Source organism: Quercus suber, unplaced genomic scaffold, assembly GCF_002906115.3.
Source record: "Quercus suber isolate HL8 unplaced genomic scaffold, Cork oak 2.0 scaffold_77, whole genome shotgun sequence".
NCBI classification, from domain to species: domain Eukaryota; kingdom Viridiplantae; phylum Streptophyta; class Magnoliopsida; order Fagales; family Fagaceae; genus Quercus; species Quercus suber.
Genome location: NW_027069542.1, coordinates 1,034,864 through 1,096,183, shown reverse-complemented (window position 1 = coordinate 1,096,183; position 61,320 = coordinate 1,034,864). Strand labels below are relative to the sequence as shown.

Genomic DNA, 61,320 nt, shown 5'->3' with positions numbered 1-61,320 from the left:
ATTTTCGATCGATCGAGTCTATTCTTCGATCGATCGAGCCAGGCCGAGAGTCCCAAGTACTTCTGCAGCCACTCAATTCCAACTTTACAATATTAAACCAACTTTGAGCAAGTCTAAATAAGACTAAATACAATGTTTTGATCATGGTTTGCCAACATTACAAATTAGAGTTCTAAATACATAAAATCCTAAGACCTTAGAACCTAACAAGTTTGCTAGTTGCATTCTGTAAAATGTAACCCTTTCTTAACATTCCACTCATGACTTGACAACTCATGGTAGATCAGGATCATTCAAACACTATGCCAAACGACAATGAAATAAGAAAAATGGGAAACCAATTGGGAAAATGTTGTGTGTGTGCGGGAGAGAGAGAGAGAATCTGGTGTACACAGTGGCAGAGTCAGGATTTTAGTTTGAAGGGGGCAAAATTAAAAGACAATATTAAAAATGAAATTAATTTAAAAAATATTAATCAATAATAATAACAAAATAAATAAACAATTGTAAGAAAATATGAATATATTTCATTTTATTAAAATAAATAAACAAAAATAACCAATTAATAGTCCTAGCTACTACACATTTTACAAATTGATGTGGTAAAAATGTGATTAGTATTACTTAAAAAATATAATGAATATATGTTTAAAATTATTTTTTGTGGCTAGTGACATGTCAATTTGTAAGACATAAGTAGTAAAATTTGTAATATTGTTAGCATCACTCAATAATAAAATACTTTGAAAGGTTAAAACCATGAAAATAATGATATTAAATAAAAAAGAATAAAAATAGTGAAATAGGTGTAAAACGTGGGACAGTCAAAGCTATTTGCAAGAATAGTGAAATCAGTGAAAAGGTTATACCTTCTTTCTTTTTTTTTTTTTTTTGGTGTTAGAGTCACTTTCAAGTGAGTCCTTTTTTTCAATTTTTTCTATGTCAGTGAGTAACTACTTTTTAGAGTAGTACTAAATATGCAAGCAAATTTTAGGAGTCCGGGGGCAGGTGCTCATTATTCACACTCACTCACTACACAAAAGCGGCAATTCTCATAGGTGCCACTGTCTCTATGATCGGAAACCTCTCTATTCTTCCAGCGAAAGCTGAACCTCCCACCACTATCACCCAACAAAACCCAGTTCTTGAAGAAGACCAAGAACAAGAACAAGAACAAGTTGCATCTAATAGTCGGCCTTTTTCCTTTTTGTCTTTTTTCGTCATGCAAAGAGTAATCTTCTTCTTCTTCTTCTTCTTCTTCTTATTTTATTTTTTTATTTTATGAATTAGATACTAAAACTGAAGTCCAAGAATTGTAGCCAACTGAGTGTGACAACTAGTAAGCCAAAAAGGCGGAATAAAAACAGAGAGAAAGACTCTGATTAAAACTGCTAAAATATTTCAAGCTCACAAAACTAATACATTAGAGCATAGCTTAGACTAAATCAAGCTAGAACCTTTGAGAAAGTTCTATTCTAATAGTTATTTTATTTTATTTGAAAAAAGAATAAATCTTTATAAAACTAGATTTTTCATTTTGCTTTAAGATAAAATAATAATGAATTTTCTTATAAAGTTTAGCAAGAGATAAAATGAGGTATTCGCAATTTGTTCACTAGTTAAGTTCTTTCTTTGATACATATAACTTGAGAATCCTATTTAAAACCCCAAAATTCAGTATTGATACATTTTTCCTTAATAATAAAATTATTTTAGGAATTCTCTTCCAATGGCTTGGTATTCACTCCAAGGAACCCTAACTACTGCCAACATGCAACCCTTATTATTGATTCTTAAACTTTATTTTCTTTTTTTCCACTTGGCGTGAACTTCAAACAGCCTTAGGTGCCAAAGTTTTTCTGTTTTTTCCTACTCTGATCCTCTGTAAATTCCTTCGTGAATTTTTTACCGCATCACTTTTCTTACAAACATCCAAACCAAAAAGAACGAGCAAAATGCTTTAATCATTTCAATTACTTCTCACTAATTGTTAATTTTAATTTTCCACTCCCTTCAATACCTTCATAAACTCACATACTATTAAGAGTTGGAAAATGAGAATATTTAGGGTAACCTGAACCTAGTGAATCATTGTTCTTTAATTACAATCAGAAGCAACCTTAAATCTGAAATAAAGAAAACTAATAACCCCACACACTGCTCAAGAAGATGGGACAAGACAATCTCCTTTGAAAATCACATTGCCCTTGAATTGCAAATTCTATAGCCTTGTGGTATACAACACTTAAGTGCTAACTATTGAAATTGAAAGAACTTTTCTGAAATGCTAGATTGTTCATCTCTTTCAAGTGCACATAGAAGACAATTTCTGAAAGGTGTGATACATAACAACTTTCAACTCACGTACATCTATTTATCTCTTACTGCCACTTTTTTTACCCCTCTTGTTTTTCTTGGACTTGTTACCTTTCCCCTTATTTTCTGTTTCCCGTCTGTTTTTGCTGTTGGAGACCGACGCAACATCAGCACTGCTATTTTCCTTAGCTTTGCTATCACTGTCCTTTACATCACACTGCTGCTCATTTGATATATTGCCAGAAGTCTCAACCACAAGGTTTGTGCCCTGTTGGAAGAATAGCTTACTTAAGATAGGTTCCAGATTTGGCCTTCTTGACAGCAATCTCTTGCAAAGTTCTCGAATTGTTGACATATTGTTTCCAAGTTCCGGTTCACTGAGAAGGTCATGCAAAAGAGAGAAGGAAGAAAAAAAGGTCAGGAAATAAAAGGGAAGGTTTTGATATTTCCATGACCACTAGGTACACGCGTTATAAAACAAAGTAAAAATGGGTCAATCTAATCCATCAATAATGTACAATTTTGAATAAGGACCCCTTTTGGACAAAGCAAAAGAAGGTTAGTCACATCAAAGTCAATGTATATACTGACCTCACATCCAGTGCAGCAGAAAGTTGCGCCAGTTCATCAACCATGCTGTCTACTTCCTCCAATAGGTTTTCATCAACATTGTCGATAGTATTCTGAAGGCATTCACTCTTAACAGTACTTACAAGGTGAATACTTTTCTCCAAATTCACCTGCTATTTACATAGGAACAGAATAAAAATTTAGTATGATGCTCATTTGTGAGTATTCTTTTCACTGAAGTCAAATATTATATGAAAATTTTGCATTACCTTACATAGGAAAAGAACAAAAATACAGTATGATGCTCATTTGCATAAGCCTTTTGCTGAAGTCATATATTATATGAAAATTTTGCATTACCTTCATTATTTGGACATTTGACAAAAAGCTCCTTGGATCTTTACCACACTCCAACAACTTCAAATCTTCAAATATTTCCTGAAAGTAATTCACTCGCAGCTTGCTTCCATTTATGTTGTTCAAGTCCCCCTGATCTGCCACCACAGCCAAGTTTGAAGGTGCAGTCTTACAACTGTCTTGATCATAAGTGCCTGAAGAAAGCACTTCATTGCCAGAGTTAGTTGCTTCCACTTCAACCGTCTCAGTTTGACCTTGTGATGCTTTCACTGTCTCTGGAAACAAGACTTTTAACATGTCCTCCCTGCACTGTTTTACCCTCATGTCCACAAAAATGGCATCTGGACATAGAAACCTTGAACAATTTCCTCCCAAACTCACAATTACAAGAGGATTGTGAATCTTTTTAAATGCTTCAGCTAGCACATTCACATTTATATGTTTCCGTTTTCTCCGAATGACATCATAAAATTCCCACGGAAGTTGCTCAGTAATATAGCTCCTACAGAGAAGAGAAAATACAAATTCCAAAAATTCCCCAGAATTCAGATGAACTAAACATATTATAGAAACCAATCTCAATACCAGCAGTGGATAGTAGTCCTTCACGTTTACATTAGACTTTCTGATCCAATCCATTGTATCTTTCTTATTAAAAAGAAGCTGCTGAGCAACATTGACAATAAACTTAAAGATAACATGGCATGATCCAATACCAGCAGTGGAATTCAGGTTGGTATCTGCATCTTGATAGATAAACCATTCAGCAAAAGAAGACTTCGAAGTGATAAAGTATCCCTTGAAGTAAGATGCCAAGATTAGGAGGCGCTCAATAAGATACAAGAAACAACCAGGTGAAATATAGTCGACTTCTCTCCAATTTGCATTGTAAGTATCCATCAAAGCTTCTTGTAGCTTCAGCACAACGCACAATTCCCTTGGAGATTCACAGTTATTGTCAGTTAAAGTACCTTGAGGAAATTCTGGTCCCATATTCCCACTGAGAACCTGAATGAATGTCTTCCATGGTTGATTTCCACAAGTCCCATCAAACCTTTTCAAAATCTCCTTATATAAATCATTGTTTATTTTACCCAATCCAAGAGTTATCACTACAACTCTTCCAATTTGCCCGTATGTCAACTTACCCTTCAAGCTGATGTTTTCAATTATGACCTGTTCTAGTAAATTCCTTGAAACCTCCGATTCTCTTAGAGAAAACATGTTCTCTGCCAATGATTTCCGCCAATCTAGGGGAAATATATAGCCAAAAAAAGACTTGGTAGAAAGTTCAACAAATCTCTGCAATGTCTTATTGTTGTAGTAACTATGGTTCCGATATTCAGATTCTGAAAGAAACTTTGCAACCTCATAGATATAAGTAAGAGATCTGCTTTGGCAGAACATGGAGAGGGAATTCTTCAATGAGAAATTGTAAAGAGCTTGAAGATTGTCCAAAACTTTCATACCAGCACGAAGTAGTTCTGAACACCAGTAATTACGAGCAGCTGAAACAAAATGGTGAACATTAATATAAATCACATTTCCATTCCGCTGAAGGAGTCTACTGTCCAATTCCCTTACCCAATCCGCATCAGGGTTGAGCAATACATAGATTGCATTAAGATTATAAAACTGCTTCCGCACTCCCAAGTAATTCAAACAGAAATCACCATAACTTCTATATTCATTATCATCTTGGATGTCAAGACATTTGAGATACTTGAGAATGTTCACAATCTTATCTTTCCAAAAATTCCAAAAGTAAACTAGTGTTTCTACTGAAATCTGATCTCTGGAGATCATCTGTTCCGAATGCTTTGTCAGATCAAAAACAACATAATCCTGCCACACATACTTTGAAGAGTTTGACTGAAGATGAGCATCTAGAATTTTTCGAGCAGCAATTGTTTCACCTCCAACACTATTATGTCTCTGAGAAGCATTCAAATACTTTTTAGTTATGGACAAGTTACTCTGTTCACTTGATAAAATGTCTGCCTCTCTACAAACAACCAAATAGTAGTCATTTGACTCATTCTTAGCAAATGACTTGGCTTTTGCCAAAATCTCCTGCTTCTGTGCAAACTGCTTTAATGGCCAGCCTTTGCTTCCAGGTGACCAAAGTGAGTTGTAAAGCACATAGAAGAGACATAGCATGGACGCCTTTTTGAAATTCCCTGCCTTCCCTAGGAGATCAGCTTCAAGTAGAATCTCCCCTCTCAGCTCCGCAATGTTTGCAGCCTCCAAGAAGTTTCCTGATTCTTCTTCCAACAAAAGAAGCTCATCAAGGCAATTCAAAGACTTCAAAAACTTGCGCATCAAATCGATGGATTGAAAAGCTTTAACAAATTTCATCATGGCTCTGTTATCTTTAAGCACATGGTGATGAAGAGCACAACCCTCTAGAAACTCCTGTTCAATCTTGTCTATTTCCCTTGCTCTTGTAGCCACACCAAAATCCATCTTTGCATGATTTTTCCAATACTTAATGTACTCAAAACCATTGTCAAATAATTTACCTTTGGTGCAAACTTTCAAACATTCTGAGAAAAAGTTGCCTCTAGCATACACATTAGCTGCCAGTTCATAGCATCCTGCTAGAGAAAAGCATTCCCCAGCCCTTTGTAGTCCAGGCTCCCCACATTTTTCTAAATAAAGCCTTCCTGCAACAATAAGAAGTTCAAATTAAAGGTTGATATAGAGAAGAACAAATTTTGTACCATTTAAATTTTCAGGGATGAAATTGCAACTATTTACATTTGAAGGACAAAAATGAAAATTGGATGAAATTTGAAGTACAAATAGGTGTATTTCAGCCACCAATTTTTTATATACCAAACCATTGAGAAAACAAAAAAATTGAGAAGTTTTAGGTTCAAAGGTCTAATCAGGAGGTCAACTAAGTTGGACAGTGGCGTCCATTTTCTATAAAAACTAGAAAGAATAACAAAAGAAGAAAAAAACTTACTGAAATTGGGCTACTTAGGTGGATAAACAGATGACCCTATCTGTTACGTGCTTATTCCTGACAAAATTGTCTAAAAGTGTATTGAAAAGAGCAAAAGAAAAAACCCTAGGAAGACACACTAAGATATCCTAAGCAATTAAACCTTTGAAGGATACTGCAATTATACCTATATTATTTAACAAAGCTAAAAAAATTTCAAAGTCTATGTGAATTTTGACAAATTGTGCAAAAGTATTTATATATATACTGTTCCTAAATATTTTTCAAAGAAAGATTAGGATGAATTTAATGCAGGACAGAAGTAGTTGGATATGATACCAATTTGATGCAGGATCTTTAGGAATCCGACACTAGGTTAGATTTCTTGACGAGATCTTGAATGACTCTTTATTACTTTAATGTTAAAAAACATAGCTATTGTTGGATTAAGATGGAGAGTGAATTTTGAAGGACTTTTATGGTTGTTTGATACCAAATCAGGGAACAGGAGTAAAAGAAAAGACAAACCCTAGGCAATTGTAATTAGATTTCCATTAATCACACCTAAAAAGAAGAAGGCAATCACACCCTCAAATTTTTTAAAAAGCTACTTAAATTTTATTAAACTTAAGCCTTTACATAACCAATAAACTAAGAATCAAAGCCATCTGTCAGAGCCCAAGTCAGCAAACAAATAAACTATCAAATTATTTCCCTGGCATTAGAAAAATGAATTAAAACGCAACCAGAAGTTTCTTAAAGCAAATAAACCTAAAAGCAAGGCAACAACTATAAGACTAAGACTTCATTACAAAATTTGAACTTTTCAATTTTCAGACATTGAAATTTTTAGATGATGTCATGTCCCTTAACAATGTAGTTGTGACACAAGAACAATAACAAAATGTACATCACCGATGATAGGTTATATTTGACCAAAGTCTGAGAATCCAATGCATACCTGCTCTTTCAAACTCCCCCAAATCAGAAAAACATTGGGCAGCAGAGTCAGCTTTGCCTATATCTTCATATATTTCAGCAGCTTGCCTTAGTTTAACATTTGCCTCTTCAGGATTTGAACTGCGCATATGGTCAGCATCTGCTCTAAGGCCAGCAGCCTTGGACCTTCTTTCCCAATAGATATCACCAGCTCTTTCAAAGCACATGGTTGCAGATAGGAAGTTATGCTCATCATACAACTGCAAGAAAACAGATAGCAGAGTTGGAGATATACAGTAATGGTTTTTCCTAAGAAAAGAGAGAGAGAGAGAAGGTAGCAATAAATTTTCAGAGTGTTACAATCAATAATGCTGTAGTCACCTTAATGCCTCGGGACTTCCAATCCTCTGGACTGCTAGCAACTTGCATTGCCTGAGCAAGTGAATCATCCAGTTGTCTGACTTGGACAACACACATTTTCTTCCAATAGTCAAACATAGGTTTACAGACGTCCTCTGTATTCTCACAAATCCACAATCTCTGCCTGGTGCGAGTGATAGCCACATAAAGTTGCTTCAGTTCGGAGCACAAGACATTGTGTTTAGCCTCATTGAAACTTGGGAAAGAGCTGGGTAAAGTTGGGTCAAGCAAATCTTGCTCTTTCATATATTTATATATCACTCTCCATAGATTTTTCTTAGGTGATGAGCCAAAAAAGTTATACAACAATACATCCTGTAGAAGGAAATTACGAGAGTCACAAATGGGTTGAGAAATAGAGGCAATAAATTACTGATACAGTTAATAAACCACAATTTGAACAAAAGAAGTGACAATCTTCTAACATATAAATAAATTATGGTGCAATAAAATGAATGACTTAAAATTATTATATCCACCTGAAATTCAAGGCCCTTGCACTCCACAATAGTTAGAATAAGAGCTTGCTTTCCAACATGATTGGTAATTCCCTCCCGAACACGATCATCTCGTACCAATATTACCTGCTCTGCACCGAAGCCAACAATACTCCCTCCAGCATTTCCACTATTGCCAAAAATAGTGACGATAGCATTTTCGTTGTTCCTGGATTCAAGCAGAATAGGAGCTTTGCCATCTATACGACTAGTCTCAGGCTGCAAAGCATCAATAAATTGAGGAAAGAAATGATAAAGAAGTTCAATAACACTCTGTGATAGCTTAAGAATTCCATCGTGAGTACGGAAGTTTTGGCTCAAATGGAAGATTTCTGAGATTAATCCTTTCTCTTTTCTTCCATTTTTCCCACTGGATTTCGATTCCAGCACAAACTTCTTGTAGAATAGAGACCTTATATCTTGGAATCTAAAATCAATTCCTTTTGCAATTGTCTGAGCAGTATCACCAGAGAAAACAAAACCTTCTTCAACATTTCTACAAATATATTTAAATAATGCAATTTGGCTCAATGTAAGATCCTACACCTCATCAACATATACAAAATCCATTTCATCACCCTTGTATCTTTCAACTCTTAATCGACGATGAAGATCAATTACAAGGTCAGAAAAATCAAACTCAGCATTTTCATTCTTCATTTTTTCATAATTTTGAAAGATGTCATATATCATTCCTCTCTTTTCTCTACTTAGATTGGAAACCCGAAAATCTGATAGTAGAACATAGTCCTCACGACTGAGTTTACCATCACCTACCTCCACAGATTGTGGGCCACCTTTTATATGGGAAATAATCTCTGTGAAAACTCTGGAAGAGTCAAGCTTCTTAGTTAGCTGGGTATTGAAACGAGGCCAGTATGATGTACTAAACCTCTCATAATTAACTTCTTTCATCCTTATAAAGCTCTGTAAGGCAACTAAACTACCACTTATTGGACCATTAGAAAGTTTCCTTGCCTCATGGAATCTTTCAAAGTATGAATTACCCACAGTTCCATCAAGCATTATCATAAATTTGTGAAATGTTATGACAAGAGGATATGACTTGGGGGGAACATCAACAAAAGAATCTGGGATGTCATTGAATTGAGAGGCATCTTCAAAATCATCCATATCATTTGAAGACCTTTCTTTTGAAGAATTACCAGTATAGGCAAAGCTGTATATGGGGGAAAAAAATGTTAAAATAGGCTTTTCAGTTAAAATTAACCAACATTATTCCCAAGAAAAAGAAGAAGTGTATATAACATTTATGAAGTGTATTTAGAATATTTTGCAAAGAGGAATTGATATTCATGGTTCTACTAACCTCAGTCAATTCATTACATATATAGTGAGAGAATTGGTTACAATATAACTCTTCTAATCGTGACAACCTAGTGGGACACTCATCACCTAAATATTCTAGACACTTCTAGAAGAGTACCACGTACCACCCATAGAGCACAAGAGTACAACGCAATAATAAATTATCTATCTAACATTGTGGAATACAAAATATTTTTCAATTTGAAAGATCAATAAGCACAGTTTCAAATACTTTTCTAATATTTCTTTTGCTTTATATGATTTGAAATTAAAGTGAGTAACTTAAAAAAAATTTCTCAAAGAAAGAGAATTAAAACATGTCCCCTTAAAAAAGCTGGATTTTCAAAGGCATACAAACAATTTGGAAAAGAGAGGGTAACAAAGTAGATTTGCAACAACCATTTTATCAGATAATCTACGCACCTTTTCAAGTGAGAAACATGTTGTTTTATAGCATAACACAATTTCGGACTCACTGTCACAAAAATTTGGCGCAATATAGTTTTCTTTATCTCAGCAGCAGTATCCTCAACTTCCTTTTCTTCACTATGCACAAGTGTATTGTTCTTGACATCCCCCCATAACTCTGTTGCCATATGGTGCAATTTTTCTTTCTGAAATAACTTCATAGTCAAAACAGTAGTTTTCCCAGTACCTGATCGCCCCAGTACAAATGTACTTCTAGGAAAAAGGATTATCTCTAGCTCTTGGTCAGTTACTTCAAATGGTAGATCCAATTCACCACCATCATTGTTAGAAAGCAAGTGGCTCACTACACCTGCCGATAAGGAGTAGAATTTCATCAGCAACAGACTCTCACTCACCCTAGCATTCTCAATATAACTTTTGCCATCAGAAGCACAACCACTTAGATCACTCCCATTTTCATTGTTGTCAAGATTCTTAATCCGGACAATATCAAAAGAGATTGACCAACTCTTTGGAATTTCCAAATACCTAGACACAAAGCAAGAAAAAAAAATCAATATATAAAAAAGAATTTCTTGTAAATTTAAAAAATCAAAATAAGGCACCATCAATTTCCAAAATTGGCAACATTATTATGGATCTACAAGAATGAAAAGGACATACGCACCCCTCAAGACATTTCTCTTGGCAGCAATTAATGAAGTGAACTGTATATTTTCCAAACATGCTATCAAGACGTTTGACTAATTTTGGAATATCCTCTATAGGTAATATATCCCATATCTTCAAAACTTGAGTGTACCTCAATTCCTTTGCTATGTCACCCCATTCCTTTACTATGTCATTTGCACAAACAATATAAAGTCCTTCAACCTTAAATTGCTTTAAGATCTGTGAAGAACTTTCACAAATTACACTAAACTTTTTGGGTCTCCAGCCATTGGAAATTTTAAGTAGAAGGTTTATAACTGACTTCTTTGTCCGGACAAACTTCAGTTTTTGAAAGGATTTCAAAAAGTTATCACTGAAAAGAATCTGTGGAGATTGCAAAAAGGAAATATAATATAATATAATAAGTACATAAGCAAATTAAGAAAGAGTATTAACATCACCACTATTGGAAATTACAAATATGAAAATATATAATGAAAAATATAGATAAGAGGGGCCAAATACCTTCCACCTAGCACTTTTAAAAAGTATGCTATCATGATTAAGCAAATCATCAAACTGTTCAAATTCTTTCTTCACATCTAAAATTGCTTTTGCCAAATCCTTGTCCTCATCAGCATAAAAGAAACATTGACGAATCTTAGCATCAAGGACCAAGGTTTCCCAAACAGATCCACTATTCACTAGTGTTCTTTCATTTCCCAATATCCATAGACAGTGTCTGAAAGGCATTACAAGGCCAATTGTTATTTACAATACTTTAAACTAGAATCAAAGGCAAACTTCTTCAAAAAACTTACATAAAATATTACCTAGCCCTTGTAAGAGCAACATTAGTTCGTTGCAGATTCGATGTGAACCCAACTGATGCATGAGTATTAGATCTTACTGTTGATATTATAATTAGGTCCTCCTCCCCACCCTGGAACCCATCTACTGACTTGACCTTCACTGTAAATCCATCAAGGTCATCATACTTCCGTCCAAGTCTTTTTTGAATTGCAACTACTTGAGCAGCATAAGGAGATATTACACCAATGTTGAGATTCTGTTTTGAGTTAGTGCCAACCCATGCTGTAATCAAAGCAAAAGCCAAAACAGGGGGGAAAAAAAGTTTAGGTGCCTGTTTCTCAAAGGATAAAGACATAAGATGATTATCCTAAATAATAAAAAAATGTGTTCTTTGCAGTCTTTTAAAAGATTTAATACGCTGACTTTCGCACTCCTTTTGACTCCAATAAATGATCCAGTCCAGACATCTTCAGAATAAACTTACTCTCTGGTAAAAATGTTCATGATCTAAATTGATCAAAATGAATATTGCTAGATGAGCAACAATGACTTAGTGCGGAGAATATCCAAGCTCCGTATCCCCATTAAATCTGTTTTGAATAGCAGGTGACCTCAACCTGGCTGACACCCTCTGTGTGTTGTGCAACCAGCTAGCTGAAACACTAGAGCATCTCCTACTTGACTGCCCTTTCACAATCATTTGTGAGTTGCTCAAACTGGCCAATCAACCTAAGCATGCTTGTAATTCTATCTACTAGTGAGCTGATCAAAAAGGTAATCTCTCCCTACAAATACTTGAACTTAAGAGAAGAAGATGGTCCACATTGTTTGAAAAATTTTGGTGGGTTAGAAACCAACCTTTGGTTGAAGGCTGCACTCTGGAACCACTTAAAAAAGTATCAGAAGTATTTAGAAATTTCAGAGACCATCAATCTGCTTAGGAGACTGCACTCTTTTGAATCTACTGTTAGGACCTCAATTAGGTTGGCACAAAGTTAACTTTGATGTTGCCACCCCACCCAACTTCTCTATTGCTGCAGCAGTTTGTAGAAATGATAAGGTCATAAGGGTGATATAATCTCTGCCTATTCCAAAGTGCTACTAGATTTAGACTCTCTGCTAGGTGAAGCTGCTGCTGCTAGTTTGGCAATTTCCTTGGCAGCAGACATGTAAACCTTTTAGCACACAATATTGCGCATTGGGCCAGCTTTTGTATGTGGGATGGGACCCTCACCATCTACTCTCTTCCCTCTTGGGTCTCTATTCCTGAGGATAGAGATGTGCCAGAGCCTTCCCCCTCTTCTTCTTTTAATTAAATTATCCTTATTTATAGAAAATATTTATTAAGAAAAAAAAAGATGAGCAACAATGACACAACTTATAAGATTTCTCAGTAGAGTTTTTTACATTTGCAATTGCTCATTTTATACAGTATAACAAAGTCAATTTGACAAAACTTATAAACTTCCTCCTGTTTGTATTTTCTAGGGAATTAGAGATCAATCAAATCAGTTTATACAGAATCAAATCAATGAATTGAATGTTTTAAAAAGTCATAAGATTATAGAGTAGAAAGAATTAAGTTTAATTGAAGAATAATATAGCATCAAGGTCAATAATTTTTCTTTAGAAAATACAACACCAATTGTAGAATTAGCCCATTAGCAACATAAAGCTGATTGAACTTATTTTAAAAAAAATAAAGACAATCTTGAGATGGGCATAAGAATATAAGACTTCAACAGGAGTTACCTTTGTATAAATTCAGCAGTATTTTTGTCACAATAGCAACCTCAACCATGTTTCTCCAACTACGCTCAAAATCATCCCTCTCTTCCCTACCATCTATTACATTTATGAAAGAATAGGGACCAAACATCGGACCGGGAAGATATTGTTTTTCATAGCTTTTTCTTTTGACATTTGGAGCATCTAAAATCTGGTTGCCATAAAAATGTGAATTTGGGAAAAAACTTATAAATGGATGCATTCGGTACTGAATATCAAGAAGATGCTTCGAGTAACCCAATGAGCTCAACCTCTCAAACAAACTTCTTCCCAAACCAGCTTCCTCAGAAATCTACAAAAGGAAATTAAAAGATTCTGAAAGAATATTAAAAAAAAAACTAATTCACATGTAAACAAAAATATCAATATGAAAGAAAAACCAAATAGCATTTACATACATTGCTTGCAATCATTGCTGGTAATTGGCGCTCATCACCTTCGAGGACAGCATGCCTCAAACCTGGAAGTTGCAGGGGAATGGTTGACTCACACTCCTTTAATTGTGCAGCTTCAACAATAACCAGAATGTTCAGTGGGTCCATTGCCACTGCATGGAGCTTATAAGAACTTGAAGCAGTGCAAAAAATTAAGGAAGCTACTTTGAAACAAAACTCCTTTATTGACCATTTGTTCATAGTGCTTGGAAGATCAAGTTCATTAAATGAACACTGAAGTTTTTTTAGAAGTGAAAGGAATTCTTTTCTTCTTGCATACAGCAGGAATGGTACATCCATAAATGGCTCAGAAATATTTTCACCTACTTCTGAATTTGAAAAAAGCTCCACCAGTGCTTCGGATTCCACATTATCTTGAAATAACAAGGTTTCAAAGGACTCAAGTAGGCCAATAAGAGGAAAAATGTTTTGGAGATTATGCTCAAGAATGTATTTCTTGGGTAAATGTGTACAAAAGACTAGAAGACAATTTTTGAGTGGTGATGAAGTAGCAGCAAATCTTTTTCTCAGAAAATCAAGAAATGAATTGCACTTCCCCTCGCCACCATCAGTTTCATCCCTACTTTCTATCTCTTTAATTTCTTTTTCATTGTTTTGTTCTCTCTCTTTGATAAATTCATTTTCCAAGAAGATGTGAAATTGAGAAACACAATCTTCAAGAAGATCAATCATTGAAGCAAAACAATGCCTCCAACCAGTCAGAGGCCCCAAGCACTTAGTAAGCTTTTGGACCCGATAATCCAAATATATCATTTTCATCTCAGAACCAACTTTGAGCCGCTCCTTATTCCCAAATAAGAGTATGTCTCCGAATGAGCAAAACAAAGCATCAATTCTTATATTTGTTTCAAAAGATTCTTTCACCAGCTTTAGGACGCGCGAAGCCACTTCTGTAATTGCAACATTTGTTGGGCCACAAGTAAGAGTTCTATATCCCATTCTTAGAAGGGTAAAGAGTAGGGAACTAGTGGTTTTTGTTTTGCCAGTACCAGGCGGACCCCATATAAGTTCCACAGACAACTTGTGGTTGCAATGCATCTTACGAAGACAAGACAGGATAGCATCAATTTGGGATTCATTCAGTTTTGGAGTAATTCTCGTTGCAAATATCTCACCCCCGCTGCCATCACTCTGTACAGAACAGAGATCACAGTCTTCCTCATTCTGTTGTGCAACATGAGAAATGGGAAACAATTAAAGAAAGTCTACACAACAAATGTCAGTAAAACAAGCATAAATAAAGAAAAATTAAAGCAAGTTTCTCTTGCTGCAATTGACTTACAAATAAATTAAGGAGATACATGTGCATGACATTTCCTAGCCAAAATTTGGTAAAGGAGGGAGAGAAACAGAAGGCTAATAAAGTCAAACCATATTATTGTCACAACAGTTTAAACGCCCAGCTGCTGTATATGGGGAATACTATTACCAGCTTGTAAAAGACAAAAAGTAGGAACTCCCATTGGCATTATAACTAATAAGCACAGTTGCTTAAGGATCAACGAAAAGAACATCTTTTGTCACAAAATTTGTATCTTCTTCTTAATCCTTCTAAAGTAAAATATTTTGACAAAAATAATTACTTTTTCATAAGCATAGCATTTTTTCAAATAATTATTAAAATAATATAATCAGTACACAATAACCCATGCTAAGTATTCTATTGTTGCAACAAGATGAATGCAAACTCAGTGGTATTAAATCTTCAACATTCATACCCAATTTACTTACCAAAGAACTAGTGCACAAGACTTTCTTAATAATCTTCAGATTTCCATACATGTGCAGAGCATTCCATATTCTCTTGTTAGTGATTGTATTTATCATGAAAACAACAAACAATGATTTCTGGATCCCACCATCAACGTTAATGTCTTTCAAAACCTTGACTTTAAAGCTAGTAGATGTAGTATTATCATCACTATCATCCTCTGGAATTTTAGTGACTGCCGCAAAAGTCCATGACCTTCCTATTCTTTGTAAATCAGAAACATGCTCAGGTTTAGCATCTGCTAAAACAAAAATATCTCCAGGCAATGTTTTGTAAGGCTCCTTGCTACGATCACCGAATCGGTTTCTCCAGTTATCAACCTTAAGGTCATACAAATTATTTCCGTATGGCTTAGATTCATCAAATGCAATTACTTCAGCAAAAGGTGCTCTTGATATAATGTCCATACTTGAATACAATTGTGCACGAGTTTCTTCCAATAAAGGGTAAACATATGAACGAAAATACTGGTGAACTGATTCAAAGGTCTGTGGAATCTTTTCAACCTATAAAGAATGAAAACAAAGGATTAATTCAAAAAAGACAAACAAAGAAATTCCATGGAGGTTTATAAGCTGGTAAGCTCACTTATATTCTCCATAAAACACCCAATTTACAATAAGGATGCAAACTTTAGGACACTTTGCAATTAATATAAATTTTACAAGATACTAATTTTCTTGTGGTTACTTCTTCCTTCAAGAAAAATGACAAGAACAAGAATGTAGTTTTGTCTTCTCAATCTATATCTTCTTTTAATTTTTTTTTTTAAATAATAATAAAGTAATGCTACAACCTAGACCAACTCAAGCTTTCACTCTAACAGCAGAGTGTACAACAAGGCTGCCCAAGAGAGTGTCGAAAATGCTTGTAAAATTCTACACTTAATTTGGATATTTGGTTAGAACAAACACCGCCATGTTTAAAGGCTGTAATATCTACCAAGAAACTTTGTACCGCATTCTTAATTGAATATACATTAGAATAGATAGCTTGGGGAAAACAACCGCTACATCCTTAATTAAACAAAAAAAAAATAAATTATAATCTTGAATTATTTTATATAAGCATCAACGTTCTCATTTTTTATTTATAATCTTAAAAAAAATTTCTTTATTAGTTTATTATAATTTTTCTATAATATGGATCATTATATACACACATAAACACACACACACGGTAGTAAATAAAAAATCAAACTACAAATAATTTTTTAATTTGCTTAATAACACAATTAAAAATATAAAATATATTTAATATATTATATTACCTAATTGGTGTCCTAAATTAAATGTTCAATAATATCATACAAATTAAAATTAAAATAACATAACTACCCTATTAAATTGGAATGTATTAAAAGAAATAATCTAATATATAGCCATTAATGTACCAGTATGTGAATCAATTTAGGCCTTTTTTTTTTTCATTTCATTTTTTATGTTTAAAATGATTTTTATATTTCATTAAACTATAAGGTTGAATTTAATCAACCATCTTGTTGGCTTTATTCCGAACCAATTTGCTTGTAATTCAGCACTTAGAAACCTTGTATTTAGGTGGAAATCATGTAAGGGTAGTGTGTGAGAGAGTGTGAAGAAATGCTCAAGAATGTGGAGTGAAGCAGGGACTCGCGATTGGATCTCGCGGGTGGCTCGCGATTGGCAAGCTGCCAGATGATGCACATGAGCGAAGCATGCAGAAAAGATGAACCGTCATGCCAGCTATTGCACTACAGGACAAAAACTCCAGACTGGCCATTCAGTTAGCTCGCGGCTTGAACTCGCGACTCAGTCAAGTCGCGAGGCCAAATCGCCAGCCTGCTCTGTTTTGGAAAAACTAACTTTTCACATTCCTTTCTCATCCTAGTACAAATACCCCTTATACCCACGAAATGTAAAGAGCTTCTAAAGAGAATTTTGAGAGAGAAACCTAAAAAAAAAAAAGATTGACTCATCCACAATCTTTTCATAGAGGCTCCTCTACTCTCACCTTCTCCATTGTTACATCCTTGAGAGGTTCTTATTTAAATCCTTTTTTCACCATACCCACATCTGTGAAAAGACTTTTTGGTGTTTTGGGAAGCAATTAGGAAGGGACCAATGGTTATTGGTTGATGCTATAAGCTATAGCGGAATCCGTTAAGCTAGAAAAGAAAAAATTTCGGCGTAACCTCATTAGAGTAAGAAGCTTAGAAGGCTTAGGTACACGGGGTAAATTAGGCTTGGAGGGTCTATTACTATTCATGTATCCCAACTACATTTTCTAGTGAATTATTGGCCACTTGAAGGGCTGTGGAGAGGTTTTATGCTGAGATTTTCAGTTTTCTCTTCGATAACACATCGCTGTGTTGTCCATGTGTTTGCATCTCTCTTCCCTTAATCTTTGCTATTTAATTTCTACTGTGAATGTGATTTTATTTGGTTTAGATTGTTTATCAATTCTGTGATTAGCTTGTGTTCATTTCTCGCATATATTGTTTGACATTTGGCTTGAATTGATAATATTGTAATTTGGGGTCTTAACGTTCATAGTGTTTTATACACTATTTGAACATTCAAAAACAAATGAAAGTATGAAACGCTTATAGTATATTCCATATTGTATATATTCTATATCATGTATATTTGTCCCATTATATACGGACTATGACTAAAACATTAAACAACTATTTCATTTTATTAACCCATTAATAATGGAGTGGACTCCATAAATTTAAATCCCCCTCCCCTCTTCATTAAACAACTATTTCAGTAGCATTGTTTGCACTCCTCTAAGGAGAAACAGGATTCAAATCCCCCTTCCCATTGTAGTAAATATCGAATTAGCAAAAAATAAATAATAATAACAAACCCATTAATATAATTCAAAATTTTGGTAGGTTTTTCCAAAATTTGTATTATTAGGTGGAAGAAAATGAAATGCCAAAAGAAGCTTTTGTCTTTAGAGGAAACTGAAATGGACTTGGGCCTGAAATAATAAAGCCCACCAAAAAAAAAAAAAATCAAACACATACTATCTTCTTTTGCAAGCTATTTCTCAAAAGAAAAAAAAATATATATATATATATATATTCTTCTTTTGCAAGCTATTTCTCAAAAGAAAAAAAAAAAAATATATATATATATATATATATATATTCTTTTTTTGTAAGCACAATTAAAAAATTATGGTAAAATTTGCAATAAAATCAAGTGAGATTGTAATAAAGAAGTAAACCAAAAGAAGAAGATAAACCTGGTCCTTGAAAAGGTCTTTATTTTCAATTTGTTCAAGGGACCAAGAGAGCACAATTTCAGTAAAGCCATGATCATCATTAGCAACTCCTCTCATCTTCTTTGAACTCTCTCCTTTCTCTTTCATCATCATTTCTTCTTATATCATCTCTGCATGCATTAATATATTATATCATCAACCCTTTAATAAATTCATAGAAAGGGAGGTTTCTTAACTAGGAAGGGAAGAAGTACGAAAGAAAAGAAAAAAACTGGGACTCTTTAGTTCGGGCATTACCAGTTGTCAAAAGAAAGAAAGGCATATATGTTAGCACCGGCTTCTTTCTTTGGCTTTCTTTCAACCTAAGAGAATGGATGATGAGATAGACTTTCCATATCATTAAGAAGATTCAAGATTCAGAAACAGAAACCTTGTTGAAAAGGAAAAGCAAAGAGAGAACGTTTACAAAAGAATATTTTAAGGTTCTTTTCCTTGCCTACAAAAAATGTTATGTCCTTTCGTTTTCTTTCCGTTCACAGATCACTTGACTCTTGTTGGGGTCAAGGATCGTACTAAGGTATTTAAACTACAAAGAGTGCACTTGCTCTGATACCAATTGAATGTTCAAAATGTGTGTAAAATACCCTTGAACGTTTAGACTACCAAATTACAAATTACCAATTCAAACTTATTAACAAACAATGTACGTGCGGAAAATGTAAATAAGCTAAAACAGAATTGATAACATAATCTAAACCAAATAAAACCACATCCACAGTAGAAATTAAATGGCAAAGATTAAGAGAAGAGAGATGCAAACACAAAGACAATATAGCGATGTGTTATTGAAGAGGAAACCGAAGTCCTCGGTGTAAAACCTCTCCTCTGCCTTCCAAGTGGTCAATAATCCACTAAATAATGAAGTTGGGATATATGAACAGTAGAAGACCCTCCAAGCCTAATTTACCCAGTGTACCTAAGTCCTCAAAACTTCTTGCTCCAATGAGGTTGCGCCGAACCTTTGTCTTCTTTAGCTTACCAGATTCCGCTATAGCCCATAGCATCAACCAATATCAATTGGTTCCTTCCTAACTACTTCCCCAGCATCAAACAACCTTCTTATAGATATGAGTATGGTGAGAAAATGATTTGGCTAAGTGTACCTCTCAAGGATGTAACAATGGAGATGGTGAGAGTAGAGGAATTTGAAGAAATAAGGATGAAGATTGTAGATGAGTCAATCTTGTTTTTCTCTAGGGTTTCTCTCTCAAAATTCTCTCTGGAAGCTCTCTACATTTCATGGGTATAAGGAGTATTTATACTGGTGTGAGAATGGAATGCGAAGAGTCAGTTTTTCCAAAATAGAGTGGATTGGCAACTTGGCCTCGCGACTTGATTGAGTCGCGAGTTCAAGCCACGAGTTAGTTGAATGGTCAGTTTGGACTTTTTGTCTTGTAGTGCTCTAACTGGCGTGACTGTTCAACTCCTCTGCATGCTTTACGCGTGTACCACTTTTGGCAACTTGCAAGCCGCGAGATCTAGTCGCGAGCCACTTGCTGAGTGCACAAACTTGAGTTTTTCTTCACACTTTCTCACACACTATCATTACATAATTCCCACCTAAATATAGAGTTTCTAAATACTAAAATACAAGCAAATTTGGTAAGGAATAAAGCTAACATAATGGTTGATTAAATTTAGCCTTACAAAGTTTGTGTTAGGATAAAATTTATTGTATTCAACCTTGATCGCTTGTGTTGTGTATATCATATGTGAGTTTGGCCTAATACGTTCGTACTAATGGCGTAGTGCATTTACGAGCTTAACTTGTTAGTATGCACATATATCTTTGTGAGAGAAATCTTGAAAATTATGTGTGATTGTTGTAAATAGATTTTTAAACTTGTCATGAATAATTGGTCAATAGTCTTGATGGTCTTGATACTTGCATAGACTTGTGCCTATATCTCTTCCCACCTTTATTTTTTATGTTTTTAATTAAAGAGCACAACAAATGTAAATCTCAAAATGAAAAGAGATAATGAGCTGTAAAAGCCGTCGCACATACTAGTATTTGACTAGGAAAAAGGAAAAACGACATTTTAAATTGAAATGTATGGTAAAAAAAACCAAAAGCTAACTTTCAATGTTGAAATATAAAAAATTTCAGGCACTCATCTCAAAAATGAAATGTATTGTTTGAGGCTTGTTCATGCGTGTGCATGAACTTGTCTAGAAACCCTAAATTTTATTTCTCTGTTTTTGTTTCTGCCTTCACATGTATGCTTTTGTATAGCTTCTTTTTCGTATTTTTATGCTTTCAAGGCTTCTATTTCACTTGTTTAATTGCTTGTTTTCTTTCACATGTTAGAATTAGGGTTTATCTTATGTTGTATTGCTTTAATGCTAGGTACATGCATTCACATGCTCATGCATAAATGCCATAGGTGCTAAGTTGCTGTAAGGTAAGTGAAGGTGAGTCAAGCATTTGTAATGTACATACATTTGTGATATGATCTTGCTTAGGTTTGAAGTTATGATTGTGATTTTGATGCCTTGGATGATTGCATGTTTTGTTTGGCTTTGCTTCTACCTTTGATCTTGATGTTTCTGCCTCAGATGGGGACAAAATTGCTTTTTGCCCTTTTCTGAAAAAAAATCCAGCATTTTGCTCTATGTCTCAAACTAATTAGGGAAATGCCCATCTTTTGAAAATTGAGTTTCTGAAAATCGAGTTAGGCCCTATAGCGACGTTTTTAAGGACCCTATAGTGACGTTTTAAGGACCTATAGTGACGTTTTGTAACTCGATTTTCATAAAATCGAGTTATAGGTAAAAAAAAAAAAGAAAAAAAAATTGCTTGTAACTCGATTTTATGAAAATCGAGTTACAAAACGTCACTATAGGTCCTTAAAACGTCACTATAGGGTCCCTAAAAACGCCGCTATAGGGCCTAACTCGATTTTCAGAAACTCGATTTTCAAAAGAGGGGCATTTCCCTAATTAGTTTGAGAAAGATGGCAAAATGCTAGATTTTTTTTCAGAAAGGGGCAAAAAGCAATTTTCTCCCCTCAGATGGATATGATATATGATGCTATGATGCGATATGGTGATAGGGTTGTGTTGAAAAATGATTAGATGTATGGTAGGCTTTGTTTGATAAGCATGATAGATGTATAGTTAGGGATGTTTGATGCCATGTTGATTGTTAGATGTATGTTAGTGTGTGTGTGAGTTAGATACAAGTTTTAAGTACGCTTTTAATAAGGTTAAGACATAAGACACAATGATAGAAGCCAACCTTAGAGTTGGGCAGTTTTAGGTGCCTAACACCTTCCCAAGACCGTACCTTAACCCCAAACCCATATCTCTGATAGTAAGATCAAAATGTCCTTTCTCAAGAGGACACTATATATATGGTACCTAGTTCATTGCAAAAACTAGGTGGCGACTCATTTGATTCCCCCTTACGTCCACATTGATGGACTTAAGAAAAGAGATTTGATTGCCTTATTAAAGCAGTCCTTCTAGACAACGAAGATAATGTTATTTCAGATGATGAGTTCGAGGCATCCTCCAAAGTCTCTATTGCTAAAGATGATAATCCCTGTTATCCCTATGATTAGACTCTATTTGGTCATGACTCAATTACTACTCCAGACTTAGTAGAAGATGATATTGTCGACACAAACCGACGAAATTGTTGAGATCATTGCTTGCATCACTATTGCTGACACATACCGATAAAATTGCTAAGAACATTGCTTGCATAACTATTGTTTGTACATACTGATAACCCTATTGAAGATCTGCTAGTTAAAAAAAAAGTTACTATTCATTATAAACTATTTAAATAATGCTTATATTACTTATAAAAGGGGTTGTCCATTTCAGTTGTATTTAGAACTTATTTTACTAGCTTTCAAATTCCCTTTAGATTTCCCTTACCTTCCTAGTCATCAAATCTTAACATTCATTAATTCCTGCATGAAAAAACTTGTTTTTACTACTATTTTCTGTAAATGTTTATTTTATTATAATCTATTATTAAAGTATTTACTTTAAGCTGTTAATTCTACTTTTTTTTTTTTCCAGTTATTACAAAAATTGAGCAATGCACAGGCCAATAACTAATAAAAATGAAAGAGCGATCCAATTAGAAGGCGAACGAGTTCTCTTAAATTGTTATAGAGCAAAATGAAGGTCTTACAGTTCCATAAGTGAGCCCAAGTTCCAAAAGCATATCCCAAAACAGTTACATCTTTCGTACTGTCGATTTTTTTTTTTTTTGGTAGAAAGCATTTTCGAAGTTAAAGCTTATAGAACCTGTAAACGTCAATGTACAGTGATGTTTCTTTCCTTGAAATAAGGGTTACATTGACCAAAATAACTAATCCTATGGTGATAATTCAAAAAAAGAAAAAGAAAAAAGAAGTCCATCTCCATGTATCCGAAGTATACGTTTTTTCTTAACCCATAGAAAGCTTGAAATTTCTATTACTTCCTTGGAATAGTTAATGGTAGCTTAGAACTGAAAGCTTAGCTTGAGGACCGCCTTGAATGTAAACAAAAATGCACTCTGCGCCTGGGTTCAAGACCTTTTGCCACAGAGGAAGCTCATAGATGTTCTTTACATTAGTAGGAGAGAGACCCCAAAGAGGGCCTGAGAGGTTTTCAATCAACAGCTTAAGATCAGCAATTGGCTTCTGTGATGTATTCTTTATTATTACCTTGTGGCGGTAATAGGCACTTTGTGCTATAGTCCATGTGCTAGTTATGGAGTGAAGGAATTGAACAGGAGCATCTGTGAAAAAATTCGTAACATCATATGATTAAAGGGTGCCTCTAAATTTAGGTTTATTTTTATAATATTTTTAACTGTTTTTTTTAATTAAAAAAAAAAAAGCACACTTTTTTTTTTAACAAGATAGAAATTCTACTCTAACTTAATTTAAGTGTATATGTGTACTCTCTTTTAGAGACTTGAGTCTCGATCTTTGCCCCTCACCTATAAGCACTTATATTTGTGGGGTGACTATCGCACTAAGAATGTAAGGTGATAAAAAAATCACACTTTGATAAAAGAAACATTTGAAATCAATTTTAAATGTTGGTATTATAAAAACTACCCCAATAACAGTTAAGATTACATAAGTATGCTACATGCAGAAAACTAGCATGTTCCATAGGATTCTTGTTAAAATATATATGGGATATTTTCCAGCTTGAATTTGTTGAGTCCTTTAGCCATTATGCTTCAAATCATAATCAAAAGTAGAAGGTAAGAGGCCAGCGTTGCAAGAAGAATATCCATGGTATTGGCACCTATATTAGAGTTAATTACCTCGTGAGTTGTGGCATAGAGAGTCATGGGATTTATTAATTTATGTTGATTGTTGATTTTTCCGTCCTTTACTGTTGTGGTCATTTTCTTATTAATTTCTAATTTTTTGGTGAAAATTAAGTTCATAGTACTCACTTGATGATTTTGTGTCCGGTGTTGGTGCTGGTGCTTGTGCTTTGGGAGGATAGGTACCTGTAAGTTCAAAAAGGAAGTAAATTAGCACCATATATACGTGAACCAATTTGATGCAGCCATTAATTAAGGCGTGGTAAATAGCAGATTAGGATTCTAATTTTTCATTTTTTAAGCCTAATTTCCTTGGGAAATAGTGCTAGGAAGTGCTAATTGACGATAAGAGAGAGAGAGAGAGATTAGTTTCTATTACTCACTTTTTGTTGTTTGGTGGACCGCTGGTAGTTTTGTGTTATAGGGGCCTGCCATGTTAAAATATCTCATCAGAGTTATAACAATGAGTGTATGTTTAACCATAAACCATCAGATTATGAACATGATAGCAATGGGCATACGCATAAATTTGTTAACTAAAAGAAAAAAAATTTAGATGATACAATTTTCCATTTATGTAAGATTATTTATATAAAAACAAGTATATATGATCCTCCAATGGGTTCTCACCTGGAATTCCTTGTACACTTTGAAGCTTAGCAAAGAGACCTATGAGAGGAGCATTGCCAGAAAGTGCGGGTTCGGTTTCTTCATAATTGGACCGGTCATCAGAGAAGTCATCATTCTGAGTAGGACCGCCCACCAGCGCTCCATATATCACATTAGGATTTCCTTGAGGGTTATAATACCATGCCTCAAAACCTTGCACACATTCAACCACAGAATGGAGTATGTGTATAGAGGTAATGGAAGCGCCTCTATGGTGAACATGAGTTGGATAATTTGGTCCGTAACCAACTAAGTAACTTATGGACTTAGGGTTATTACCTAGGATGTAGTCAGCCTGCAAAACCAACCAATTGAGAATTAATATAAAGTCTTGTTGATTAAAAGAACATAAAGTCCAGGGGCACTACAACTTTCCCATTATTTTTCATATATGTTGAGATAGTGGCATATTATGACTTGTGCTAGTAAGAGGATGTCAATAGTTAGAGAGGGTATCTCATGAGTTGGTTTCATAAAACCATTATCTCACAGCATGTGGAAACCACGCATGTTATGAGAGAAAGATCATCTCATAATATACTTTTTCCAATGACGGGGTTAAAATAAAAGTGATGTTACTTCAATAATGATATACCTCGTAAGAATGCAGTTGCTAGCTGTGAAAAAAATTGTGAAAATTATTGTTGTAAACGTCATATTACTCAAAAAGAAATGAAAATTCAAATGAAGATATATGTACCTGTGACTTTGCAAAATTGAGGAGCTCCTGAGGTTGAATTAGGCCTTCTGGGCAAGTGAGCTTGGCGTTGGCTGCAGAAAGGTATTCAGAGTGTACAGCAAGAAGAAAAGCAGCAGATGAGACATACTGCATGTTGTTCCATTCACGAACGTACAATAAGCCCCCTGATGAATGAACGAAACGTACAAGGAAAGGAATCCATTTAATTAAGAGATAAGAAAAGACTCAAATTTATCAGTTAAAGTTCTTATATAAGATTAGTGAAAATTTCTCTAGAATTGGGTCACAGTGACATTCTAAATTCAAATACAAACCAGTAGTTTTGTAGACATTGTAGCCATCATTTTTTTGCAGACAAGCACAGGCAAAGTAGTCTGCCTTTGCCTGATATTGCATTAGCGTGTTAGTGAAGGCACCGCCTTTTCCCTCCAGCAGTACCTGCAAATCAATGACTTCCAGTTAGTCTTAATTAATAATTAGTATTATGATTTCTAATTCAACTAAAACTTGCAGTTAATTGGTGACGGAAATTGACCTCTTTACCAAAGACTGTAGTTAATAAACAAAATATGCTAATTAAACAAGCTGATGAACGTCCAAATTTATTAAAACATACATATCTAATACATTTGAGCTTAACATCTTTCAATGTTCACTTCCATTTGGTGTTAAAAAAGAGAAGAGTTTTAATTTAACTCTAAAATGGAGGTCTTGGATTATAAAAATTTGACCTTTGAAAGAAGGATCTGTACGCCGGCATATTTGTTATCCCAAGAGAATTCCTTTACTGCCCATCCAGTTCCACCCAAGTATACAGCGTTGTCCACTGCATACTTCAAGTAGTACACATCATTGGTTGCTTCATACAGCCAGGCAGCAGCCCACAATAGCTCATCCTTCACCAAATAGTTGATTCAGAATAATATACAAAAACAAAAGTATGAGAATGAAGATTAGAAAGAGCCAATGAATTATTATTTTACTAACCGAATAACCTGATGACGTGTAGAATTGCTTAGCAGACGGGATAGAGTCGTCGTACAGGCCTCTGAAGTTGTCTGCAAATGAGAAAAGCTGCAACAAAATTGAAGATTATCGATCTGTCGAGAGAGGCTGCTAATCATCAATACAATACACGTACGTACGTACGTACTCACCTGTTTGGCGTGTACCAAGAGGAGATTAGAGTAGGATGAGTTATAAGGCTTGAAAGCTATGGCAGATGCAGCCAAGGCAGCAGCAGTTTCACCGGCAAGGTCCGAACCAGGATTATTTGCATCAAGCTTGTAACCATTCCTTGGAGTTGTCATATCTTCAGCACGCTCCCAACAATAGTGATCAGAGGCCCCATCACCCACCTGCAGATTATTAATTATTTACAAATTTATATCAATCAAACACTACTAAATCCATCTTATTAATAACTTCCTTAATCAAACGATCGATCGAATCATTCCTAGTCCCAACTATTGATATAATATATGCGTTTGAATTCACAATTTCTTAACTTTTTATATTTTTTGGAATATTTTTTAGTATTTTATTTGGCAGTTTATCAATTTGAATTATTATGGGATGACTTATTATCTTAATCAACGTTTATTTTATAATTATTTAAAACTAAAATTAATTCAATAAAATTCAAGGTTATTTTGTAGTTATATAATGTTATATATACACCGTGGTCACCAAACATGGATTGATGGCATAGGAAATAGGAGACCAAAAACTGTGTGTCCTCCTAGTCTTACCTGTCCCCAAAGAACATTAGGTTGTGGATGAGCTTTGATGAAGTAATCAGTACCCCATCTAATGGCCCATAAGGTGTTCCCCATTTGGTTATACTCTCTGATTTCTTTGCTGTACTCAATAGCTCCCCATGCAAGCATTGTCACACTGAATGCCATTGGAAGCCCAAACTTCACATGGTCGCCTGCATCATAATATCCTCCAACCAAGTCCACCTGCAAATACATATATACAGGGAAATGTTAAAGAATTCCATAACAACATTGCTTTAGTAATTATTTTTAGAAATATATTTTATGGAAAAATAATAAAACAATTAAATGAATTAATTTTATTGATGGCTTTTTATATTTTTCATAAAAGTGATGTCTAAATTTTTCTAATATACTTGATTAATTATTGCCCTAAAGACTCTCATCAACATGACTGTATATGCCAAATCCAAAACATGCAGTTGGGTACTACTACTTCTCTTCTCATATGTTTAATTTGGCATTAAAAATAAATTAGGCTTTTTTTTTTTTTTTTGGTAGAAAATATAAATAAATTAGCCTTACCCCTTGTGAAAACCCATCTTTGAGTCCCGAGTCAGCCCGCCATGTGACTCGCTGTGTTGGTGGAAGTTTACCAGATCTCTGTGCCTCAAAAAACAATAAGCTCTTGTCAAGGGCCTCACCGTAGTTGAAGTTGAAGACCGTCGCAATGGTCGCTTCCAACTGGAGAATGCCAACCAACAAAGCTAGGAGGACTACGTTCGACTTCCTCATGTCTAACGTGACTCGGAATTAATGCAACAATTACTTGCCTAGGTAATACCTGTTAATGTGTTTGCAGTAGTAGTTGATATATATATATATATGAAACGAAATATATGGCTAGTAGCCCTCACGTTGTTCTTTGATCGAGGTTGAGCCCCCCACGTTGTATTATATAATTTAAGATACGGTTCTGCACCTTCACCTACATGGTGCTAAATATGAAGTCGCACCGCACGCATGACTTGTCTACCCATCTCAACCGTCCATAACGCCTACTTATATCCATCTACGTTGACTCCCCAATGTATGGTAACCAACCAACCGAACCGGCGACTTCATAAAGAATCTTATGTACTCAAATTCTAAAATCTCATACCTTTTAGTTTAATTTTATTTCTTACAAAATAGAAAACAAAAAAATAAATTAGCCTTACCCCTTGTGAAAACCCATCTTTGAGTCCCGAGTCAGCCCGCCATGTGACTCGCTGTGTTGGTGGAAGTTTACCAGATCTCTGTGCCTCAAAAAACAATAAGCTCTTGTCAAGGGCCTCACCGTAGTTGAAGTTGAAGACCGTCGCAATGGTCGCTTCCAACTGGAGAATGCCAACCAACAAAGCTAGGAGGACTACGTTCGACTTCCTCATGTCTAACGTGACTCGGAATTAATGCAACAATTACTTGCCTAGGTAATACCTGTTAATGTGTTTGCAGTAGTAGTTGATATATATATATATATGAAACGAAATATATGGCTAGTAGCCCTCACGTTGTTCTTTGATCGAGGTTGAGCCCCCCACGTTGTATTATATAATTTAAGATACGGTTCTGCACCTTCACCTACATGGTGCTAAATATGAAGTCGCACCGCACGCATGACTTGTCTACCCATCTCAACCGTCCATAACGCCTACTTATATCCATCTACGTTGACTCCCCAATGTATGGTAACCAACCAACCGAACCGGCGACTTCATAAAGAATCTTATGTACTCAAATTCTAAAATCTCATACCTTTTAGTTTAATTTTATTTCTTACAAAATAGAAAACAAAAAAAATGGTTTAAAAGAGTCATTTAGACGGTGCTTGGTTTGATGAGTTTTGAGTTATATAACTCATTTCTATCACTCAAAACTCAAAAATTGTGAGTCCCACTTAAAAGTATGCTGTTTGGTTTAGTTATTGGGATTTTTTTCAAAATAACACGTATTTTCAAACTATTTCGTTAGTTAACAACATTTCCAAACTATTTAGAAAACTAAGGATACGTTTGGTACACTGAATGGGAATTACTATAAGAATTGTAATCGTTATTACTAGGAATAAAATGTGTTGTAATGTAACAACTAAACATACTCATTAGTTTGGTTGAGTTATAATATTAGAATGAAATTTTAACATCTATTTTTGAAAATTTCTTACTCATACAATTATATTTTCTTAAAAATTGTTATTTTTAAATTTAAGAGAGATATATGTTATTTTTTATAATTTTTTTATTTTATAATTGTTAGATGTATATGGAAAGTTTGTTTACTTGGAAATATATTAAGTTTTGAAATTATTGCACTTACTAAGGAATAGCTAATACAACCTTTTAAAGATGAATAGTTATTCCTCATTTTGAAGAATAGCTATTCATAAGGAATGATTATTCCTTGTAATAAAAATATAACCAAACTAAAAAATAACTAAACCATAGGAATAACTATTAAATTACAGTGCCTATTACAGTCTACCAAACATGCCCTAAGCAAATCGAGTATGATAGAGTCGAGTTCCACAGAACTCGAGTTTTGGAGATGCGATTTGTATGGAAATCGAGTCCTTAAGACTCAAGTTCCCTAAAGCAAATCCAGAACAACAACACTAAAACCCAGCAACTCCAAGCAACAAAAAACGCAGCAATGCCCACAACAAGAACGCAGCAACGTAACCCACAAAAAACACAGCAACGCAACAGTTTGAAGTGAGAATGCAGCAATGACCACAACAAGAACGTAGCAACACAACCCACAAAAATGCAGCAACGCACCAGCAAAGGTTCGGATTCTCTCTCTCTCTCTCTCTCTCTCTCTCTCTCTCTCTCTCAACTAGATTTGTAGAAACCCTAGCCTTTAGGTTTTGGGGAATTTCTGAATTTTGATTTAGGTAGAAAGAAAATCATATTCTTACTCTCTCTTTAAACCAGATTTGTAGAAACAAAGACTTTGAGTTTTGGGTATTTTCTGAATTTTTGATTTGGGTGTTAAGAAAGGAAAAAGAAGGAAGAACAGAAAGAACTAGAATTGGGGAACTGGAACTTGAGTCCCTAAAACTCAATTTCCACACAAAAATCGAGTTTAAGAGACTCGATTTACTACAGTAAACTCAAGTTTCTCAGAGTCGAGATGTTAATTTCCCAAATAATTTAGAAACGTTGCTAACTAACAAAGTTGTTTGAGAAATGATATTATTTTGAAAAAAAAAAAATCATAGTTATTGAGTTGAGTTTTCATAACTCAAAACTCAAAAAAATGAGTTAGAATGATGAGAATTGAAAACAAGTTTTACGATTTTCCAAAATTATGAAAACTGAGTTATAGGTATTTTCGCAAACATTTGGTAATGTGTGGGGCCCATTATTAGACCACACGTGCTCTCCACCACTCTTTTTATCTTTTTCTTCCTCACTTTTTCTCTCTCTGTGCTAATACTTCTCTTCTTTCTTTCTTCTTTTCCTTATTTCTTTCTCTTTCCTCTTTTCTCTGATCTTTCTTTCTTTTCTTCTTCACACTGGGTTCTTTGCTCAGCTTCTTCTTCTTTTTATTTTTTATTTTTTTATCTCTTTTCTTTCTTTATTTCTTCTTCACTCTGGCTACTTCTTATTCTTCTTCTTTCTTTCTTCTGCTTAACACTGGTTGAGCTCCCTACAAATGGAAAAGTCCGCTACAACAAAGAAATATCCCAACAGTAAATGATGGAGATCGTTTAGCAAGAGAGAGAAAGAGAGAGAGAGATTCCAGTTAGTGCAGCAAGATAACTTTTTATGCCATGCTATGCTTATGATAATTGTATATGTATTGAGTAGTAAGGTCATTTTGGTAGTATGGATAAGTTGTGAGAGAGTATCTAGCTATTTATGAGTAGTAGACATCTATATTGCTGGGATCTTCTACTGGAGGATGGATAAGTATTTATAGGTAGTGGTATGAGGGGTATTTATGAGCTAAGGACTAAAGAGCTTAGTTACTAATTTGAAAACTAAGAACTCATATTCTCATTAAAGAACTAAGAATGTTGATTTTAGAGCAAGAGAGTAAGTAGAGGATTTATGAGAGATTGGTGTGTCTTGGTGTGTTGATGATGGGCTCTATTTATAGTTGAATTTAAGGGAGTATTTAGCAAAGAATCTCAGCTAAAACTTGTCTCAATTAGTAATAAATCTTCATAAGATCTATCCTAGGATTTGGCCAAGAATGGTATGTCCAGCTTTAAGAAATATTTGCTATTTCAGGTAATGTCAGTTGGAGGTTCTAACTTAGTATTAAATGCTGGATTGTCCTTAGCCAATGAGATTAGAACATGTATTAGGGCTAGTGATTTTGGTTATCTACTACTAGTATCTAGGTTTCTATGGCAATTTGTGTCACCTTAAGCCAGGTGTCAAATAGTATTGGGCTTTTGTAAAATATTGCTAAAATAGTATTTGGGCTTTTAATAAAATATTTCCAAAATAGTATTTGAGATTTTGATAAAATATTGCTAAGAAAAGTACTTGGACTTTTAATAGTATTTGAGTCTTCTGATAAATATTGCCAATAATAGTACTTGGGCTTTTAATAGTATTTGGGCTTTTGTAAAATATTGCTAAAATAGTATTTGGGCTTTTAATAAAATATTGCCAAGAATGGTACTTCGCCTTTTAATANGAAAGGAAACAATTCAGTCATGTATTTTTTATATTTAGTTTTTTTTTTTTTTTTGTATAAAAAATAAGTGGTGACTTCACACCACTTACCTAAAAAGAGAGGTGCCATTAAAAGCACTAAAAAATCTCTCTCTTTTTTTAGAGGCACTTTTCTGGTCTCTCACAGTGGTGACTTCATTGGGGATGTCGAGGGCTAAGTTTTGTGTTAGACTTTAGTAACCAAATACGTACCCTTGTTTTTTGTATAGTTTTGCATGATATTGTTGTTTGTTTGTTTATTTATATTTGTTGAGATGTTGTATGATATGTTGTTGTTTGTATTGTTTGTTAAAAGCTTTCCTTAACTGTCATAGTGTGTGCCATCCAAACAATATGTATGCACCCTTTTCAACAATTTGTGGTAGTAACCATGGATCACCAGTCTTCATTAGATTCAGGTACCCAGTGGTGAACTCGCCAACTTATAGCCTAAAGTCACTGGATGATTTCCTGTTGATTATAAAGGACAAACCATGCCGTTTAGACCAACGCAATGTTCATTACATTACAAGTTGGAAGGTATAACGTCCTAACTATGGGAAACAATGAAACAACAAACCCACCCTACAACGTAATGACTTGGAACCTACCTTTAGGCCGGTCTCGTTTAAAATTGCATTGCATGTTGTGTGTGTTTGTTTGGTTGATTGATTGATGTGGATGGGGACCTAGCTTTGATTAACCCGACCAAGCCTGTCATTAGAGGAGAATTTGGTCAAGACCTGAAGGAAGGCTGCAAAGAGAACCTAAGGCCGACACTTAAGCCAGTAGCTCCAGTTCCAAGCCCATCACTACCATTACGGTACTGAAGCTCGTAAGTATAAAAGATACTCTGTTGCTGCAACATCACAATCCCATTTCGACCAACAAGACACTTCAGACCCCAATCAAATCACCTAACATCCACAAATGGGGAGAGAGACTTCAAACCCCAATCAAATTACCAAGCACCAACATACGAGGGGAGACACTTTAAACTCCAATCAAATTACCAAGCACCTATAAATGGGGGGAGACACTTTGAACCCTAATCAAATAACCTAATACCTACAAATGGAGGGAGAACCTCAAACCCCAATCAAATAGCCAAACACCCACAAATGGGGGGAGATACTTCAAACCCCAAGATGCCAATCCCAATGAATCAACAAAAATTGCCCACATCACAGGGGGGGGGGGGGGAGACACTTCAAACCCCCACATTCAGAGATAGATAATCTGGTAAAAGCCTTGAATAGATCCACCTAACAAACATCTGCCGAAGAAGATAAGGTCCTCAAGCAACTACCGAAGACACAAGCCAACATATCCTTGTGAGGTTTACTTATGGCCTCATATAAACACTATCAAAACCTGATAGACCTTTTCAACCAAATCCAAGTCCCTACAACCACAACTTCCCAAGATCCAAATGCTATGATTGGGTCCATAAATAGGGAATTCACTATTTCCTATTCTGATAAGGATTTGACCAAGAAGGGGAAGCACCACAACAACTAGTTGCACATCACTGTAGATGCCAAAGGGAAGAGAACACCGACGGTTTTGATAGATGATGGAAGTGCTTAGAATGTGTGTCCTTTAAAGACTACAAGTTTCTTGGGTCTAAACATTGAAGACTTTGTGCCTACAGATCATCATGTGAGGGCATTCAACAACAATAGAAGAGAGGTCTTGGGAACCATAACATTAGAGCTCACCATAGGACCGATGGTCAAGAAGGTGGAGTTTCAAGTCCTTAAAATAGTTTCATGCTTCAATATGCTCCTTAGGCGACCGTGGATCCATGACATAAAGGCCGTACCTTCCTCTCTATACCAAAAGGTTCGATTTCCACATGAAGGAGCTATTGTGACCATATATGGTGATACTTTGACAGTGCCTAAGCCTATTTTTGGTATTGATTTTGAGAAAGAGCAATTAACCTTGGATGGCTTTGAGATTGAGAGGCCTAGTTTTGAAACTAGAGAAGAAGAAGTGGAGAAGATCCCGATGGACTTTGCTCCCTACAGCAACAAAAATGTGGTATCAATGATGAGAAAAATGAATTACCTTTCGAGGATAAACTTGGGGAGAATTGTGAAAAAGCCTACTGTTTAGGTCCCAATAACTCCTACTGCCACACCACCTTTTGGGCTAGACTATAAGCCCATTGATGATGATTTGTTAGAGATGGAAGTGAGAAAGATGGCTCGAGCCAAAGCCAAAGCAAAAGGACTCCCTTGTCCTCCAAAACCTCTTAAGCCCTATACTCCTACGTTGAACAGGAAGTTTGTCAAAGCTAGGGAAAGTCAACGCTATTGGAGATTCCTTGAACCGAGATTTGATCCTGTGACAAGGAAAATGGTGTCGGGGTTTGAAATACTACTTGATTGCAACAACAAGGTTCTAGAATTAAAGAAGGAATATGCAACTTGAGTTTCTACTGATTAGGCTGATTACATGGACCCCGATGCCATGACTACACTCCTTGGAGATGCTATTTGCAGTATAGAAGAAAATGAATATTGGGAGCAAGGGCAAAGGCATGTTGTTGGGTGGAGGGGCCATGCCCCCCCCCCCTCCCACCCAAAAGTTCAAAATATTTCTATAATATGGTCTAAAACATTAGTTGGGTCTTAAAACTTAATAGTTGGCCCCTCCAAAATATATTGAGTGCCCCCCCCCCCCCAAAAGTATGGACTTTACATTTAAATAGTTTAAATCCCACCTAAATGTCACTTGGGTTTCTTACCTTTTAACTTTTGTCTAACCTATGTTTGCGAGTGTGAAAACGTGCACTATGCAACACCAAACTTTTTTTGTTTTTCTTCTTAATAGCCCATGCAGTGACACACTAAAAGTCCACTGAAAACCCATGATCATGAGGGGCAAAGAAAAGAAACTCACTGAAAACGTGTATTGGGCTTTAGTGATTTTTTTTTTGTTTTTTTTTTGTTTTTTTGGTTCTTCTTCTTCTTTTTAATCTTTAAACTTCACCATTTACTTCTCTTCATCATCATCATAATTTTTTTTAAAAAAAAATTGGATATAATTTTCTCTCATCATCATCATATATCATTTTTTTTTTCAAAATTGATTTGTTTTCTTTTGGGTTGAATTTGGGTGCCAATAAGTTGTTCCAATAGTGATTTGTTCAAAGAAGATAATTTGGGTTTTTTGCAGAGAGAAGATATATATTTTTCTAAAATTCCCTTTCACAATAGAATCTTCTCAAATTATGTATAATGATTTTAGTAAATACATATGCTATACATAGTATTAGAAATATATATTTTATTTGCTTAAATTTTCAATTGTTTGTTAAGGTTGATTAAGACTAAAGATAATTTTTTTTTTTTTTTATTGTGCTTAAAGGAATAGTTAAATATAGGAAGTGAAAGCCATACATTAGAGGGATTATTAATTAACATAAAATTATATGATTTTTTCTAGATAATTTTTTAACCATTTTATTAAAGATTAAGGAGATGCATGATAATGGATGATTTTATTCAATGAAAGATCATTTTCAAGCATAACTTTAAGGGAGATGCTAAATTCTTCATTAAAATATTTGTACATCTTTATAGCAAAATAAATAATTTTATATATTCATTTGAGTTAAGAATATTAAAAAAAAAATTATTTGATAATTTTATATATATAATATATTTATAAAATAATGGCTACCATTTGAATGTATAATCTGGCCCCCCATGCAAAAATTCCTAACTACGCCCCTGATTGGGAGACTTGTCAGCATGTGTTGAAGAGCCCGTATGAACTAAGAGCCAATGATGAAGATGAGGAAGGGGGAGCAGCCCTTAGTGAGGATGAGGATGGAAGTGATGAAAAAAGTGATAGTAGTAGTGATAGTAGCAACAGTGACAATGGACATGATGATGATGACAACAACATCGACAGTGAGAGCAATAACAGTGAAGACTATGATAGCCAATATGGTGGCAATGATTAGGGTGAACCCCCTAATAATAGAGAAGATGAAGACATACATCTTTTCTATGAAGAATATGACGATGATGTGGACTACTATAATGAAGATATTGAAGTTGATGCCAAAGCTAACAAGTGGAGTGACAGTACTGATAGTGACCAATACAGGTTGATAAATGTATTGGATAATGCAAGAGAGGATAATGGACAAGCCAATGATGTGGACTATGATGGTTACCCCTACGAGCGTCCCTTAGATTGGAGCTATATCACTGATGTTAGCTCAAGGTCTAGTCCTCAATATGACAAGCATGGAAGAGAGATTCCAGAATTAGGGTCGTATTATGATTTCGAACTTGGCTCATTGACCCCACATACTGAAAAAGAGGATGATATAGATGCGAGGTTGGCTGCTCTAGACCAAAAACTGATGGTCCACAGTCTCAAAATCATGACACTTAAGAATGCTGGAGGTGATAATGAAAGGATGGAAGGAGGCAAGTCAGAACATTTCCCTCAACACACCTACTTGGGCAACAAAGGGAAGCATGATTTGTTTGATGAGTGGATGGATAGCATAAAGTGCCTAGATGCTTTTGTAACGACAAGCCCACAAATATGGAAATTGATGATGAAGCCACAGATTATATGGATGAAGATCTCGCAATACTAATACTGAGGGAAGAAGGAACATACTGGGAGCCACTCGCCATTGTTGAAGCCACAACTGAGTTGAAGAACTGGGCATAGGAGGGAGTTGCCCACCCCATGGAGGACTCCATGAAGAAGATCAAGATCGTCAAGCCATTCACCCCTACCAAGAACATTGTTTCTGTCCCTACTGAGTCTATTTCTGCTAATATTTCTATTCTTGTTAAGTCTATTTGTGATAGATTTCCAATTGAGTCTGATTTAGTTAAGTCTATTGAGTTTGTTGAGCCTGTTGAGAACTCTTTTCTTATAATACGATTTCTGATCCTGCTTATTTTGTTGGCTTTGAATGTTTTTATTTTTGAAATTGGTAAAGAAACTCTTAATAATAAGGAATTAAAACAAGGACACCTAGAACCCATAAAAGAAGAAATCCAATCCATTAACTTGGGAATTGATGATGAACCTAAAATGATACAAGTGGACAACGCCTTAACCACTTTGAGAAAGATGCATTAGTGGCACTCCTAACATAATTCAAAGAGGTCTTTGCGTGTTCAAATGAAGACATGCCTAGGATTGAAACAAATATAGTACAACATTGCATTCCAACAGAACCGTGAAGCCAGTCAAGCAGAAGTTGAGAAGAATGAAGCCAAAATGGACTCTTTAGATTAAGAAAGAAGTTGAGAAACATACAATGCAGGATTCCTGAGGGTAGTTAACTATCCAAAATGGTTAGCTAATGTAGTTCTAGTGCCAAAGAAGGATGGGAAGGTCAAAATGTGTGTAGATTTTTGAGATCTGAATAAAACCAACCAAAAAGGCGACTTTCCTTTGCCTCACATTGACGTCCTAGTTGACAATATAGTAGGTCATGCTTTGCAATCGTTTATGGACGGATTTTCAAGGTACAATTAGATTAAGATGGCTCCAGAAGATATGGAGAAAACCTCCTTTATTACACCATGGGGGACATATTGCTACAAGGTAATGCCATTTGGCCTTAAAAATGCTAGTGCTACTTACCAATGTGCAACCACTACTTTGCTACATGATTTGATCCACAAAGAAGTAGAAGCTTATGTTGATGATATGATAGTGAAGTCCAATGATCGTGAAGGGCATATACCGGCTTTGAGGAAGTTCTTTGAGAGAATCTGGTTCTACAAGTTACGGTTGAATCCAAAGAAATGCACTTTCGAAGTTACATCCAAAAAGCTCTTAGGGTTTATGGTAAGCCAGAGAGGAAGTTGATCCTAACAAAATCAAGGCAATTGAAATGATGAAGCCTCCAAGAACTGAGAAGGAGATATAAGGATTTTTGGGGAGGATGCAGTATATCAGTAGGTTCATAGCTCAACTCACCATGACATGTGAACCAATCTTCCAACTACTTAAGAAGGAAGTTCCTACAGTGTGGAATGAACAATGCCAAGAAGCCTTTGAAAAGATCAAGAAACCACCAATACTTGTCCCGCGCGTACCCGAATAGCCATTGTTGTTGTATCTCATCGCTATAAATACAACAATGGGAGCTTTACTTGCTCAATACTTAGAAGAGACTAGAAAGGAGAATGCAATCTACTACATTAGTAAAAAGATGTTGCCTTATGAAGAGAAGTATTTGCCACTTGAGAAGACGTGTGTAGCACTTGTATGGGCAACCCGCAAATTGAAACATTATATGCTTGCCTACAAGGTTTTGTTGATTGCAAGAATGGATCCTTTGAAGTACTTAATGGAAAAGACTGTGCAAGATGGGAAGATTGCTAAATGGGTTTTGCTTTTGTCAAAATTTGATATTAAATATGTGACTTAGAAATCTGTGAAGGGGAGAGCAATTGTTGATCACTTAGCCCACTGTTCACCTTAAGAAGCTGAAAAAATTCAAGGGCACTTTCCGAATAAAGACATCATGGGGATTGAAGTAGAGTCATGGAAGATGTACTTTGACGGAGCAACAAATCAAAATGAAAGTGGCATTGGAGTTCTTTTAATTTCTCCAAAAGGGACACATATCCCATTTTCTGACAAACTTAACTTTCCTACCACCAATAGTGCTACTAAATATGAAGCTTGCATTATGGGGTTACGAGCAACCCTAAGCCTAGGGGTGAAAGAGTTGGAGGTGTATGGTGACTCAGTTTTGATAATCTCCCAAATTTAAAATAAATAGAAGATCAAAGAAGAAAGGCTGATGCCCTATCATGAATGTTTTCAAAAGTGGGCCTTAAAATTCAACAAGATCCAATATCAATATGCACCAAGAATGCAAAAACATATTGCAGATGCTTTAGCAACCATGGCATCCATGATGGATGGGCCAAAAGAAGATAAAGTCAGACAAATAGTGGTGGAACAGAAAGAATAACCAGCATATTGCATGACAATAGAAAAGGATGAGGAAAAGAATGGAGAAGGTGAATGGTATTTAGGCATCCTACAATACCTAAAGGACGGCATATACCTGAAGTTTGCAAACAAGAACGACCAATTGGAGGTTGTCTACTAATTACATTATTTGTGGTGAAAGGCTTTACAGAAGATCATATGATGAGATTGATCTCCTTTGTGTAACCACTAAGGAAGCACAACAAATAATTGAAGAGGTTCATGAGTTAAGTTATGAGCCACATATGAATGCACACATGTTGTCAAGGAAGATAATGAGACAAGGCTATTACTAGACTACTATGGAAGCCGACTATGAGGCTCATGTTCAAAAATGCCATCAATGCCAAGTCCATGGAGATCTGAAGCACATGCCACCCATGCCACTACATACCATGACATCACCTTAGCCATTCTCTACATGGGGATAGACATTATTGGGAAAATTCACCCAACGGCATCCAATGGCCATGAATTCATAATTGTAGCCATTGATTACTTCACTAAATGGGTAGAAGTTGCCTCATACAAGGTTCTGAATTCAAAGAAAGTTGCTTAATTCATTCAAACCAATATCATCTATAGATATGGAGTACCACATGAAATTATCTCAGATAATGGGTAGGATTTCAAGGGAGAAATAGAGAAGTTGCTATGATAGTTCAACATTCAACATCACAAGTCTTCACCTTATCGTCCTCAGACTAATGGAGCAGTTGAGGCTGCTAATAAAAATATAGGGTGCATCTTGAAGAAGAGCACAAAGAACTACAAGGACTAGCACCTACAATTGCCCTATGCACTCTAGGGGTACAAAACATCAATTCGATATTCCACAGGAGCCATTCCTTATTCATTGTTGTATGGGATGGAAGCAATCCTTCCCATTGAAATAGGTGTCCATTCACTAAGGACAGTATTGGAAAGTGAAATCCCTGAAGTAGATTGGTTGCAAAGCAGATATGAATAGTTATACATGCTGGATGAAAAGAGACTTAAGGCCTTGTATCATATTCAAGGTTACCAAAGGAGGCTTAGGAAAGCTTTTGACAAGAAAGTAAGAACCAGAGATTTGAAGTTAGGGGATTTAGTGTTGAAAGAAATCTGAGCCCCGGTTCAAGATGCAAACGGGAAGTTCAAGCAAAATTGGGTAGGCCCATACATTACCAAGTAGATATACTCTAGGGGAGCCATAAGGTTAATGGATTTAGATGCAAACCCTTTCACTGAGCCAACCAACATGGATCAATTGAAGAAGTACCATGTTTGAGGTTTATCAAGCAGATATACTCTGGGGGAGCCATAAGGTTGATGGATTTAGATGCAAACCCTTTCACTGAACCAACCAACATGGATCAATTGAATAAGTACCATGTCTGAGGTGGTAGTCTGAAAGCACCGTGTCTGAAGTGGTTGTAAATTATGTTATTTCCCTTCCTATGCTTGTTCAAAAAAAAAAAAAAAAAAAAACAACAACAACAACAACAAAAAACAAAAAAGGTAGGTTGATAACCTGAAAGGGCAATCTACGTAAAAGGAGAGTAAAAAAAAAAAAAGTGAGAGAGTCTGCTAGTCTAAAAACTCGAAAGGGCGGCCTAGGCAAAAATTAAGGCAAACAAAAAATCAATGAACTATGTGATGACCTAATCCTTCTACCAAGGGGTACGTAGGTAACCATGCATTGGTCCGGTCACAATTTCCCAAAACCACCATCTACCCATTAACCAAAATTTTCAAAAAACTCAACCATTCCATTAAATCATGTCATTACATAAAACCCTAAATCAAACTTGCAATCAAACCAAACTCAAGAACTCAAACCCTAAACCAAACCATAAAAATAAAAAAATAAAAAATAAATAAAAAAAAAAAAAAACCCTAAAAGCCTACACCTTAAACAAAATCCTTAACCTGCAAATCCTGAATAATTCCTAAACATAAGAGTTTTTACATCAACTTTTAAATAAACATGTTCAAAGCCAAAAATAAGAAGGTCACTTTGTCTTCAGTCTTTTCTCTTTTGGTTGATCATTAATTTCTTTTGTGCTATGTACTTTGTCACCTTCCTCCCTTCTTTTGAATTCATAGTTGTCTTCATCGTGTCTTTCTCGGTTATCTCTGAGAAACTGCTTTCTCATAGCAACCATCTCAGCTTCCTTGTCAACAATCTTGTCCACTAGCCAATTAGAGTATTCTGTAGTCATCTTATGAAAGTGAACCTTGACAAAAGACTGGTCCACTCGGTCAGCCATCTCCAAGCCCAACAGCATGTTCCTTATAGAAGTAGGATTTGTGTCCACAGGAGTGAAAGGTCTTATTCTTTTTCCTCTAAGCATTCCTTGCTCATATTGAAACTGCCTCATAAGTCTATCTATCTTATAGAAAGTTGCCCTCCGCAATCCAACAATGAAGATGTGATCTGATCCTAGAAACCACAGTAGAGGGGGTGGGCACTTCCACCAATAATAGTTCCATCAAATTGGTAGGATCTAAATTCAAACTCAAGGATGAGTTCTTTTCAAGAAGGGGAGAATGATGTAGAAGCATAGTGGTAACTTATGTGGCAGCCACATAGGCAACATGTGTCATTTTTTTTTATCAGTCTAGTTGTCTTTTATTTATTTTTATTATTCAGTCAAAGTGAATCATGAGTCTTGTTGGTAGTTGTTCCAACCTAGTAAATCTGATCATAGGGTGATGTGAAGTCAGTCTAGGGAGTTGCCATCTGTATTGGAAGTTGTCATCTTTATTATTTTCACATGCAATGTATTCACATATATTTATCAATAAGAAATCAGAAGAAGGCAAAGAGTTTATATTAAGAATATCATTTGCAAGTGTCCTTACTTTGGAGTTGAGTGATTCTTCCTAACAATCAAGTCTGTGACTTGGTTGCGTTGAGTGACATCCGTGATTAGTAGCGTTGAGTAACATTTGCTGCCTCTGGTTTAGTGGCATCCCTAAACTATTCATCCTATCATTAGGTTAAATCTTTGATTTAGCCTATCTAGCGGGTCTCGGCCTGCATCACCTGGATTTTACTGACCTTATCTCTAAGTTTTTGCAAGTACATGTTGATTACAAAGCTGAAATTTTTGCTCTCATAGCGTGGCTATTGTGGAACAGAAGAAACTTGTTGGGCCTGAGCAAACCGGTTCAACCATTGCAGACGCTACCTTCCTTGGCTGGTGGCGTGCTTCAAGACTTCATCAATGTTCAAGACCTGGTCCCTGTGCCTATTAGGACATCCTCCACAAATCAATGGTGTCCGCCTGATCCCCAATACTACAAAGCTAATTTTGACGGTGTCGTTTTCAAGTCGAGTAACATTGCTAGTCTAGGAGTGGTTATCAGAGATAGTCGAGGTGACATCTTGGGAGCCATGTCAATTCATGTCCCTCTCCCTCAATTTGTACCAAAGGTGAAGGCCCTTGCTTGTCGTCATGTTGTATCCTTTGCTGTCAACCTTGGTCTTCATGAGGTTATCTTTGAAGGTGACTTGGCAATCGTGAATCAAGCTATCAACAGCGAACTGTCAAGCCCTACATTGTATGGTCACATTGTGGACGACATCCTTCACTTAGCTTCACAATTGCGGTTCCATAAATTCTGTTGGGTGTTAAGAAATTGTAATAAGGTTGTGGATGCTTTCGCTTAGAAAGCTCTGGTTGGGTTAGATTTTAAGGTTTGGGTAGATGACATACTTGGGGACATTATCCCCCTCGCTAGGGGTGTTCAAGGAGATACCGACACCGACAAAACCGGTCTGACAGCACCACCCCGCCCCGCTCAGAGCTCCGCAAAAGGTTTTCGGCACAGTGATCGGCGGCAGATTTTCAATGCCAACGTCGAACCGGTGCGGCCATCGACGCCGAGATGTGCACACTGACAAAAACCGAACTGACCCGAGCATGTTATATATATATGTGTGTGTGTGTGTATTACATAATATGTATAAGAAGAAGAAGAAGAGACGTAACATTCTAAGAAGATGCAACATTCATCCATGAACACTGAAATGAAGTTACTGAACAGGGTCTTTCTTTTATATATATATATATATATATATATATGTACAAGTCTAACGTCTTTATCAAAAAAAAAAATTTTGAATTAAAAAGGTAAAAAAAAAAAATTGAATTAAAAAGGAAGTTGACGTGTGAGGCTTTGTCCAAAAACGTGTGGTCTAACTCTGATAAGTAACTCTAGTCTCTAGTGTCTTCCACTTGCATCCTTTGAAAAAATATATATATAAAAAATGCTGTATAGCCGTTTGGGTTAGTGTGGTACAGACTATATAGTCATATCATAAACTTGCCACTTGCGTTTTTTGAAAAAAAAAAAGTAAAAAACTAAAAAAAAAATGCCGCATGGGTTAGTCATTTTTTGCCACTTGCACTTTTTGAAAAAAAAAAGGTAATAATAATAACAAAAAACGATGCTTGTCACTAACTCACTGTTTGAGTCAGTACCGTGCAACTGTGCAAGTTTTTTTTTTCCTCTTTTGATCTCAGCCACACATGTCTTTTCCCTTTTGTTGTTTCCCACTGAGCTTCTCTTATTAGTCATTTCACCTCTTTACTCCCATTTCTCCTCTTTAGCTTTCACTCTTTAGACTTCTGCTCCTCTCAAATCTGAGACTCTCAGTGTCTCACTCTCTCGCCAGAACTCAGTCATCAGTTACCTTCGTTTCTCTTCCAAACCCTAATCCTGCCGAAAAAAAATTAGTTTTTCCCTCTCAATCTTAGAATCTCAGGCTCTTAATTTTTTTCCCTCTCATCAGTTACATTGTTTTAGTTTTATTTTATAGTCACTAAATGTTTGTTGTTGATTCTAATTTTTATTTTCTTGTAATTTCAAGGGCAATTTAAGAGATTCAGCTTCAGCTAGTAAAGGAATAAATCTCAAAGGCTTAAATAGTTCCTGGGTATTTTCTCGTACTATTTATCTTTGTTTTAAGTTCACTATTTTTTTATCTTTTTATCTTTTTTGTTTGATTTTGTTTTAAGGATTATTTTTTATTTTGTTTTCAGTTCACCATGCTGTGTCGAACTTTCATGTTTGTGTCTGATTTTGCTTTTATAATTGTGGTTGAAACTTGATAAATAAAAGCTTAATTAAAAAGAAGTCAGTTAAAAAGTAGTCAAAATGGGCTAAAAATGCTATTTTTTAAACGTCTAAAAGCCCAAAGCTTAGAATAGTAATTTTTAAAAATTCAGCCCATATAACCGAACAAACCGCACAAAGCCGCTAAAATTAACCACACCTTGTGTAGCCCGGGTTTTATCTTCCAAAAGCAAGGTGCGGTTAAGCATAGTGTGAAACCGCACCCTATAGGTGTGGTGCGAAAAGTCTTTCCAAAACCGACCGAACCGAACCCTGTACACCCCTACACCTCACATTGTTTGATGTTCATTAGTTTCCTTCACTTGTTATAATAAAAGCCCCAGTCTGTTCACAGACTGGTTTCTCCCCCAAAAAAAAAAAGTTAATATATCTTACAATAAATTATTTCTAATTTAGTTATTAAATGTCTATCTTTCCTTACAAAAAAAATTGATCTCTATCAATAAATATGCTTGGTTAATAAATGGCGTAATAAGTACCTTATAAGTAGTGTGATGTCCACAATAGTTTCACACCATTTAGATTCTTAAATTACATAGTATTAAATGTCAAGTTTTTAAATGTTATCCATAATAAGTGATTATTATGTTGTGTATAAGTAAATGGCACTCCTTCCGTCTCAAAATGTTGGTCATGTTTAGAAAACTGAACCTTTTAAGGCAATATTATTTAATGCATTGTTTGTTAGTTAAAAATATACAAATTTCTAAAACCAATCTCATTAATTTACACTATTAAAAAATGGTATTAACTCTTCGAATAAAATTAAAAATATACAATTCTTTTTTTAGAATACTAAGTATTTTTAACACACACACGAGAAGACGGAAGAAGGTTTTTTAAAGAAACTTACAGTGGTATATATCTAAAAGGGCCTAACTCTTGGATACACAGCACAGGTTTTAAACCCTTATACAAATATTATTTATTAATTTTAGAAGAGGATTTCATTTTGACACATCCCAAAATAGAATAGAGGATTAACAATTTGGGATGGCATAAGTAATATATATATATATATATATAATTTGTAAAACAACACGAGTCGTCAAAATTGTATAGAGAAGATGAGTTAAATGTTGTATTGATGATTGCATTATTGCACCATTGCACGTCGTTGTCCATTCACTACATGCCATGTTACTTAAGCGGCAAGTCAAGTGCATTAGTTTAAGTGCCCTGGTGCGGATCAAGTGATTTTACTTGTATAGGTGTTAAAAGATTATTGGTTAGAATTTTTAGAGTGGGTTGTTGGTTGAGTAATGCAAAGACCATAACTTTTGCCACAACTAGCTCATGTGGCAAGTTGCGATAGTGGAATTGTGGACTTAAATGAACCCACCACTCACGACTTGCCACTTGAACAAATTATGATAAAAGTTGTGGTCCTAACATTTTTCTTGTTGGTTTGATTAGAAAGCCGTTTTACAATTATAACAATGTTAGAGGTTTTCTTGGACGACTAACTGGCAAGCTTAAAGCCGTCAGTCCAATATCCTAGAAAATAAACAAATAAAATTGGGTTGAATAGGGCTGGGAAAAAAATTAACAAAGGCATACTAATTTTGCTTATTTTGTGAACCAAATTTATAGCCGAAAACCCCGTTCAAATCAAGGCCCATTATCCATATGAATTAAGACTTAAAATAAGCTTTAGAGGGGCCACTAGAACCTATTAATCATAAAAGAAAGCCGATTGTTCAAGGCTTACAACCCATGAACTTGGCCCATGCCAATGGCCTAGTTAATTCTAGCAATTAATTTGATTCACACACTTAGGCTATGTGGCTAATTAGGTCAACATGTAAATGGTTACGGCCCATTAATGTAAAACAAAATACCCATGAACTTGATTTACGTGAATGCTCCTACAAACATCATTTTTTTTTAAAAAAAAAAATTTAAAATGCCTCCACAAAAATACACTTTCAAAAAATGCCTATTGTGGGCGCAATGCTTTTTAGAGGAGAGAGTACACCTCAGCCGAGTGAACCTAGGTGAAGAAAAGAAAATGGAGTAGCCACATAGTTTTATAACCTAGGAACCATGTATATAATGCCCTTATGTGGAAGGACTGAACTCACATAATGTGCCTCTATTTTTTCCTTTTTATGCTTTTTAAGTCTCTATTCCTCTGCTTAATTACTTGTTTGCTTTTAATATGCTAGATTAGGGTTTCTTTTCTTTTCTTGTTTTAATACCATGAACATGCATACAACATGATCATGCATTAATGCCATGGGTGCTGAGATGCAGCAAAGTGAGTAAGGTAAGTTATGCATTCACATGAACATGCATTTGTTTGTTATAAAAGCCTTATCATCCTTTGATGAACATATATGTGCAAGTCTATATGCCATGTTTTGAATGATAATATGATTTTTTTTTTTTTTTATGTCTACATTGCTACTTGATTTGATATGTACATGCTTCTGCCTTGGATGTAATGGATGCTATGTATGATAGATGTATGCTAGGATTTGTGATGTGGTGATAAGCATGATAGATGTATATTAGGTTTGGGATGAAATGTCATGTTGTATGCTTAGATGTATGCTAGTGTGTGTGTGTGTTAAGATGCAATGTTAAATGTGCCTTTAATAGGATTAAGACGTAGGACACAATTAGTGGATGCCGACCCACGGGTCAAGCGGTTTTGGGTGCCTAATACTTTCTTAAAATCATACCTAAACTCTGAACTCATACTTTGGTAGTAAGATCAGTCCTTCCACGTAAGTGTGCCATATTCATGGTTTCTTAAACCATAAAACTAGGTGGTGACTCCTTGTATCTCCGTCCCAGTCCACTTGGTCAAGGCATACTCCCCAAAACCACACATTATGCCCACAATATGGGAAATGTTAGACTGTGGTGTTGCAAACTATGAGTGGTTGACAAAGTTCCCCATGGGGGTGTATGTCATCTAACTGTTTTACTTTGGATCACCATCCGATTCTCCTATCACTTGACATCGACGGGAACATCAAAAATGGAGAAGAAAGCCTTTTCATTTTGAGGTAATGTGGGTATCAGATTCTGGGTGTAGAGACATAATTACTAAAGCATGAGATTGTATTCCTAAGGGTACTTAAAGTGGTGATCAAAATACAGAGTTTTTTCATAGGTCAGCAACTCAAAGGAAGAGGAATAATTTCATCAAGGGACTGAGAGATGTTAATGGAGTGTGGAAGGAGGATGAAAGGTTTTTTCAGGTTTGTTGACTGATTTCTATACACATCTTTTCACTTCCTCAAATCCACATGATTTAGAGCTATTTTGGATGCAATTCAAGCCGTGGTAACTAATGAGATGATGGCAGATCTTGCACGGCCCTATATTGTTGAAGAGGTGGATGTAGCAATCAAGGAGATGGCTTTGCTAAAAGCCCCAAGTCTAGATAGGATGCCCCCTTATGTTTTCAAACTTACTAGACTGATGTAAGTATGGATGTTACTCACGCTATTTTGTCTAGTTTAAATTCGGGTTCCCTCCTAAAATCCATAAATCACTCTTTTATCACTTTGATTCCAAAAGTTCATAATTTAGAAAGAGTGGTTTAGACTTATTTTAGGGGTTGTTTGAATTGGGTGGAAACTGAGTTATATAACTTAGTTTCCATCACCCATAATCCAAAAAATGTGGGACCCACAAAAAAAGGTTTGTTTGGGAAAATTTTTTAGTGTTGTTTCCATAACTCAAAACTCAAAAAATTGAGTTTCAGTGATGAAAATTGAAAACAAATTTTTTGTGTTTTTAAGTTATGGAATATGAGTTATAGTGGCAAAGTTGTAAAAAAAATCAAATTTGTAGGACCCATTTTTTTGACTTGTCACTATCAAGTCAATTCATACCACTTTGCTTGTTCTTTTTTTTCTTCTTTCTTCTTTCTTTCTTCTTCAAACAACTCCACCACCAACATCCTCTTTTTTTTCTTCTTCTTTCTTTCTTCTTTAGACCCACTCCACCGCCAACGGTTTTTATTTTCTCTTTCTTTTTGCTGGTTTTTTCTTACTTTCTCTTTTCTTCTGTCTTTTTTTTTTTTTTTTTCTTTCTTTCTTCTTCAGACTAACTCCACCATGTTCACCGATCAAACACACAAACACAAACCCACAACTATGGCTGAGGACTGGTTTTTTATTGCGTTGAATGGGTGGGGTTTGCTTAACAAAGGGTTTTCTGACCCGTCTTTGGTGAATTTCTTGCTAGGTTTGGACGATGATGGTGTTGTTGGCAGCGTGGGATGGGGTTTTTGACTTATAGATTTTGGTCTCTTTTTGGGTTTTGTGATAAGCATGGCAAAGCAGAAAAATGAATTGAAAGAGTGAGATGTTACCATTTTGTTTGTGGCTTTCGGTCTCTTTATGGGTTTTGTGATGGGTAGCCATGTTACCATTCTGTGCAATACCAGCAGGTGGGCTCCACCATTTTGCCAAAAATTAAAGTTAAAGAGTGAGAGATATAACTCAATTTTGGAACCAAAAACAAATTGTAGAGAGATTTGAGTTATTGTGATCAAAGATATGAGTTATGAGTTTGAGATATGGGTTATTAGCAATCCAAACACCATCTTAGACTCTGTAATGTGATTTATAAGATTGTTAGTAAGGTGATTGCTAACCAACTCAAGCCACTACTTAATTCTATTATTTCAGAAACTCAAAGTGCCTTTACTGTTGATAGATTGATTACTGATAATATCTTAATAGCTTTTGAATCCTTCCGTCATATGAAGACTAATTGTTCAAGAAAGAAATTATTTTATGGCTCTCAAGCTAGATATGAGCAAAACTTATGACAAGGTGGAGTTGATTTTCATTGAAAAAAATTCTCCTAAAGTTGGGTTTTCAAGATTCGTGGTTGGCTTTGATTATGAAATGTATTACCACAGTGTCTTATTCCATACTTGTGAATGGAGAATCGAAGGGTATGATTACATCATCAAGGGGTTTAAGACAAGGGGACCCTGTTTCTCCTTATTTATCCCTGTTTTGTGCGGAAGGGTTGAATGCTTTATTGAGGAATGCGGCAGCAGAAGGGGAAATTCAGGGTTTTCCTATTTACAGAAATGGCCCAAAACTTACTAATCTTTTTTTGCAAATGATTATTTATTATTTTGTAGATCTACCTTGGAGGAATGCAAAGAAAATTCAAGATTTGTTAGCTTATTATGAAGTAGCCTCGGGTCAAATGATAAACAAGGAGAAGACAACCTTATTTTTTAGCGAGAACATGGATGAACGAACCCAGGAAGCAGCTAAAGTGTCTTTTAATGCCCCGACAATACAACATTATGAGAAATTCTTAGGGCTCCCTTCTTTTGTTGGCAGGAAGCATGTGTTACTCTGGTCAAAGAAAGGATATGGGTAAGGATGCAAGGGTGGAAGGAGAAGCTTTTGTCATAAGCTGGTAAGGAACTCATGATCAAGGCAATGGTCTAGTCTATTCCGGCTTACTCAATGAGTGTTTTTAAATTACTAGTTGGATTGTGCAAAGATATAGAAGCAATGATTCGAAAATTTTGGTGGGGTCATGGTGATTCAAAGAAGATACACTAGGTTAAATGAAGTTTTTTGTATTCCTCAAAATCAGTAAGGGGTATAGGCTTTTGAGACATACAAAAGTTCAATAATGTCTTGCTAGCCAAACAGGTTTGGAGACTTATTCACCAAAAAGATACACTCCTATATAGAGTTTTTAGTGCAAAGTATTTTCCTAATAGTAGTACTCTAGATGCTCCAATTCATCCGAAATGCTCTTATGCATGGAGAAGTATTTTGCAAGCTCGTGAAGTGATTAATAAAAGGACTATTTGGCAAGTAGAGAATGGGCATATGATAGATGTTTGGAACCACAAGTGGCTTCTTGATTCCAACTACAGCAAAATTGTGTCACCTAGAGCTAGTTCAACAGTGAATCGAGTGAGTGATTTGTTTTACCCAAACACTAGAATATGGGACCGGGTCGTTTAAAGAGTAATTTCTACCTGTGGGAGGCTGAGATGGTGAGCAAGATTCATGTGAGTGAAGCTTGTGCGAGGACATTTTGAATTGGCATTTAACTTCTAGTGGTGACTATAGTGTTCGAAGTGCTTATTGTATGTTGGTCGCTGATGAGGCAAACTCTAATATGAGCTCCTCTTCTTTGGATAGTTCTCAGAGTGTTTGGAAGAAAATTAGGGAGATCTGGGCTCCTAATAAGATCCGTTATTTTATTTGGCACGCAGCAAAATACTCCCTTCCTACAAAGTAAAATTTGAAATCTCGACATATTCTAGTGGATGAAACATGCCCTCTTTATGATGATCATCAGGAAACTCTTGTGCATTATCTTTGGTTATGTGATCATGCTTAGGTAGTGTGGAAGTCAAGTCCTGGCTTCAATGTTTTGTATAAAAAATAGTACAGGTCTTTTGTGGATCTTATGGAAGTCATATTCCAAAATAGCTCGGGTTTTCGAGTTGCTTTGTTTTCTACTATTTCTTGGTGTCTATGGCAGTGGCGAAATCATTAGAGAGAACACCAACCTTCATGGGCACTTCATGAGATTAGTGCCAAAGCTAAGGATTTGGTTATGGAGTATTTTGACGTATATAAACAAGCTCCCTGAGTGAATGTATGTCGTCCCCTGGACCATTGGTCCCCTCCTCCTGAGCATTGTTACAACGCTAATTTTGATGCAGCGTTTTTTTGAGAACTCGGGCTGTGTTGGTATTGGGGTGGTGTACTGAGATCATGAAGGGAATGTCATTGCAGCATTAAGCCAAAAAATTGCAATGGCCTAATCATGGAGTTGGAAGTGTTGGCAGCAAGAAGGACAGTGGTATTTGCTAAGGAGTTAAGCTTGTTCCAAGTGATGATAGGAGGGATTGTCTACAGGTAATCCAGGCTTTGAATAACTCAGGCCAATGTAACACTTTGTATGGCCATATTGTTGAGGAAACTCAAAGTCTAGGGAGCACTCTCCAGCACTGTCAGTTTCAGCATGTAAGAAGGGAGGTGAATAGGTTGGTTCGCGCTTTAGCTAGAAGAGCAGTTGTATCTAAAAACTCTAATGTATGGGTAGCAGATCTGCCTAGTTATTTGGATGATATATTCCAATTTGATTTACTTTAATAAAATTTACTTTCCTTTTCCTCAAAAAAATTATTATATAAGGCGAGATATTTTGTAAATAATATAATGTGTGGTTGAAATTTGTTTCTAGTGTTTCTTACAAACAGTTCATTTTCTATACATCTTGAATAACCTAAAATGGAAGCAAATATAAGTAAATTCATTACTTATATATATATATATATAACCTTAACAGCATAATAATAAAAATGTTAAACCTAAATGAACGTAGACTACAATTAATCGAAGTGGACTGCAATTCTATCTTGACTTAGCTCAATAAGAGTGTAGTAATAATACATACTATGCTTTTAGATATTATATATATAGATACGGATTTTTTTTTTTTTTTTTTTGAAAACAACATCAAATATCATTCATTGATTAAAAATGATGAAAGTCAAAATACAATGCCTCAAGTGCTGGTGGTGGGGATTCCTCCAGCCAAACTAATTCATCCTCTACATTCTTAGCAAAATGAGCAAGTGCATGTGCTACACTGTTTGCACTACGTTTGACAGATCTAACATAATAGCTTCGAAAACTTGTAGCAAGGCACTGGATGTCCTCATAGATATGACCCAAACGTAATCTATTGGCTTACCCAGTTGAGATAGCCAGCATCATGTTCAAGCTGTCTCCCTCCAGCACCACGTCCATGAAGCCAGAGCAAACTCCAATGCTTTACAACAGGCAAGCAGTTCCGCTTCTTCACTATCCTGTATCGGTGGACCTTTGGCTGCTAGGGATGCCATAACTTCAACCCTCTCATTGCACACCACCACTCTGAAACCTGAAGCATTTATCTCAGTGAAAACCGCCGCGTCGACGTTAATCTTGTAAGAGTAACCCGTTGGTGGCTCCCATTGCTGCACCTGTTCAACTTGAGATGAGATAACCAAATGCTCTTGCACCTCATTATACTCATCCAGTATGTCCGCAGCTCGCTGAACCAAACGAGTAGGATCCTGCACAGAACCTCCATGTAAAACAAAGTTTCTTTGGTTCCAAATAAGCCAACATTGCACCAGAAAAGCTTCAAGCTCCTCCCTTGACAGCCTATCCATTAATTCCTCAAACAAATGAATAAAATCTGCTTGTCCACCTATACTTTTCTGCAATCTGCCCTTGCTGCCCGCCCAAATACCTCTAGCTACTCCACAATCCCACAAGACATGGATCCCTGTTTCTAGACCTTGCTAACAGAGCTTACACATGCTATCCTCTGTGATTTTTCGCCAGACCAAATTCTCTTTTGTTGGCAAAATATCATGGCAAGCTCTCCAACCAAATATTTTGATCTTATTTGGTAGGTGAAGCATCCACAACCATTGCCAAATCAACCTCCTATTCTGCCCAGTCGAACTTCTTACCATGCCATCAATTTCTTTGGTGAGCAACCTGACAATAACATACCTCGATTTAACTGAATAGTAACCCCATCCTTATTAGGAAGCCACACGACAGAGTTTGGTACATCTCTTTTGCTTAATGGAATGTGAATTATTGCTTTTGCCTCCTCCCTGGAAAACATCTCTCTAATCAACACTTGGTCCCACTCATGCCTTGTCTCATCTATAAGCTCGTTGACTCTCCTTTCTCCATCCATTTCACATGGTTGCTGTAATACCTGGTTGCTAAGGTGATTTGGGATCCACTTTTCATGCATAATCTGAATGGAGTTACCATTCCCTACCCTCCAGCAGCTTCCCTTCTTTAGCAATGGTTAGGCTGCCAATAAAATTTTCCACATAAAAGAACTATTAGGCACATCCACCAACAAATCCTCATCCTGTAATAGTCTCTATCCTTGCTTGGCCAACATTGCTAAGTTAAAATTCTGTAGGTCACGAAACCCCATTCCCCCCTCCTTCTTAGATGGTGTTAGTGCATTCCAGCTCTTTCAATGGATTTTTCTTTCATTACCAATCTGTCCCCACCATAACTTTGCACACATTACAATCAAGTCATTGCACAACCTCATCGGTAGAAGAAAAACTCCCATAGTGTATGTAGGGATAGACTGTGCTACTGCTTTAATAAGAATTTCCTTCCCTACTTTTGATAACAATTGCCTCTTCCAACCCTAGATCTTCTTCCATACTCTGTCCTTGATAAAAGAGAAAGTTTGATATTTAGCACGGCCAACCAATATGGGGAACCCCAAATAGGATTCAAACCTATCCACCTCACGAACACCTAACTCCCCCTTAATTCTCTCCCTTTGATCTGTGGCTGTATTTGTACTAAAGTAGACTGAGGACTTATCAAAATTAATGCATTGTCCTGAGGCATCTGCATATGTCTGCAATAATTCAGAAATAACCTGCACCTCCCCTTCGGTGGCTCTACAAAACAATAAAGAATCATCTACAAATAACAAGTGAGATATAGAGGGTGCACGTCTACACACGGCCACCTCATGGATACGCCCTTCATTTTATGCTCTAGCCAAAAGTGATGTAAAACCTTCTTCACAAAGGAGCAAATAGGGTGATAAAGGGTCTCCATGTCGAATCCCTCTAGAAGGGTGAATATTACCATAAGCTTTTCCATTAATATGCATAGAGAAAGATGCAGACGTCACACAACATATAACTCTATCAATCCATATATCTGACAAACCCATTTTAAACATAATGCTCTTCAGAAAACCCCATTCGACCCTGTCATGCGCTTTACTCATGTCCAATTTTAAAGCAAGAGAGCCTTTTTTACCAGATCTCTTATTATTCATAGCATGCAAGGTTTCATATGCAACTAACACATTATTAGTAATCAGGTGGCCAGGGACAAAGGCACTCTGTGAAGGAGAAATTAACTGTGGGAGTATCATCTTAAGTCTATTGGCTAAGACCTTTGAAATAATTTTGTAGATTACATTGCAAAGACTAATGGCTCTATAGTCTGTAATTTTCTCCAAATTTTTTATTTCAGGGATGAGCAAAATATGGGTGTAATTTATTTCAAGCGACATAAAACCAGAATTCAAAAAATCTAACACAGCAACAATTACATCATTACCTACAATATGCCAAAATTTCTGATAAAATAGGGCATTCATACAATCTAGTCCAGGAGCCTTGGTTGGTCCCATCTGAAACAACGTTGCTTTAATTTCATCTACACTATATTCACTGAAAAAAATTCCCTCATATCATTTGTTACTTTGTGAGATACTGAATCAATGCACTCTTCCATTCTATTGCTACTACCTAAAGTAACAATGGTCTCAAAGTAACCAGTTGCCACTTCCACAATATCATCCATCTCCTCCACCCAATTATTTTGCTTACCTCTAATCCCTATAATAAAATTTCTTCTCCGCCTCTGTGAAGCCTTTGAATGAAAATATTTTGTATTTTTGTCTCCATATTTAAGCCAAGAAACCCGAGAGCGTTGGTACCAGAAAATCTCTTGCTTAAGGAGTAGTGCATCAAGAGATCTACTGGCTTCCAAATATTTGGCCCTTGTCTCTTCAGAAGGCTCCCTTTTATTCATTCTCTCCAGCACAGCTTGTAACCTTTTAATCTCATCCACATCTAGTTTTGTTTTGGAGGAACCCCACGCATGAAAGTCAACCCCACAGTTCTCTATTTTATCTTTGATACTTGACATGGCCGAAACTACCCCTGCATGCCCAACAGTCCACGAATCAGCCACCATTCTTTCACAATCATCCCATAATAACCATGACTCTTCAAATTTAAAGCCATTTGCCCCTCTGCATCTTAACCTGTTGTCAGTCATGGTCTGTAATACAAGTGGTGCATGATCCGAAGCATGAGAAAATAAGTGTGTGAGTGTATTAGCTGGAAACCTCTCCCTCCACTCCGAGTTTACTGCTACCCGATCCAGCCTTTCCTTTGTGTTAGCATCCCCCAATCTCTTGTTATTCCAGGTAAAGGGATAGCCACAAAAACCAATATCAACCAACCTACACGATTCCAGTGCCAAACTAAAATCCTCCATCTACTTGTATGGTGGTAGGTGCTTACTTTGCTTTTCAGAGGAGAGTAAAATAGCATTAAAATCTCCAATGCAATACCATGGCCCCTCAACCAACGTAGCTAGGCGTGACAAGAGAGCCCAAGATTTGTGTTTTTGGCTAGCTTCAAGCCAGCCGTAAAAACCTGTTAAATACCACTCAAATCCATCCTCTTACACAACTTTAGCCAAAATATGGTTGTTTGTGTAATTCACCACCTCCAACTTCACCCCTGATTTCCAAAGAAGCGCCAAACCCCTTCCTGAATCTGGTTTCTCAACTATTAATTTATTTTGAAATGGTAATTCTTTGCAATGCTTTTCTTACCCTTCCTTGTCTAGGCGAGTCTCCATTAAGAAACACACCTTGGGAGTTTGTTCCCTCACAAGTTTGCAAAGGCCTCAAACTGTCCAAGGGTTCCCAAGCTCTTGGCAGTTCCAACTTAATACTCTCATTATGCCCGGCGGGGATGGTCTCGCACCACGGCCGCTCGTTTTTCAATTTCTCCTCCATGAAGCTTCTCACGTTTTCTTGTATGCCCTCCTCCTCTGTTACAGATTGCTCATCCCATTGAGGCAAACCTTTCTTACCCAACTTTACAGAGCTTTGTTGGGTTAATACTTCCTGCCCATCAACCATACAGGCCGGCCTAGTCCAAGTGGGCTTATTTTTTAAATTTTTTGGCCTAGCACACTCCCTGTCTTCCACGTGCACCTCATCCTCCTTTGTTACGTTACTCTACATGTGCACCCTAGCACCTCCTTTAACTCCTATGTTCACATGGATTAAATTCTATGAGCTGTTGCCCATGCAATCCGAATCCTTCCCCTCCATAATCATATCAATCCCCTCCATGATTTCAGGGGCATTAATCACACAATCTGTAACTGTCCCTAGATTTCCACCCTCCCCTTTTTCAACTTCTATGTGATCCCTAGGGTTTTCCTTGTTTTGCTCCTCCGTCGCCACTCCTTGACCAGTCGAATTCTGGCCTCCTTCATCCACCACCTGATCGGCTTGGAAATCATTTCCTCCCCTGGCCATCTGTCTTCCTCCACTCGCCTTCAACCACTCCCCATATTGACATGGTACTTCCTTCTTATTTTTAATGGCTGCAAAATAACTGGCACAGTGCTTCAAATCATGCACTAGTAGCCCACAGTGATGGCAAAACATTGGTAATCTCTCATACTTGAAAGACACCCAAGTCTTTTTGCCATCAGACCCTGCTAGGAAACCTCCTCTGTGCACCGGTTTTGATATTGGGATGGCCACCTTCACTCTCATAAACAAGTTTTGCAAGTCCTGTCTTCACCGTTTCTCGACTTCTTCAACCTCTCCAATGCGTCTACCTACTTCCTCCGCAACTTTTGGGCAAGCCATATCAAAAGGAGCTCCCCATATTTGCACCCATAAAGAGATCGTATCGAACTGAACATTCTTTGTAATCATCCCTGGTTGCCATTTGCGCATCAATAGAACTTGATTATCAAATGTCCACGGTCCTCCCTTCAACACCCAAACCAACTCAAACTCAGAGTCAAATTTGAATTGAAACAGGTTCGACTCAACTTCCACAATTTGCAGCCCATCCTCAAGCCCCCATGCTCTTCTCAGTGTAGTTTAGGCCACTTTTCTTTTGAAATGTTTACACGCAAGGAACTTTCCAACCAAATTAAGAGTGCAGCTTTCAATTTCTTCCTTACGACCTTCATCTGATATAGCTATAACTTCTTCCTCCTCCACGGTCAACTTCATATTTTCCAAACTGTTGATATCGTCCTTTGCCATCTTATCAAAAAACAGAGACAAAAAAGAAACAAAAACAAGCCCCTAGCTAAACTAAGGGAGGGAAGTGTCTTGTAGTTGCACGAGAGAGAGAGAGAACTCCTAGTCACAGGAGAGAAAAAGTTATTTTAAAATATAAATAAGTTGATATTTAAATATTTTATAGTTGAGATAATTATTAAAATCTATAATCATAGTAGTGTAATTAATAATCTTATTTAAGATAAAATTAGTAGGTTCGTGGATTAAGTATAAACTCCGTAATTCTAAAGTGTCCCAACAAAAAACTCTTTGTCCTGCATTTTAATTTCTCACTTTATGTTCACTAATTTTGTATGCCATATGTCTAATTCAGATGCAAGGGAGACCTTTTTTCACATACTGACAACCCAATAAGTTCCGCTTCAAGTCTTCAAGAATGAAACTAATATTCCAAATAAAAAAGCCAGCGGTGATTATTAACAAGATTTTTTTTCATATCTTCCCACCTTCGGTCACATGAACTATAATTTTTAATTTTATATCTTATTTTTAAGAGAGAGAGAGAGAGAGAGAGAGAGAGAGAGAGATTATTTTGTGTGTGATTTTGTGGGATATCGGTTTACAAAAATTAGTCTCAAACTATCATGGGAGATTAATCTATAATTGATGATTTAACACATTTGCAAAAAAAATTTTAAAAACATTTTAGGCTTTCAGGTCTTATATTTTGGGAGTCTTGATAGAAATGAAAAGGAAAAATGCGTTAAAAACATTACAAAATGTTCATCATATGATGTGACAATGACTATGATTGATGAATTTCATCAATCTAATTAATAAATGTCTAAATTACTTTTTTTGTTGATCAATGACATGTTAATTTGTAAGTTTATAGTAAAATTTGTGATATCTTTAGTATATATAAAAAATGTGCACAATCATTAAAATTTTGGGCCTTAGAAAATGGGGGAGGGGCCTTTTTCCCTAACGGACATTTTTTTTTTTTTTTTGGATGGTGAGGCCTTAGGCCTAGGCCTGAGTTGTCTAGGCTGCTGAGTGCTTATTTGCCGCACCCAAATACTTTTGAAACCTATTTCCTAAGCATGAGTCCAAAACTTTCTTCATTGCTTTCAGTAAAATGCTTTTGAGTTTGTTTATGGGACTAATTGTTTATTTGTCGAAAGTAAGGTTTTAAACAAGCTAAGTCAAGCCAAGTATCAAAAGTTCAAATATATTTATTTAATTTTTTTTATTAGCACACACTAGCCAATTTCAAGCTCAAAGACTTTATATTCAAGTTTGGCTCATTTTCTTTTTGAGCAAGCTTGAGCTTGTTTAAGAGCTACTTGATTAACTTATTTGTTTCCTATGTATTGTGAAACCATAACTAAAATGTTTTACCTCTTCACAATTCTATGAATTTTTACATTTAATAGACTATATATATCATCAATAAGCTACAAATAATAATTTAATATCATATGAACCTATTAACAAACTTATAGTCTTATACAATCCAATTTTAAATTTATATTAATATAATTTTTAGACAAGTATACATATAAAATATAATATTATATATTATATATAGTTTAATGGATCTTTGTTATTCACGAGCTTGTTCACAACCGCATTATTATGTTTGAGTTTGGCTCGTTTAATAATCGAGTCTAAACTTAAGACTTGAATTTAGCTTGTTTTCTAAACAAACGAACATAAACAAAATTTTTCTCAAACTAAGCTCGTGCTATTTATAAGCGGCTTAGTTCATTTACAAACCTAGTTCAAAGTATAGTTGAAAAAGACGACAAAAGTAGTTTTTTTTTTTTTTTTGGTGTGGCACCAATCATAATAAGCCAAAAAGCTGGTATTTTAGACTTGCCAGGTGTAGCAAGTCCTTAGCATTCACAAGAAGCACCTGTCATTAATTCCAACTTGAAACCGATATCAAGAAATTAAAGCTATGGCAGCAGTTCATCCAAACAATCATTCATAAGCAGCTTGAATTTAAGAGCTGCTTAAAACACAGCTAAGGAACCGACATAAAGGCATGTAGATACGCGTGCATGCATATAGACAAAGTGCTCGAAATGATTTCCATATTGAGTTTTCATTTTTGTGAGTTTTTTAATTAGCTGAAAGACTCGGCTGAATTAGATCGAAGGTCTCAACTTGAAAAATAAAATTGTTGTTGCATTTCATGCACTTCCACTGTCTTAAATTGAAACATTATATACTTTCTAAAATGGAAATGTTAAATATGCTAGCAGATGCACAGGCTAACCAAAACCATGTTATACTGAAAAACAAGTGATGTCATGCCAAACTTTCAATTAGGGGTGGCAAAATTGGACACCAGCCACGAACCCGATACAATGTAATGGCAGGCCATAGAAAAAAAAGAGCTGCAGCCAAGCGATACAAGAGGGTTTAGTTCCCCAAGAAAACGTGTTATGATCAGAGGGAGTTAGATAGTTTACATGTAGATACCATCAAGTAGAGCAAAAGATCTCAGATTATTTTGCTAGAAGATTTACTTTACACAATCAAGGAGAGGGCTAATACTAGTCCCCTATGTGGCACTGTTGTTTAGGTGCTTGCATGTTCTTGTGGTTGAAGGGTTAGGGGCCATTATACAGTGTGGAAGAAGAGTCTTTTTTCTTTTCTTTTTTTCACTCTTGCACAACAGGGTTGGTGTGTAGAATAGAAATAGGTCAATGCCTTACATATATAGTTTCTTTAACAATCTTTTCCAGAATACACTGAGTTCTATGTAGTTGATCTCAACTAGCACATAGAAAATATAGGTAAGTTTAACAAAATTAATAACCAAAAACCAAATTAGCTTTATCATGATCCACATATAAAAAAATGCAATTTATGTGAACCATATGAGAAGGTCATCAATGCTAAATGTGTTGATAGGCAACAAGCTAATGTCAGTATATATGGTGTGTAGAATTTGATAAGCTTTCATTATAACTATAAGTAGTATCACCAAAACAATAACTCCAAACAAGGCCATAATCTATTATAACATCCTAATCCCACCGTGCACCCTTTCCACATAAAAAATCTTAAACTTGGAGATTTTAAATCTGTGGATTACCATACAATGTTGTGCAACTAAGGAGCACCCAAGCTCAATAAACATTGATGATCAAGTTAAGTTACATAATTATTGTTTCTACCTTTACCAAATCCAATTAATTCCACCCTTGTAAATCTGATGCCTCAACAGACTAAAATAAATAAATCAGTGGGCTTCAAATCTAAGTATTAGCACAGAACATCCTTGTTTTCCTCCATATTGCCAGGCAAGTTCACATGCAAGCTTTCCTCTTGTGTTTATTTCTAATTGTCTATGAGGCATCCCTAGTTTGCTATACCCCATATTATGCCTTTTTTTCTTTTTAAATTAATAATTTACTCACTTGTCTAGAGGATCTTGAATCCATGACCTCACCTTCCATCTCATTTTTTACAAGAAGAGAAGTGTTACTAGAACTAAAGCTCATGGGGACAGGAAAACTTTTTGAATACTCCAGAACCAGTGCTCACTCTTCTTATATGAATAATGGATCCTATTATGAATTTAATTAATGGGACCCATAATTATGTGAGAGGATCAAACATTGCATCTATATTACTGAATAATTACTTCATTAACAGTTATTACAAATCTTTAGGACCAGCATCATCACATGAAAACCAATGAAACTTAGTACTTTACTATTGCTTTGACTATCCTATCAAATGGATAGTAAATGATAATCATATTGAATCAAATCCAAACAACACCCATTAATCTTTAATATTTTAGTTTCTTACCCAATGATTTTCAAATCCAAACTTAGTACTTTACATGGCAAAACAAATCCAAACAACACCCATTAATCTTTAATATTTTAGTTTCTTACCCAATGAAACTTATTACTTTATTATTGCTTTGACTATCCTCTCAAATGGATAGTAAATAGTAATCATATTGAATCAAATATTTTAGTTTCTTACCCAATGAAACTTAGTACTTTACTATTGCTTTGACTATCCTATCAAATGGATAGTAAATGATAATCATATTGAATAAAATATGGTAACGTTAAAAATAATGGGAAATGACTCTCAATCTCAAATGAATACAAACTTATTAGAAAGAAAACTGATGCTATTACCATTTTGATTTGAAACCAATCTGTTATTAACGAAAACAAATTGATTTAATTTTTTTTCACTTAAATAAGCATTTAATCATTAATTGAAATATAATGATTTTATTAAAATACTCCAATACCTTGAACTAATCCTTATTCAATTTCTTGATGCAGACCTTAAAGCAACATACTAAAATGAAAACCCATTAATAAAAACAACCAAAACAGAAGTCTGAAGTCACTCACATGACATGAATCTCCTCTGCACAAATTAGCTCACACCCTTTGTGACTGTGTTATCTTCTTCTTCTTCTTCTTCGTCGACCACTAGTACTACTTCAGCGTCATGGACTTCGATGGGACCGAAGTTGGGGTGGTACATGCACAGATGGCGTCTACCCATTGGCAAGAATAGCATTAAAAAAGTGAGACAGCGAAGTCGCTTTGGCTTGTGAAGTGAGTGCAGAGAAGTTTGGGTTGCAAAGTGGGCCAGTGCGCAGTGAGCTTTGAGTTT

At 35.8% G+C, this 61,320-nt stretch overlaps 4 protein-coding genes across 4 annotated transcripts; 1 reads left to right on the top strand and 3 right to left on the bottom strand.

The window, feature by feature from the left end:
• Positions 1–2,070: 2,070 nt before the first annotated feature.
• LOC136067561 (uncharacterized) lies at positions 2,071–11,211 on the bottom strand. The gene is made up of 10 exons (XM_065773620.1): positions 10,984–11,211; positions 10,610–10,842; positions 9,802–10,335; positions 8,671–9,229; positions 8,032–8,589; positions 7,514–7,867; positions 7,155–7,392; positions 3,247–5,909; positions 2,908–3,056; positions 2,071–2,693 (listed from the first exon to the last, which is right to left on the bottom strand). The coding sequence occupies exons 1-10, from the start codon at positions 11,209–11,211 to the stop codon at positions 2,375–2,377; spliced, it is 5,835 nt and encodes a 1,944-aa protein (XP_065629692.1). The 3' UTR covers positions 2,071–2,374.
• Positions 11,212–13,009: 1,798 nt separating this feature from the next.
• On the bottom strand, positions 13,010–18,654 carry LOC112028798 (uncharacterized). The gene is made up of 4 exons (XM_065773619.1): positions 18,523–18,654; positions 15,246–15,791; positions 13,458–14,678; positions 13,010–13,351 (listed from the first exon to the last, which is right to left on the bottom strand). Exons 1-4 carry the CDS (start codon positions 18,652–18,654, stop codon positions 13,010–13,012), a joined length of 2,241 nt encoding a protein of 746 aa, XP_065629691.1.
• Positions 18,655–22,656: 4,002 nt separating this feature from the next.
• LOC112028806 (endoglucanase 5) lies at positions 22,657–27,798 on the bottom strand. Its single transcript, XM_024061497.2, has 11 exons — positions 27,527–27,798; positions 26,972–27,184; positions 26,378–26,578; positions 26,208–26,294; positions 25,952–26,116; positions 25,535–25,658; positions 25,221–25,384; positions 24,482–24,815; positions 24,235–24,279; positions 23,981–24,037; positions 22,657–23,305 (listed from the first exon to the last, which is right to left on the bottom strand). The coding sequence occupies exons 1-11, from the start codon at positions 27,734–27,736 to the stop codon at positions 23,016–23,018; spliced, it is 1,890 nt and encodes a 629-aa protein (XP_023917265.2). The 5' UTR covers positions 27,737–27,798; the 3' UTR covers positions 22,657–23,015.
• Positions 27,799–41,302: 13,504 nt separating this feature from the next.
• LOC136067560 (uncharacterized) lies at positions 41,303–42,313 on the top strand. The gene is made up of 2 exons (XM_065773618.1): positions 41,303–41,315; positions 41,658–42,313. The coding sequence occupies exons 1-2, from the start codon at positions 41,303–41,305 to the stop codon at positions 42,311–42,313; spliced, it is 669 nt and encodes a 222-aa protein (XP_065629690.1).
• Positions 42,314–61,320: the final 19,007 nt, after the last annotated feature.

Bases quoted from the DNA above. Each gene is read 5' to 3' on its own strand.
- LOC112028798 (XM_065773619.1), bottom strand. From the start codon at position 18,654: ATGATGATGAAAGAGAAAGGAGAGAGTTCAAAGAAGATGAGAGGAGTT. The intron at 15,792-18,522 runs GTTTATCTTCTT...CATTCTTTATAG, and splicing joins AAGACCTTTTCAAGGACCAG to GTTGAAAAGATTCCACAGAC. The intron at 13,352-13,457 runs GTATGTAAATGC...TTCCTTTTGTAG, and splicing joins CAGCAATGATTGCAAGCAAT to ATTTCTGAGGAAGCTGGTTT.
- LOC136067561 (XM_065773620.1), bottom strand. From the start codon at position 11,211: ATGCCTTTCAGACACTGTCTATGGATATTGGGAAATGAAAGAACACTA. The intron at 7,393-7,513 runs GTGACTACAGCA...GTTTTCTTGCAG, and splicing joins GGAAGTCCCGAGGCATTAAG to TTGTATGATGAGCATAACTT. The intron at 5,910-7,154 runs GTATGCATTGGA...TTATTGTTGCAG, and splicing joins GGGGGAGTTTGAAAGAGCAG to GAAGGCTTTATTTAGAAAAA.
- LOC112028806 (XM_024061497.2), bottom strand. From the start codon at position 27,736: ATGAGGAAGTCGAACGTAGTCCTCCTAGCTTTGTTGGTTGGCATTCTC. The intron at 26,295-26,377 runs GTGAGTACGTAC...ATTTTGTTGCAG, and splicing joins TCTTGGTACACGCCAAACAG to CTTTTCTCATTTGCAGACAA. The intron at 24,280-24,481 runs GTGAGAACCCAT...TTAACATGGCAG, and splicing joins AAGTGTACAAGGAATTCCAG to GCCCCTATAACACAAAACTA.